Genomic DNA, 71399 nt, shown 5'->3' with positions numbered 1-71399 from the left:
TGCCTCCCCTCTTGCTCTGCCCCAACTCTAGCATTTGTTGCTTCTCCCGCCCTGCTCCCCCATCACTCACTCTCCACTCCCAAACCCTCCCTGTGATGTGTTCTCCCCTCTGGGTGATCTTTATTTGCAAGTGTTTGCATGTGCAGATTCTGTATGTTGATTTTAGGAGTTTTTAACTCCCTGCATATACATATGCTCACACCTGGGTGTTCCTCCAAGTTTGGAGAAACATCTTCCCTGTCTGCTTTATTTTAAACCTTTTTCAAAAAGTGTTTCCTGGGCAAGACACTATCAGCACTAACAGTTTATTGTGTCTGAAGTGGAAACAGCATAATTGGAGGACTTCAGTGAAGAACTAGTCATTTATTAATGGCCCCTTGCAGCGGTGGTCCTTTGCAGGCCTTTTAAACAGGTAGATGGGAGAGCCAGAGAGGTGCCTGGAGGATAGCATTTAAAAGTTTTTAAAAGGTATGCATACGACCTTTTTGTGGAAGTTTTTCCCCCTTGTGGAGTTTTTCTTTTTCTTTCTTTTTTTAACAGAACAGAATTCCTCACACCTCAGCATACCTTTTGGACAGGCAGGAGGGGACGGGATTGCTCCTGAAAATAAAATACGAACATTAAAACACAGTGAACATAGATTCCTGAGTACGAGAACACAGGAGGTAGGAGTATTCAATGAACATCTGGTGTGAAAGGAAAACCACAGTTAACAATGGAGAGAAAACAAATTACCCTCTGCCGTCTAGAATCTCCTTTGCAAGGGTGAGTTCACATGCCATCACATTAGCAACCTGACCACCATGGAAAACTATCCTGGTGTGGAAGCAGTGCTTAGTATATTTGCATGCAGTCTTAAGCAGACTAGTGGTTTCAAACTGTGAGGGTTCTTCAGATAGTGGCGAAGGCAGACATAGGTTCCTTTTTTATTCTGCTGTCCCTGTACACACAGGAAAAACACACAAGCAAACCCTGTGATATGAACACCATTAATAAGATTTATATAGCTGACATCTCCTTACAATATAGGATTACATCTGAGGAAGACTGTAAAGTTGAAATTAGTTCATAACCGGGTACTCATAATGTTGGACTATGTTGGACTTTTTTTACAATCTTCCTTATAAATAATAGCCGAATGGTGGTGGCACTTCTCTAGAACATTCCACATGCTCCAAAATCAGTTCGCTCTCTGATCTGTCATTCAGAGGGTCTCCCTATCCACTGGCTGCTTTGCCTGAGTCCTGCCTCCAACATTCTAATCATTTTGCTGTTCCTCTCCCCCCCATAGCCAGTCAGAACACAGAGGTCATTGGCCTTTGCCTCAGAACACAGAGGTCGTTTGCATATGCGACTTGATTGGCTTTTGCCTCTAACATTCTAAACAGTTTTCTGTTCTGAGGTAAAATGTGTCCAATCTCCAGGTGAGGTCTGGAGATCCCTCAGAATTACAACTGCTTTCCAGATGGAAGAGATCAGTTCCCCTGGAGAAAATGGTGGGCTCTGTATCCTTATATGCTGCTGAGGTGGCCCCTGTATGACAGCCAATGTGACATAGCAGTCAGGGCTTCAGAGCACGGGAGAGGCTGCAGGTGTGTGGGGGGTGGAAAGCTGAAGAGTGAGGGGGAAATAAAGGTAGGTTGATGATTGGCTGGGAACGAGATAGGGTTGCCAACTCCAGGTGGGAAATTCCTGGAGATGTGAGGGATGGAGCCTGGAGAGGGTGAGGTTTCAGGAGGCGTGGGACCTCGGACAGGTACAAAGCCATAGACTCCACCCTCCAAACCAACTATTCCCTTCTGGGGAACCATCGTTGCCAATCTCCAGGTGAGGACTGGAGATCACTCAAAATTACAACTGTTCTTTAGGTAGCAGAGATCAGTTCCTCTGGAGAAAATGGTGGACTCAGTGTCATTATACCCTGCTGAGGTCGCCACAGCAAATTGACACTGAGTGTCCAAGGCCGGGGCACCCACCAGAGGCTCTTTCTAGAGGTCGTTGTATTTATTTCCACAATGGGCCTTTTTCCTAGTATTGTATAATTGAGAATGCTGGACAATTTTTTTGCAATTTTATAAAGTTTAAAAAGCTATATAAATCTTATTAATGGTGTTCATATCACAGGGTTTGCTTGTGTGTTTTTCCTGTTGGATACCTGTGATCCCTTTTGTTTTGTGCTGTCCCTGTACACACAGCATAGACAGAGGCAGCGCCTACAGTTCCTTGTGTGTTACAAGTCATGAGTTAACAATGGAAAAGAATTTTGTGACACAGCTCCTCTGCCTTTAACAGGTATCACAGGTAGAAATTCATGTGGGTGTCTTAATCATTGCTGGGAAAATTGTTACCTGTTACATTTCCAGCTGCCATGCAGTGGTTAAATGTTCATGCTATTCAAACGGAGTACGATTCTGTGTCCTGCTTTAGGACAGAAGGCATCTAGGGTAGCAGTAGCTGTTGTTTTAACAAAAAGGTAAAAGTTTCCCTTGCTCAAAAGCTAGTCAAATCCAACTCTAGGGGGTGGTGCTCATCTCCGTTTCCAAGCCAAAGAGCCAGTGCTGTCCGAAGACGTTTCTGTGGTCATGTGGCCGACATGACTAAACGCCGAGGTGCATGGAATGCTGTTACCTTCCCACTGAAGGGGTACCTATTTATCTACTTGCAATTTCTTGCTTTCAAACTGCTAGGTTGTCAGGAGCTGAGGCCAGAGACAGGAGCTCACTCCGTCACGTGGCACTAGGGTCTCGAACTGCTGAACTACAGACCTTCCTGTCTGCAGCTTGGCGTCTTAACCTCTGAGCCACCATGGCCTCTTGTTGTTTTACTAATGTGCTGTGAAAAGGACCAACACACTGTAAAAACCACAAGGGTTGCCAGCTCTGGGCTGGGAAAAACCTGGATATTGGGGGGGTGGAGCCTGAGGAAAGCTAGGTTTGGGGAGGGGAGGGACTTCAGTAGAGTATAATGACACAGAGGCCCCGGTCACACGGGAGGCCTTGATCCGCAAGATGGACGGATCGGGGGCGCATCAAGCGGGCGCAATCACACAACATCTGGGAAGCGGTGCGCACCCGTTCCCGATCCGTCTCTTCCAGCCGAAGATGCGGATCAGAAAAAAACCTACAAAACACTAGTACTTACCAAAAAATCCGCTGCAGGGGTGGATGTGTGATTGCCGGCACGCCTGTTTCTCCCGCAGCATGCGAGGTCCTGCCGAACTGCGCATGCACACACATGCACAGAGGGCTTGTCTTGCTCTGTGGTCCGTGGCTTCCCCCCGGCATCTGATTGTGCCGGGGAGGAACTGCGCAGCGGCTGGTGCGATCTGTCTGATCCTGCCGCCACGCTTCTCTTTTGGTGCGGCTCAAAAAAGCGGCACTTTGGCCGTGCCTATTTCCCCCAGTGTGACCGGGGCCAGAGTCCACCTTCCAAAGCAGCCATTTTCTCCAGGTGAGCTGACCTCTGTCACCTGGAAGTCAGTTGTAATACTGAGAGATCTCCAGGCAGCCACCACCTGGAGGTTGGCAACCCTAGGTGCAGATTAGGAGGCGACAGTGTGTTTCATTACAGGGCAGAACACATTCATGAGAAGTAGTCTAAATAACTGCTGATTTCACACTTCAAGTGAAAAACTTCTCTCAAAACATCAGTGTGCAGATGTATATATGGAATACCAAGACTGAAGGGCCATGTGCCATCTGCTGGTTCTAACATGCTACAACCAATAACAGATCAGGCATTTGATGTGCAACTGATATATGTAAATAAAGCCACTGCTTCCAGTATGTTTGATATTTCTGTGTTTTGATTCTTATCAGTAACTTCCTTTCCTCCCCACCCCCAAGTCATGCATATCGCTGTTATATAATACAGTCACCTGGTGGCAATTCTGTGTTTCTTTACCATGCTTTTCAGCAATGTTAAAGCATCAATTTGGTCTGAATTGGCAGGGCTCTCCTTGTGTTTATTAAGATCACCGATACGAGACAGGCTTCTTCATTGCACACACTGTGCTGCTTCGAAACCTCATGGAGGATTTTTTTTTAATTGATGAAAGGTTTAGTTCCGCAAAACACCATGTACTCATAGAGGAATCACACAGGAACATACTTAAGGACTGCAGTTGGCAACTGGCCAGAATGTTTTTTTTAAACTATCTTGGCTTGCTCCTGTGTTTTTAACAGAGTTAGATGTGCATAGATCAGTAGCACTCAATTCAGATGTCGAACAAACCAGAGTTTGTTTGTGATGGGCAAGAACCTAGTTTGATTGGCAGGCTGAAATGTGTTCCCTCCCTCCTCTGCTGAAAGCAGATGCACCAAGACTGGAGATGGATGTCTTCAAGTAACATCAGTTTGTTAGGATATCCAAATACAGCCACTGTAATAACTAGAGGTAAGTTTGTTTTCCAGTAACCAGGTTTGTTATCCATGGTTCAGTTCTGGTTAAGAATTTGGATCTCACCAGAAGGTGGAATTTGTGGAATACTTTTGTCTTCAGTCTCTGTGTCCCAAGTGTGACAATCCACCCAGTCTGTACCCACGATTGTGTTTGTGGACTTTTTGTGAAGCTTTTCATGACCAGCAGGAAAACATTATCAGCTGCTAATTGCTGCAGATCACAGAGCTGTTAAAGGGACAGCTGCTGGGAGCTAGATCAAAAGTTGGCAGGCTGATGGGAAACCCAGGAGCTATTTAAGGGCCAAAATAGACAAGACAGCATCAGACCCAGAACTGAATCTCCCATGAGTTTTAAAAAATTAAAAGTAGCCACAGAGGCTACTCTGAAGTGGAGCGACAGTGTGGGGAACTTTGGATTTGAGTCACATGAGAAGAGTGATTTGGTTAGTTGGGATGGAGCACCACTTGGAAAACTCCCAGACCTCTTTTGTTAATCTTCCCAGGCCTCTAAAGTCTTCTGGAGTCATATTTTCAGACTTCATAGTCCTGGAGCTTAAAAACTGCTATCATTAGTAATGAAAACAGAGGTTCTGGCTTCTGCAAAGCAGTTCCAGTGGGATGCCTGCCCTGCTCCAAGAGGCTTTTGTAACAGCCAAGAATAGCACCTGTGTTTCTAGTAAGCCTTTCTTACTGTCAAGGAACTGGACCTTTAGTTTAATTTCCTGTTCTTTCATTAAAAACTAGGCCTCATATTAATCCCTAGGCCTGCAAATGAGTTGAAGTGGCCAAATGGAAAATAACTGGCTGTTGGTATTGAAGGGTTGGCAAATTGACCTTGTTACCTTTGGATAACAATTCAGGCATAGAGACAAACCATTTGTTTACTAGGACAAGACTTGGCGCCAATGCATCTTCAATTGGTGCTGTGATTTACACTAATCCAGGGGTGGGTAAGATTGCAGATAACCCCTCCATCCCATCATAAAGTGGCCTCCTCCGGGGCCATCTGTTGTAACAGAGCAGAGGTCCATCAGTGGCTATTAGCCACAAGGTATAGATAGGGACTCTGGGGCAAGTGATGCTCTGTCTTCTTGGTGCTTGGGGGGGGGGTCAACAGTGGGAGGGCTTCTAAGGTCCTGGCCCCACTGGTGGACCTCCTGATGGCACTGGTATTTCTGGCCACTGTGTGACACAGAGTGTTGGACTGGATGGGCCTTTGGCCTGATCCAACATTGGCGTCTCTTATGTTCTTATGTTCATATCAACATGACTTTACTGGTCTGGATTTTGTTTGGGCAAAAGGGCCCTGCTCACTCAAACCTTGGCCTTTAAAAAGTTTACTCTTTTTGTTCTTTGTTTGTAGCTAGCCACAACTAACATGAGGTGATGAGCTAACCTCAAAATGGACTAGGCTCTGCCTGGCAAGAGGCTCTCACTGCTAATGTTCTTTTGAAAAAGTCTTACACACTTTAGTAAATATCCTTTTGATTTTATTTGGTGCTCTGTGCTTTAAATGCCTCAATCCTAAATCAGTACTTTAGACCTTAAGAGTCCACCTACCAGGTTAACTGTTGTGGAAACTCATTCTGCAAGTGGCCTGCCTTACAGGGCTGAGTTTATTAATTCCAGGGAGGTTAGAAGCTTGCCCCTTTGCTTCTGACTGTGTGGGTAATCCAAGGGGCTGGTGGCCGATACCAAGACTGGTGAGCATGTGGACACCCATCCCAGGGGTTTTGTAATTTTGTGCTCTGCCGGCCTGTACCAAGAATCTCTTGGATTGGAGATTCTTGGCACTTACAACTGTAATAGTTGAGGAAATACACAAGACCTCTGGCAGTGCAATCCTGAGTAGAGTTATATCCTTCTAAATCCACTGAAGTCAATGGGCTTAGAAGGGTGTAACTCTATTTAGGATTGCACTGCCAGAGGTCTATGTGAGCTATGCTGCAGATTTTACAGGCTCAGAGAGCACCATTCAGAAAAAAAATTGTCTGTAAATATTTTTAATAAGGATATGGGATATGATGGTTGCTCGCATACCACCTAGCCCAGACCCCCCTCAGGTGGCTCAGATTTCTCTGTCCACATTTCATTTTAAGATTGCATGGGTGAAATGTTGTGGAGTAACCTAATGAGGCTTTTCCATACTGTCAGCACTTCAGAATGGAAGGATTTCTCCTCCGAAGGGATACCCACCCAACTCTCCCTCGGTCGCACGCTAAATCGAGTCTTGTAGGACACATAGTTCACAATCCTGACTGAGGCAAATGATTGGATGTTTCCGCATTTTTTTGGGAGGGGTGGTCCATGGCAGGCTCACCTCCTTTGGCAATTCAGGCAACCTCAAGACTTACAGTGAAAGGGGGAATCCACTGCTCGCACATGGCAAAACCCAGGAAAAAACCGCAGTCGCACAAAAATAGTGTGCACTGCCCTCGAAACAGTTATTTTTAACAAGTGGGTAACCTGATCCCCATTGGCATGATATAAAACTTTGTGGTTGAATGGAATTCACCTACAACCTGCCAGTGCCGCCGGGTTTCGTGTTCAGTGTTGTATACCTGAGCTTTCTGACCCAAGATCGAGTTACAGGGAAAGAATGGAAATTGTTGTGCCGTGGTGAAGACCCTGCAGAACCCAGCAATGATGAATGGCTTCTCAGTTGCACGAAGGAGGCTAAAGGCCAGCTGTTGAGCAAAAACCAAGTGGAAAACTGTGACCTATCGGAAAATATGTGAGACACGTCTAGTCTCTGAAGACAAGATATGACCTGACAATATCCTCCCTGAAAACAGATGCTAATTTAATTGGGGGTAGGTTTGGCAGGAAGCCACAGCAATAGTGCTGGAGAAGATGAGTTGGGAGAAGAAATAAACTTTGGCATGCATACATTTTAGATTTATTTGGGCCTGCGCGCAGTTAGGGCTAGCAGCAAGATTCTTCAGCAAGGTGACTCAACTCCTGTCCCAAGAAAAGGTAGATCATGTAAACTCTGCAATTCAGAAACTGTTTGGAATGTATCCTGATTTGGCAAGTGAGAAGCTGAGACAAGAAGCGATGAGAAGTGCCAAAGGTCTGCCCCTCAGCCTGGTCCAGCTTTGGCCTTCCCCCCTGCCTCTAAGATGATAAACTTTGCCCACAATCCTTCAAAACCACGCTTTGAAACAAGAAAGGCTAGGAACACATGTTTTAAAAAGTGAAAGTGGCTGTTCCCAGGCTGCTGAATGGGACATCCATGTCTTTAACTCTGCTTTTGTGCATTATGATTGTGGAATCACAAAATATAGTCTGCCTTCTTTAGTACAGGCATTATTTCCATCAGACAGATACACCTCTCTAATCCAGAGATATGCCTTCTCCTTCAGGCTCAGAGAGGGCAACCACAAAGTCCTAACCATCACTAGTATGGAAATCTCAGAGCCCAAACGATAATTAATTTTTTGGGGGAGGGAAGTCCTTATGTCCCTTCCAAACTGCTTTACACTGGAGTCCAGATGTGTCCCGAATGTGTTTCTTTCCTTTCAAACCAGCATCCCAGTTCAACAGGACAGACGCATGAGCTAAAGCTACCTTCTGTATGTGTTGCCAATACACTTGCATGCCTGCTTTCTATTGGGGCTGAAGGAGAGAATGTGGAATCTGTCTCCAATGAGACCAGTTACCCAGAACTGCAGTGGTACTACGGCCTGTTTTAAACGGCTTAGAGAGGGTTAGCGGCAATTCCAAATGGATAATAGAATGTTGATGCTTGAAAAATAAATATACATTCTTTGACAACACTACTGTCTCTTGTTCCTGCACTGGTAAAGGATGCCATGTATGAAAAACCACAGGGAACAGCACTTTATTATGAGCTTTTATGAAAAGACAGGGACCAGCTTTGCCCTCTAATCCTTGTCACTGACTAGTTTGGGGTAATGGAGGAGGCAGATGTGCAACAGGGTCATACCAAGCCAGATTCCCACTAACTACATTGCAATGCCCCTGCCAGATCTCCGCAAAGAGTTGCAGGCACAGCCTAAGTCTTGGGGAAAATGATATCCTGTGAAGCAACATAATCTATCCTTACTGGAGATATATTTTACTTAACAGAACTTTCTATCGACCAGAAATTCACACAGTAAGTTGCTGCATTCAACCATGTTTTATTTCCACCACACTTTATGAATAAATTAGTGTTCATTTTAGCCACCATGTGCCATCAGCATGAATATTCTTATAGACATATGCATACAGGAAGTTTTCTTTTTTAATTAGAATCATGCCTATTGATTGCAGAAGAGAATAGGATGCATTCCACTCCTAAAGGAATGGAAATAATTAATTTCTAAATAATTGGTACAAGCAAGGGGAAATTAATCAATTTTTTAAAAATGCTATTATTAATAAAGCCATATCTTAAATATTTAAAACAAATAATATTTAAAACAAACTTCTTATTCTTATTATTTTAAAAATAGAGTGTCTAAGTATAGTTTAGGATTGAGAAAAGTAAAAGAAACTTATTACATGGTTGAACACATGAAGCTGCCATATCTTGAATCACATCCTTGGTCCATTAAAAGTCAGTATTGTCTCCTCAGACTGGTAGCAGCTCCCCAGGCAGAGGTCTTTCTATATTTAAACTGGAGATGCCGGGGACTGGACCTGGGACCTTCTGCATGCCAAGCAAAGGCTCTTCCACTGAGCCGTACCAGAGTTGCCTGCTTTTGTTTTGGAGCTGACGAATGAATGTGGAATAAAAACACTTTCGTTTGTTGCTGTGGCTGAGGAAAAGAATGCAGCTATTTTCTCCTCTTGTGGAAAATACCAGCATAGGGCATCCTATCCTTCCAGAGGGTCTATTGGTCAAGACTAGCAGATACAAATAATCCAGTCAGTGCAATAAATGAGCAATGATGCAAATCACTCCTGATTGGCGCATGGGGGATCCTCAGGGCTTGCTGTTCATGAGAAGCTTCCTCCTTTCACACACCACCAGTTACTGAAAGATTTGTTTGCTATCAGAGCAGATCATTTTCTGTTGTTCTTTGTGAACCAGTTTATAAAAAACAGTTTAAACCAATTAGGGTCTGGACATAACAACAAACCACAATTTGCCAGAAATCTTTCATAAACTGGATCCATGCAAGGAGGAAGCCGGGGAGTACATTACGCCAAGAAAGCACCATGTATGGTTTGTCATGAATGAGGCCTAAATCCAGGAGTCAAAGAAGACCTTCACTTTTTAAAAAAAGCTGGGCCTGGGTTCCCTGTTTTTGCTTTTCCATGTTCACAAAATACTTCATACGAAGTAGCAAAAATGGGGAAATAACTCCACCCCCAGCACTGTTTTGGCACAGAAAATGGCTTGGGGGGGGGAGAGAAAAAGGAGCCCCCTCCCACTGCAGCATTCTGAGCCCAAATGGGCTCTGCTTTGTTCTTAAAGTCATTCCCTGCAGCTACTGTGTGGCCGCGGGGAACCTGGACCCAACTCTTAAAGTGTCCTGGAAATTGGCCTCCCCCCACCCCACCCCATAAGGTGTAACAGGGAAATGTGGAGGATTCGAAAACCACACTAGTTTAAACTGATGATTACATTTTTCTTAAGGTAAAAATGCATACGAATAGCACAGGAAACTCAGTCCAAGGCTGCAAAGTGCTAATGTGGGTAAGGAAAATGAAGTCCATTTCAGTCAGTTTAGTCCAAGTTGCCTTTGGCCATCTGGGCTGCCCCTCTACATATACTGGAGTATCAACCTCAGAAGCCTGCAGGTGAATTTGGTAGGATGGAGAAACATTATGCTGCCACCTCATCCTCTGCCTATGTTTGCTGGTGCAATTAGGATGGAATCAAATGTTTGGCAAAAATGTACATGCAAGAAGAAATGTTTTTAATCCAGTGATACCAGCCCTGCAGGACATATCTCAGAAACAATGGGGTAGTATGTCCCCCTTTGCTTCCCACATCTTGGTTGTGTGTGACTTCAGTCTCTTTGGCTACAAATGCACAAACTGAAACAGTCAGACTCATAATTTCTGTAAGTCAAGACTAGAGGAGCTAATTGGAAGAAAAGAACCAGTCAGGGATGTCAGCCCGTACCTCTCATCTCCTCCTCAACAGCCTCTCACTTCAACAATACCAGAGCACTGTGTTCTATTGTTAAGCTATTTTATAACATGCAGACTTGAACAGCCTGGGTGCAGACAGAACTCTTAAGGAACAAAGTTTCGCCATTCATTTCAACAGAGAGGGCAGCACTATACTAGATCTCCCATGGCTATAGGTCATGACTGCAGTAGAGCAACCCAGAACCAATACAATTAAAAGGAGTTTTATTATTGACATCTACGAGTCATGAATCATTTTCTGTGCATTCCACATCACAATATGGAAACTTAACTTGGTTCTGTTATCTCTGGATTGCAACCATTACCCATTAATTGCAGGAGCGCTCGCAATTTTCAAGGGATGACAGATTAAATATTATTAAGGTTGCAGTTTTCCTGGCATTCCATTGGATTTGGGGTCCACTTCTATGTGCCCTTGAACAAGGAACCCCAGCCATTGTACTTGCAAACAAAAAAGTGCTCCACCCCCACAAAGAAGAAGAAGAGAAGAGATTGGATTTATACCCCACCCTTCACTACCCAAAGGTGTCTCAGAGCAGCTTTCAAACTCCTTTCCCTCCCCATCCCCACAACAGACACCCTGAGGTAGGTGGGGCTGAGAGAGCTCTGACAGAAACTGCCATCTTTCAAGAACAGCTCTTATCAGAGCTATGGCTTGCCCAAGGTCATCCAGCCAGGTGCAAGTGGAGGAGTGGGGAATCAAACCCGGTTCTCCCAGATTAGAGTCCATGCACTTAACCACTACACCAAACTGGCTTAATTAAGAATCCTGTCATCAAGAACATCACTGTATACTTCAGTGATCTATTATCATACCTACAGTGCAACCCCATGTAGAGTTATCCTAGTTGAAGCCCCTTGATTTCAAAGGTCTTTGTAAGAATTCTGGATAGGATTGCACTGCTGGTCTCATAACATCTGGCATTTTAGTCTAACAGGTCATCAGTATATATTGACACCTTTAATATGCTTTTTTGTAATCAACTGTGTTTTAAAATAAAGCCGTCTTACAAAATATCAAGCCAATATAATACATACCACAAATGTGTACAGGGGGAAACGTCTAGTAAAACTTTTCTTCTTTGTTGAAACATAACAGTCCTATGAGTTCCTACATTACTTTACAAAGATATACAGTTTGCAAGTCAAGTATGCCAACAGCTGATAAATCAGTAGCATTTCAGATCACTTTGACATTCTTATGTCGTGAGCAAATGTGTGAGCCAAACAGACTGCTTATAACAGAAATGCCCTTTGCAGGAGGTTAAATTGATTGATAGTATTTTACATGAACAATCAGCATCTTTTAAAATACAGACTTATTGTGGATTTTTGCCTTGCTGTTCCAATCCCTGAGAATATATCAGGTGTTACAAAGGAATCAGAAGAAGCAGATGTATTTGGATTGTATGCTGTGGCCAGACTAACACTTCAGTTTTGATAAAGCGAGGAATGGGACAGGGATGTAAGTCATCCTTATTTTGGAAATGAAATGTCAGTCTAATAGCTTATAGCAGACAGCAGAAAGCATGCTTATATTTCAGTTGCAAGACTGCTCAATTATCCCTTTATCCAATTATCCCAAGATAACATACTGTCCTGTGAAATGCTCACACTCGGCACCAAATCAGTGTACCAGATGTTTTCAGCCACCCAGGACAGTCCTTTGACAAGCCCCACAATGCAGGTTCAGGACACATCAGATGTCTCCACTGCTTGGCAACATTCAGTTTCACAAATGTGCATCGCTTTATGAGATGTACGTTGTTTTGGGGAAAACTGTTAGATCTTCACATAGGACAAGTAAGACTTTCTGTAATAAACGAAAATTCCCGACCTTCCAACAGAAGTCCATTTGACCAAGAACAATGAAAGTACAGCAATGTCCAGTGGTGAAGAAGAAGAAACACCTACAAGATGGAACTGCATTATATACATTTATAAATACCGTTAGCACAAGAGGTCTATTACAAAATGCAACTCTGACAGGCAACTGTCAGCTTAAGACGATAAGGACTTTCTGCCAAGTCACACAAGTTTATTGACTCACCAACCTCGGTCCATGCAGAAGTGGTTGTGTGACTGCTTCAGTTTGCACCCCACTTGCAAATCAAACTACATTCACTGTTACCACCTCAGGACTGCCCAAAGTGGTTGGAATGACAGGAGGAGGTAAACGCAGGTAGCAAGTAGAGCACATGGCTGGCCAGCCACATACCACTGCATGCCAAATTCTGCACAGGCCTACTTCATCTACATCTTCAGTTTGATGGTATTAAATGTGGGTGAACATCTCCCATCTTGTTTTCAAAGGAGAAAAAGAAAACTGAAAAGCCAAACCAACTTCCCCTGCCCGGCAAAAGCTTGAAGTGATTTTACAAGGTTGGGAAGATCTTCCTTAAGTTATCAACAGTACAATCCTATGCAGAGTTGCTTTGTTCTAAGCCTGTGGACTTCAACGGACTTAGAAGGGAGTAACTCTGCTTAGACCAGCACTGTGCTTCATTACTGGGGGCATGAATGCCTAATGATGGCATGAGCAGGAAACGTCACCTCAGGTAATGTAATCACAACAATAACATACATTAATAAAGTGCCTCAAAGATCTAGTTGCTGCGCATTCAGTATGCAAATGTCAAGCTCTGCTTTTCTGCAGGGCCTCACTGAGGTGTCTTAGATGTAATATGGAGGGAATCACTTCTCAAAAGAATGTTAACAAAGGAAAACACAGACACTCCCAAATGGATGAAAGAGGAAGAGCGATTGAGAGTACCTTAAGCACATGATGGCCATCTGACAGCTATGCTGATTTTGTGAACTTAGGCAGATCATGGGGGGGGGGGCAGGGAGGGTTGCATCAGTGCTTAGTTCTCGTGGCCCTTTCTTACAAGCCCAGGGAAATGCCGATCACCACTTTGGGGTCAGGAAGCATTTTTTCTCCAGGCCAGTTTGGCCAAGGATCCTGAAGGGTTGTTGTTGTTTTGAAGGGTTGTTGTTGTTGTTTTGCCATCTTCTGGGCACGAAGCAGGGGTCACCGGGGGTGTGGGGAGAGGTAGTTGTGAATTTCCTGCATTGTGCAAGGGGTTAGTCTAGATGACCCTGGAAGTCCCTTCCAACTCTATGACTCTATTCAGATTTCCCACATTGTGAAACATTTGCTGTTTTTATCCAGTTGGAAAAATAGGGGGGGTCAGCCTAGATGGCCTGTAGAGCCCCTTCCAACTCTATGATTCTATGCTTGTCATCGTATCAGCTTTGGTGGTCATTCCTGGAGGAAGGAATTTAGGAACTCTAACAGCTGTGTTTAGTTAACAGGAGCAATCCCCCCTCCTCAGTTTCTAGATTATTTGCCTTGTACAGCCAAAGGACAGCATTGGCCACAGACATTCAGACTACAAATTCAATCTTAATTCTGTAATTTCCTCAAGCTTCCCTTGAAAGTGTTGTATCAAAGCCCTTCCCTTACCATCCTGAAGGCAGCAGAGAAAAATGCTTCAAGTATAATATGGATTTCTAAAACTATTTAAAAAGAACCCTACTCTACATGAATCCAGCCATGAGAAGTCAGGTGGAGGGCCCCCAATTTACCTGCAGGTCCCTGTTTGTGGCCCTCCAGTGACAGAGAGAGTCTGTGAAGGCGACATGGGCCATGGCTAGCTGCACCTGGCATGGAGGGCCAGGCCATGTGGTCAGCTGAGCAGCCAGGGGCACAATGGTGTGAAAATCGGGCCCACCCCCTCCCAAGTTGAGCCTATGTTGGGCCTGAACTGGGCAGTGGGATACAGGAGGGATTTAAAGCACCTGCACTGCCTGGCTAGTTCACCTGGCTTCATGGAGTTTTCCCCCCATCCCTCCCTCCCTCCCTTCGAGAGATGGCCCTTAGGGGCAGAATGCATGTGGGTTATGGGGCTCTGTCACTACGGGGGAGGGTACCACAAGGGGCGATGCACAGGTGATGCTCTTGTAAAGGACCTGTTGTTTCAGTTTGTCACAACTGGGGGAGCAGTGTCAGCAAGGGACTGGATCTGTCTGTAGGAAAACCGGCCAGTGTGCCCATTTCCCCTACATATGGGGATCCCCTTAAGTAATCTTGGGGTGAGGGCTTTCAAAAGTCATGCCCAGCTTGAGGGCTGCCATAGGTTACCTTGTACAGCCAAAGGACAGCAGAGGAGACCACTTAGTGGCAATCATCCTCAGGGAATCCAACATGCTGTTATCTCACGGGTCCCCCACCCCAGCAGATGGTTTTCCCCCCATCCCTCCCTCCCTCCCTTCGAGAGATGGCCCTTAGGGGCAGAATGCATGTGGGTTATGGGGCTCTGTCACTACGGGGGAGGGTACCACAAGGGGCGATGCACAGGTGATGCTCTTGTAAAGGACCTGTTGTTTCAGTTTGTCACAACTGGGGGAGCAGTGTCAGCAAGGGACTGGATCTGTCTGTAGGAAAACTGGCCAGTGTGCCCATTTCCCCTACATATGGGGATCCCCTTAAGTAATCTTGGGGTGAGGGCTTTCAAAAGGCATGCCCTGCTTGAGGGCTGCCATGGGTTACCCTCACGCTCACGTGGCAGAGGAGACCACTTAGTGGCAATCATCCTCAGGGAATCCAACATGCTGTTATCTCATGGGTCCCCCGCCCCCTGTTGGGTGTGGCCTATTATGCTAATGAGTTCCCGCTGGGCGTGGCCAACTCAGGAGCCAGCCGGAATGCCGTTCCTGTGCGTTCCTGCCCAAAAATAGCCCTGGCTGTAACCAATAAAGTTATGGTGGTGTTTGGGGATGTTACTGTTGGGGGGGAAGGTTCTTGCCTTTGTTGCTCTCTCCCCTTCCCCTAGGTGCCGGGGTCACAAGCATAAGATACAAATGGATTTGTTTTATGGTTAAGTAGATGCATTTCTCCTAGGAGACAGAAAAGGTGCAATAGAATATTAATTCCAGTAGGGACAAGACTAGTCAAGGTGAAACACTGTTAGCACAGAAAACTTTTTTTCTATTTATTTTTCATAACTATGCCACTGATGACAGATTCGAATGACTGGGAGCAATGCTGCAGGTTTCACAAATGGTACCTGTAGCCATGTGGAAAGGCACTGTTGCCTCCAGCCATCTGGTTAAGCCTAGCATTACCAAGTGCATTAAAATCTGTGGAAAGAGAATGGTGGGCTTCCCCATGTGGCTGAGGACGTCACACAACAGGCTTCCAATTACCGGAATTAACACAGTTCCCCCAGGCCTCCATTGTTTCCAAACTGGTGTGACAAAACAGTAAGCGCACAACTCCAAGCATTTCAAGAAAGCAAAGTGTCCATCCTGTGCGATACTGGAGTGTATGTGACACAGCAACGAGGAGGAGAACCATGCCAAAGAACAAGTGGAGACAGCAGTGCAGTGGGATGGGGGAAATGGAGGCTGCCTGGCAAGGTGCTGGGAAAGAAATGAAAAACACGACGGCCAGGAACTTCTCTTGGCCACTGTTAAGTACATTGGTAGGGAGCCCTTAGGTTGCAGAACGTTAGCCCCTGCTCTTCCAGACTGCTGTCCTCCCTCTTACCCATTGAGTGACATAAAAATTCTGAATTAATTCCTCAGTGGTCAGAAGAAACTCTTGAGCTGAACATTAGCACTAATAGAATACATTCTGTATGCAGCCTATTTGGATTTTTATCTTCAGCTGCAAGGAAACCTGTTCACCCTGAACTCTGCTTAGACAAACCAGTTATGCCTTTTAACAGTGCCAGCAGCTCTTGTACGCTTGGTGAGATTTTGAGCCCTTTTAAAAAAAAGTTTCCCAGCTACCAAGCAATGTTCTTGTGGCATGGATCACAAACCCTTTAGCACTGATTCTGTTCAAATCCAGCTTCTTGTAACCCAGATCTGCTAGCTCTTTAAATCACACACAGAATCAATAAGATCTGGCAGCAAAAAGGCCCTTAAAATAAAGGTTGTATCTTCCAGTGCATCTGTTTCCCACAAGTTACACAGCAAATGCACTGTGCACACACACACACACACACACACCGACACCAAATTGTACTGCATTGGGGTGATTGCAGAGTAAGGACCAATGCCAGCACTAAGATTTCTCCAGTGCTTTCCCCTTAGTTCTAAAGGTCCAACCATGGGAAGCTTAATATGCCCTTATTTTAGAAGAAGATGGCTGCCGTTGCTTATGAAAAGTATCATGGGCAGATCCTTGGCTAGTGCATACTGATGTGGCCCTCATCACTGAATGCGTAAATTGTGATATTAATCTCTGGTCCCTGCTTATAATTTAGCATACAAGAATGCCTTGCCTGCGTGCTAACGTTGGAAGTGGCTTAGAAATCTTGGCAGAGAATTGTCATCGCAAGTCTAAATTCTGCTTTTTGCTCCCATTGATGTGAACCTGGAACCACTTCACTCGCTTGGATACATTCCAAGCTGTTTAGTACAATGGGTCTAAACTCCATGTCTTCAACCTCAACGGATGGTCTGCCGCATGGTAAACACTACCGGATTTGGCGTAAGATGCTTTCCCATGAGGATAGGCATAGCATTGCCAGAATATATAGCACCTTTGCATTTAAACACAAACAAGCATTATTAATTTTCTTAAAAACCCTGTGTATAAAAAAAGGAAACCTTTGAGTCCTTTCCCATCTCAAGTTTGGAGAAAAAACACCAAAGAAACAGAAATAGCCTTCTGGGGAAAAAAGCTATGTTAACAAACACAATCCCTGAATTTGCGAGGCACTGCTTTGGCTGGAGCTCACACCACTTCATCTGACTCCAGCCCGTGTTCCTCATACAGTGCATCCAAGATGCCGAGCTGCTTTTCCATGGCTGGTAGGTAGATGCTGAGGTCCCTTTGCATCCCTCTATAAAAAAGTTCTTGATGATCGCATTCTCCGACAGACAGGGCAGCCACAAAGCATTCGTAGGTGGGGGATGCCCTTAAAGCTAGCTGCAAGGAGAAGAGACAGAGGCGGTGTCTTATTTCCCAGAATATGGTCAGAAGACTCATGATCCAGCAGTCCTGCTGAGGCAGAACAGGTCTGGCTTTGGTCAGTGCCAGGATGAAAGACTGTGGGTGTGGCCTGGAGTTCCATGAGGGAGAAAGGCAGGCTATAAATGTACACATACATACATTCTTACTAACAAATGATTGTTAGCGAAGGGGGGGGAGCTTTCAGTTTTGAGTAATATATAGGCTAGGGTTACCAACTCTAGGTTGGGAAATACCTGGAGATTTTGGGGGTGGGGCCTCAGGAAGGTGGGGTTTGGGGAGGGGAGGGACTTCAATGGGGTATAATGCCACAGAGTCCACCTTCCAAAGAGGCCATTCTTTCCAGGTGAACCAATCACTGTCGCCTGGAGATCAGTTGTAATAGCAGGAGATCTCCAGTCACCATCTGAAGGTTGGCAACCCTAATATAAGCTCTCGCTTGCCCAGAAGTCTCGCCATCATTAATTTCAGGTAACACAGTATTCCTTGTTTCATTTTACAACCTTACAAGTTCACAGTGGTGAAATCTTCCATAGGCAAAACCTTCCACAGGGAGGAACGCCTGTTTCACAGCGTGAAAACAAAAGCAGACACATCCTGAAAGCTGAGATTGTAGGTGAATCCATCATCCACAGCAAACACGGTTGCCAGGAGTCAACAAGCCCCCTAAGGCAGATGGCTCTTAACAATGGCTTAAAGTTTATGCAACCAGGTCTGCTATTCACCACTGGGCAAGTTTTTTTGATGTCTACATAAATTTTGTATTCCTGTCCACATTTTAAGGTTTATGCTTCCCAGTGTTTAGGGATCACAGGCTGCAGCGAAAACTCTGCTAAGTGCAGGGTCTTCTTCCAGGAGAAGGAGGGGTTTTTTTTCCAGAGGAAGAGTCTCACCTTAGGAAAAGCTTCTTCAGCACATCTTCAGCTGAGCAGACTGGCAGGCTACAACTTACTTACATTACAGCGACAGTAGTAATGACAAGACAAGGTGCTGACTCCCACCTAACATTTTCTCACTTTCCCCCTCCTGCCGCAGTTCCAAATGCTTCCTCCCAACATGGTGGGAATAGGGGACACCTAAGGCTAGATCAGGGGAAGCTGGATGTCTGCCAAGCATGGGGGGAATCAGGGGAAATCAGGGATTTCCCTCCTCAGAATGTTTAGGCAGCATCAAAGCCACCTGCGTTGTGGCCACTGTGTGACACAGAGTGTTGGACTGGATGAGCTCTTGGCCTGGTCCAACATGGCCTCTCTTATTTCTTAAAAGTTTCTCAGATATATTCTTTGCCGCTCCTTAAAGTTTCTCAGATATATTCTTTGCCGCTTTAAGTCATGTGAATACAGGAAGCTGCCTCCCTCGCACTGAATCAGACCATCAGTCCATCAAGGTCGATATTGTCAACTCTGACGGGCAGCAGATCTTCAAGGTCTCAGGCAGAGGTCTTGCACATCACCTACAACCCAATCCTTTAAACTGGAGATGCCAGGAACTGAACCTGGGACCTTGGGCAAGCCAAGAAGATGCTCTGCCACTAAGCTATGGCCCCTTCCTATTTACTTTATGCCCCTGGGCAAATGGAGAGTTAACTGAAAACATATGTGACATAAATAGTTATCTGTTCCTCTTCCAGCAACTACATCAGTCAGGCACCAGAGGGAAGCTTACAATACTAAAGATAACAGCCCTTAAACTACATTTTATTCACAATTTGGAATCCTGTATGCAGGGAAAATATGAACTGTGGTTTTCTGGTTCAGACATAATGGTAAATTATGGTTTGCAGTGAAAGTGGATATCTTTAATTAGCTGGCCAAGTGTGAAAGACAGAGGGAAGGAGAGCACGCAACGCTAAGCGTCAACACCAAGCTCATTCATATAGTGGCAAATCCTAATATGCCATTACATCTGGACCCAAGCTTCTAAAAGGGAAACAACCTCTATCTGGCATCCATCCTTTTATTTCCAGTGTAGTTCCTCATGTTACACAGCGGAAGGAGCCACCACAGAAATATGGACCATGTCCAGACCCCTCAATTGCAAAAATGCAGACTTAATGCAAAGTCATATTCTGATCTTGAATTTCTGTACTTGGAAAGAGATAACTAGACCAGAGATATTTCTGATGAAAGCACACATTTAACTACTGTCAGAAAAAAATGTCAGAAAACAACACAAGATGGCTCAGCCTTAAAAATAAGACCCCAGGAAGAAGTCAGCTATCCCCTACTCCGATCCCTCATAGTTCTCTCTGGCTTTCATTTGTCTTCTGCCTGTGGTCTTTGGTCTCATGTATAAGTGGTAAGGAAGAGGTGGCGATCAGAGGAGAACAGAAAAATATGAAATAATCTATTTGGACATTCTCTATCTATGGCTTTCTGTGGCATTAAATGAGAAAGGGAAGGCCACACACGTAGGAATTGTCTCAGGAGTTAGAAAAGCTATTTGATAAATTTTTTGATACTGAGTAGCCAGACACTCCGCAAAACATGCTCTCATCATTACAAACCTCTCAATGTGCTGGTAACGCTGAGGAGAAGTTAGTGATATCCTTTTCTTCAGTGTCATCTTAGGCAGAGTTATACCATCCACTAAAATAAATAGACCTAGAAGGGTTTAACTCAGCTTAAGTTGAGACTATGTAGAAACCGGTTGTCAGGCAAAGGTTAGGAAAACATTATTTTAATACACAGAGGTCTACTCAGAGAGTGTCTGTTACATATGAAGTATGTGGATTAAAGGAATCTGACCTCATTATCACCATGGATGACTAAGGCAGTACCGACTCACCGCAAAAACTCCACGGACGACCCACCCATGGTGCTGTCGTAATGTTCTGCCATAAGCATTATCTGGAATCACATAGAAAAGAAAGCATTTTATGTGCTGACGTTACTTGGGTTTTGCGGGCCCGGCCTTGCAGCAGTACGATGAGGAGTTTTGCATGCGGGCAGCTCGGAACCCCATGCTACCCTGGGACCAGGTTCACCCTCTGTTGTGGATTCAGGTCATGTCAGCGGCTCGTCCAATTACAGGAGAGCGCTCTCATAGTGGCCATTTGGTGCAGCGTGCCCAGGCTACGACCAGACCCCGCTTGCTGTGTTGGGAGTTCGGGTCACAGGGGGTATGCAACAGGAAGGCATTCCAACAGGCTTTTCAAAAAGACAAAATCAATGAATGCTCTTCTCAGAGCAAACATGTTCAATTTCCAAGCATAATTTTCATTATAAGGTCACTAAATGAGAGCTCTAGTAATGAAAATGACAGAAAACAGACTGCCCTCCAGTTTATTTGGCATTTTGTATTTTTCCATAAAATATTATGTACTTACTCAGTGCTGTTTGAATATTCTTCTCTCCGTTCTTTAGCTCTGTTAAAAACTCCTTCAGAAATTTTAAACCCCTGTTTGGAACAAGACCATAATGGTGACATTATATCACCAACTTCAATTTGTTACTTAATTTTTTACGAGAAGAAGATGCTGTCTTGTGGGGTGTTGGTTATACATGAAAAACAGTGAAATATATATTTAAAAGTATTACTTATGAAAACTGAAAATAGAGAGTAATAAAAACAAATATTGATTGCCATAAGCAAAGTTTCCATTTAATCAGCAAAGTCTCTCACAAACCTCCCCTTAGAAAAACTTCAAGGCCTGTTAATCAGTATGACTAGTTCTGCATTAGGCATTTTAGACATGATTCTATTATGTGCCATGTAAATCTTGTACAGTCTACGCTTTTTATCACGTAGTTCCACATCTTATCACAATTTGTCGTCTATTTTTTAAGAGAAAACCACTACCTCACAGACTAAGTACAAATCATCACCTCACAGTCTTACTGGCTTGCCTGGTAGTGCTAGGAGAATCGCTGGGACTGCTCCTGTCCTGAGCCTTCTGCCCACCCATCATCTACTGCCTTTATTGTGCTTCTGAAATCATTTTATACAAACCTAATTGTTGAATATGCATAAGAGAATGAGCCGGGGTGTTGTCAGTTCAAATCTCAGTTTAGCCACAAACTCGCTAGAGTTCTCTTTCGGCCTCAGTCTCCCATCTGCAAAATGGGGACAAAAATACCACCTGACTTTACAGGGCTCTTGTAAGCATTATTGGGATCATGTACGTGAAGCACTTTGAACACTGACAGCACTACACACATGTTGAATATTTATTATATAGAATCTGCATCCCTGGTTCAATCAGGGCATGCATGCCCAGAGATGCTTGCACTTCAGTCAGGGTTTGTTGCAGAAAACCCTGTGGTAACACAGGTGTAGAGATACCAGTGTTATTTGCTGCAAAACATATGGACCTCATCCTAAGCGAGGCTTGCTTGGCATGATTCAAACTATCTTTTAGGATAATGTCAGACTTTTGATTTAATGTGATGCTCTCTGGTGCTCCACCACAATATTTCTTCTCCCTGATATCACCACAATTGTGCAGAGCTTATATGCTAGCACGGTTCAATGTTCTCCCCTCTGCTATTCTTGAGGGGAGAAATAAGAAAATCCCTTATGCAATTAGATATTGCGGATGCAATAAGAGTGAAATAGAAACAGTTGTGCATGTACTTTTACGTTGTAATTTGCTAAACGACATTCGAGCGAAATTTCTGGAAGTCCCCCTTAGCAAGGTAGCATGCCAACTGGACGGAAGCAAGCTACACTACCTCCTTACTTCTCGAGATTCGGAGATTATTGAATTGACTGCCAAGTTCTTTTATGGTCTTATAAAACGGAAAAATGTCCCTGATCATTCTAATTGAGTTCAATGAGTTTGTATAATTTAATTCAAGGTTTTGTGGTTGGGCAAAATTTTATCTTGCTATAATTTAAGCTCATATAAATAGACATACCTTTGTAATGCTTTTAGAAGTTATTTATTTTCCATAAATTTTATAGGATTGTTTTACCCTAATGGCAACTGTCTAATATTTTATGCCAATAAAAGGTATTTGTTTGTTTGTTTGATTTAATGTGATGTTTGGAATTTTTTTTACTTCATTTATATCTCGCCTTTCTCCCCAATGGGGACCCAAAGCAGCTTACCGCATTCTCCTCTCTTCTGTTTTATCCTCACAATGACCCTGTGAGGTAGGTTAGGCTGAGTGTGTGTGACTGGCCCAAGGTCACCCAGCAAGTATCCATGGTAGAGTGGGCATCTGAACTTGGGTTTCCCAGGTCCTAGTTTGATACTATCACCACTGTACCACACTGTCTTGGAGACTGGATATTGCTGTGGATGAATGCATGTGGTTTTTAGATTCAGGTGGGTAGCCATGTTGGTCTGAAGCAGCAGAGTAAAAATCGAGTCCAGTGGGGTACCTTTAAGACCAACAAAGTTTTATTCAAGCCATAAGCTTTTGTGTGCATGCACACTTCTTCAGATACATTGAAATGGAAGTTGCTAGTCCATACATATAGGTAGAGAGTGAGCAGCAAATTAGCATACACTATATTGAAGACATTTAACAGACACAAGGAGCTGCGGTGGCTCAAGTGGTTAAGACGCTGAACTGCAGGCTGTGGAAGGTTGGTAGTTCAGCAGTTCAAGACCCGAGTGTGCTGCATGATGGAGTGAGCTCCCGTCTCTAGTTCCAGTTCATGCCAACCTAGCAGTTCGAAAGCAAGAAATTGCAAGTAGATAAATAGGTACCACTTCAGTGGGAAGGTAACAGTGTTCCGTGCACCTTGGTGTTTACTCATGCTGCCCACATGACCACGGAAATGTCTTCGGACAGCGCTGGCTCTTCGGCTTTGAAACGGAGATGAGCACCGCAACCCTAGAGTCGGATTTGACTGGCTTTCGAGCAAGGGAACCTTTACCTTTACCTTTAACAGACACAAGGACAAGGTGTTGTATGCTAATTTGTTGGTCTTAAAGGTGCCATTGGACCAAAACTTTGTTCTGCAGGCGGCTTTTGCTACTATTCTACATTTAGCCCTAATGCTGGTTTGCTCCTTAGTGTTCTGTGACTGTGGTTTTTTTAAACAGCATTTTTATATTTTAGTTTGAAAACTGTCTAGTTTATCGTTAGCTGCCTTGGTGGTTGTTGTTTTTTTACTGAAAGGAGGGATCAAAATATTCAAATAAATAAATGAAATGAGTAATTTTAACACAAAGCATTTGTCACAAAGATCAAGGTGAATGAAAGCCTGCCAGCAGAGCAGGTGTCAGGATTGAGTTTAGCAGTATTGTGTGGATTTTCAACCTTGCAAATCTCAGATTAAGTACAGATTTAAATTCTGCTAACTTGCAGAGGTATTTGAGATTTCCTAATCATCTGATTCATTTGGCATTTGAAGGCCAGGATGGCAAAGGAGAACATTTACTGATATTGCTGGTTGTTAAACACATCCCACTATGTATCCTTCTAGAGTCTACATTGAGAAGCCTTGATTGTTTACGGGAACTTGAACAAGGAGGTGTCAATTAGGATGTTACCTATCAATGTTTCAAAAGTCAGACAGTTTACCTTTTAAGCCAGAGGAGAGCCTCGGTTGCAGAGTTTCTAACTTGGGCTTCTTCGGTGTTCACTTCATGGAGGACAATTTTCTGAAGAGTATTGAACTCATCTTTGTTGGTTATATATTTCTGATTTATTTTCTGGAAGGGATGGGAAAACAGATCATACAGCTGGTGACAGTCTTTCATGAGAAATATTCTCAAAGCACTGTATAATGCACTGCATATTAGATAGACCTCTCAAACCATGTCAAGCATACGGATGTTTCAAAATGTGCATAAAAGGACAAAGAAAGTTTGCCCCTTAGAGTGCAAGTAATCCGTTGTGGCATTCATAGATACCTGTTGACATTATCAGATGCAGGAAGCAGAGCACAGACATGGAAGGTATATCCATGCACACAACAGAAGAAAAACCAAGTACATTTGTAGGATGTGGTATGGATGCGGTTGGTTCTGTGGATGGAGTTCAGTGAAATGATCCCTATGGTTTTTCCGACACAAAATACAGTCTACCTAAACTACTGTCCTTACAAGAAGTTTGATATTTTGGATAGATGTGCACATGCTACCCTTTCATCTTGCATCATCGTGCAGGAATTCCAAACGGTCTAGTTTCTGAGAAATGAGGGCCAATGTTGCAATTAAATACTGATTCCAAGAAATGCCACAGGGATCTGATATTGAACTGTTCTGCAGAGAGTAGGCTGAACCACGTTAAACTCTGAACACAGGAGGAGTCTTCTTTTGCAGTATAACCGTCTAATCATTCATGACTATTTTGACAGATATGAATAAAAATGAGAAGCAGATGGTGGCATCTCAGAGGCCCTGTGTTTCGGGTCTACTTTGTTTATATGTAGTATATATTGCATTTGTTTATACTTTGGTTACATTTTGGCTTCTGGATTTCTGTTTGTTTAGGCTGTGTTTTCAGGATTGCTTTACCAATATCGGTAAACCGCATTGGGCTTCTCAAAAAGAGGTATCAAAATGCTTTAAATATGTACCTATATCCAATTAATAATTATAATAGTACTACTTGTACTTATCACTTAGAAGCCTTTTCAAATGTTATTGGAGGAATTCTTGGAATAAACCTGTAATGCTGACTAATATTATAGGCAAGATGTTCTTTACCTCTGAGCTAGACCACAGCCTTTTTTCACAGTTGATAGATTTCAAAAATTGTTTGGATGTCAGGGACATCTGAACAGAAATGACATAAAAGGATGCCCAAGGTAGAATGTTGCTGGATTGCAAAAGTGGTTTCTTATGGTGATATTTACTGGGAAAACACAGAATGGTCACAAAGAATGGGAGAGTAACAAAGTAGAATTCTTAACACAGTGCAATATAATGAAATGACTCTTTATCAGAAGGGAGAAGTCCAGCCCAGTTAAGACTGTTCTGCTAGAACAGCGGTGGCGAACCTATGGCACGCGTGCCAGAGGCGGCACTCAGTGGGCATGCGTGCCATCGCCCCAGCCAGGCCCAGATTGTCATTAAAGTGTGGAATTCTCTGCCAAATAATTTTAAGTAAATGAAAGCATTTGGGATTGCTTTCCTTACTTTGTTTGTATCATCTTATGTTAATGTATGAGTTGTTTTTTTCTAAAGTATTCAGGTTAAATTGCCATGTTGGCCCTTTGCGATAAATAAGTGGGTTTTGTGCCAGTTTGGTGTAGTGGTTAAGTGTGCGGACTCTAATCTGGGAGAACTGGGTTTGATTCCCCACTCCTCCACTTGCAGCTGCTGATGTGACCTTGGGTCAGTCACAAGCTCTGGCACAGCTGTTCCTGAAAGAGCAGTTTGTGTCAGAGTTCTCTCAGCCCCACCCACCTCACAGGGTGTCTGTTATGGGGAGGGGAAGGGAAAGGAGTTTGTAAGCCGCTCTGAGACTCCAAGTGAAGGGCGGGGTATAAATCCAATCTCTTCCTCTTCTTCTTCCTCTTTTGGGTTGCAGTTTGGGCACTCGGTCTCTAAAAGGTTCACCATCACCGTGCTAGAACATTTCAGGTCACTTTGATAAGTGTTTCAACTCCAGAATCACATAGATGGGGCCAAATTCTGATATATTTTTTTGCCATCTAACTGACACTAAGAGATAGCACAGGTCCTTTCTACACTTGGATCTCATCCCTGGTTTTATCAGAGTTCAACTAGCAAGACAAACACCTTGCATTTATCCCTGGTTATAGCAGCACCCGTTTATCCCAGGGACAAGTGTGGGGTGAAACCGGGGTGACCTCAATGTAATGTGGAAACAAAAAATACCCCGAGATAATTACAGGGGTGAAATCACGTGTCGTGTAGAAAGTAAGTTCGGGGACAGGGTTGAACCAGGATTTAAGGTCTAGTGCAGAAAGGACCACAGATTGGAATCATGTAGCTGGTTTGGTCATCATGGTTCTTGGAAAGAGCCACTGACCTGTGTGGCATCTAGCCATAGCAGAGTGTGGAAACAGTTACTGACCAAGAAACAGATGAGCAAACAGAGAAACATGCAGGGGTCTAGTTTGCTTTGCCTCCAGGTAGCATCCACAGAATTATTTCCATGCCCACTTTGAAAATAGCTAATGTGGCAATTAGGAACTGGAAGGTAAGGGTGACAGTGGTTACCTTGATGTTTCCTACAAAGTCCATCTTAACAGGAGCGAAGACTGTGGATCCAAGTTTGTCTAGGAAAAAGAAAATAATTTCTTAAGATGCTTTAATGATGCTTTAATTTAATGATGCTTTAATTTTGATCTATCAGCACAGAAGGATGGGGGCGAAGGTTTCAGCATCCCATATCTCCTTGTATGTATCACAGTTTTGCTTCCCAAAGTTCCCAGAGTCAAGTGGCAGAATCTCAAATCAATGAGCCCATTCTTTGCAGGCTTGTGGAGGCGGCGGCCAAAGGCATGCCAAGCTGGTCGTAACAGGAACTCAGTGGGGAAAGCAACACAGTTGCTGCTTCTAGAATATCTGGGGGGGGTTCTTCTCCTTTCTGTATCAGCCCACGGACTGAGCAGGGCTGCCTTGTGTTGAATGCAAGATGCCTTTATCCGAGCTACTGGCAGCCATAAGAAGCCTCAAATTATAACAGTGCCTCAAAGGAGATACAACTAATATAAAATAGTTATGAAATGAAAATAAAATGATAATAAGGATGCCATTGGAAGAGCCATGCAGGAAAGGGCTAACCACGCTCCTTGGTGCATATGTACTCACTCTGATCTTTGCCCTGAAGACAGAGAAAAGGAATCCCATGGAAGAGCCCTGGAATTATGCCTGGAATGTTTTGATTTTCTAAAAGCTAGTTAGCAATGCCAGAGAGCGACTTTGAAATTGGGGAAGGGACAGTGCTGGACAGGGTGTTTGACTCTTTCTGCCATGCCTGTTTTGTAATTTAAATAATGCCTCTGAAGCTTCAATTAGCTCTGTGTGAATAAGATGACAACTGCAGCTTTGGAAGGGCTATTTAAATTGTAGAAGAGGGAAAGGATGAATTTGTGATTTTTTTTGCATAATCTGCCATGTATCCATAAGCAAACATCCTGTGTAAACCACTGGAGGTGACTGTCGAAAAACTTTACCATGCTTCTGAGTGTTCCTCCAAATAAAAATAACAGTATATTATGTATTATATTTATTGAGATATAGACAAATGCTAAGGCTCATCCAAACTTGGTGAAGGAAGCTTAACTATGGCTTATTGTTATGTTTGGATTATCAAGCCATGGTTGGTCATCAGCCAGCAAAGGTGCATTACAAACTGTAATTCGACAAAGGTTTGCAAACCTCTTCGGGTTTGGATCAAATATGGTTTAGTTTGGTTATCTGAATTAACAAAATGTAATTATGCCTATTGCACTGTCTGGGGATGTGTAATGGTATAGTATAGGCTGGTCTCATCAGATATCAGAAGTTAAGCAGGGCCTGTACTTAAAGGAGAGACTACCAAGGAAGACTCTGCAGTGAAAGGCAATGGCAAACCACCTCTGCTTCTCACTTGCCTTGAAAGCCTCTTTCTGGGGTCGCCATAAGTCAGCTGCAACTTGATGCCACAAACATACATATCATTCCATCTCTGGAAGCCATTCCACAGAATGACATACTAGACATAAAATGGATTATATGCTGCTCTATGTCATGATTTGCCTGTACATTTGGAAATATAACCAAGATTTGGGTGCCAAACCATGGTTAATGCCAACCATGGCTTAGTGTGATGTATGAACTGAACTTAAAGTTATAATTGTTGAATTCCTGCACTATCCATACTTGGAACGAATACAGAAGAACATAGTAATAGTATGGAACCCACTTTAGTATGGAACCCTCTTTAAAAGGAACAACACCCTAATTCCTGCACTATTTGTCAGTAAACATTACAGGATTGGATGCATTTTTCTTCCTCTCAGGGTGCCTTGTTGAGCATATGGCTGCTATTGCTGAAAGGGCAATTGCGGATTCTCTTTCCTGTCCTGTATACCTTCATTAACTGTGATCCTCTTGGGGAGGGGAAAGTGTGCTGCATATTCAAATGTGTGTAAACAGTACAGAAGTCACCTTATTTGACAATGATCCCTGCAGGAGTGACTAACACTGTCAGCTGACACTCCTCTGAACAAACCTTTTAATTCAGGAAAGGCTCTATCTAATCCCCAGCCTCCAACAAAATCCACATGGATTTAATGAGCCAAAGTTTGTTTAGTTATACCCGTCAATGACCAAATTAGGAAAGAGAAGCAATGAAAGACATGGTTATTTAGCAAACTCAAACAGAAGCTTGACTCTAAGCTGGTTTAAGATATTTTATCACCTCAAGCAAGTACACCCATCCCTCCATGAATAGGAACTTGGAGTTTAAACAATCTGAAGGTGTTTTAGTCCCCACAGTAGTCTGGCAAATAGTGTAAAAGTAGAAGACAGAAGATCCAAGTTCTGACTCCAAACAACATGCTATACATTCACAAAAAAAGCAATAAGGCTGCAGAGTATTAACTTCCACTTGATCAACTAAGACCTTCCATATTGTCACTGTGAAAACTATCAGTCACCTACCCAAGACTGGAACTATTGCATAACAAGATTGCAGAAATTCTTCTGTGGGTATGCCACCATCCTCCAAAAGGTCGATATCACTGAATCTTTAGGCAAGAACACAAAGAGAGTATTAAAAACAACAAAAAAGAAATCTTGTGGCACCTTAAAGACTAACAGATGCATTGTAGCATAAGGTTTTGTGGGCTAGAAACCACTTCATCAGATGCATGAAATGAAACTTCAAGCAGTAGAAATATACATTGGGGGGGGAGAGAAGAATAAAAAAATAACGAAAAATAGTTCTAGTCGGCTACTCAAACCAATACAGCTTTCAGAGAATATCTTAATTTTTATGCTACACTGTTTGGTTCGAGCAAATACATTTATGCCAAGACAAGCTAAATTGGTGTAGGCAACACTTGCTACGTGTGCCAACAACAGCACACTAGACCATTTTGCTTGGCGTGTTGGGCCAGATCTCTGCCCAAGCAACCGAGTCACTGGCAGCACTGTTGGGGCCGGCCATGTGGGAAAGGGCAACAGGCATGACTTATGCCTTCCATCTCTGGAAGCCATTCCACAGAATGAGACTAGACAGAAAATGAATTATATGCTGCTCTAACTCATGATTTGCCTGTACATTTGGAAATATATGGCAAGCCACCTCTGCTTCTCACTTGCCTTGAAAGCCTCTTTCTGGGGGCGCCATAAGGCAGCTGCAACTTGATGCCACAAACATACATATCATTCCATCTCTGGAAGCCATTCCACAGAATGACATACTAGACATAAAATGGATTATATGCTGCTCTATGTCATGATTTGCCTGTACATTTGGAAATATAACCAAGATTTGGGTGCCAAACCATGGTTAATGCCAACCATGGCTTAGTGTGATGTATGAACTGAACTTAAAGTTATAATTGTTGAATTCCTGCACTATCCATACTTGGAACGAATACAGAAGAACATAGTAATAGTATGGAACCCACTTTAGTATGGAACCCTCTTTAAAAGGAACAACACCCTAATTCCTGGACTATTTGTCAGTAAACATTACAGGATTGGATGCATTTTTCTTCCTTGTTGAGCATATGGCTGCTATTGTTGAAAGGGCCATTGCGGATTCTCTTTCCTGTCCTGTATGCCTTCATTAACTGTGATCCTCTTGGGGAGACCCACTTTAGTATGGAACCCTCTTTAAAAGGAACAACACCCTAATTCCTGCACTATTTGTCAGTAAACATTACAGGATTGGATGCATTTTTCTTCCTCTCAGGGTGCCTTGTTGAGCATATGGCTGCTATTGCTGAAAGGGCAATTGCGGATTCTCTTTCCTGTCCTGTATACCTTCATTAACTGTGATCCTCTTGGGGAGGGGAAAGTGTGCTGCGTATTCAAATGTGTGTAAACAGTACAGAAGTCACCTTATTTGACAATGATCCCTGCAGGAGTGACTAACACTGTCAGCTGACACTCCTCTGGACAAACCTTTTAATTCAGGAAAGGCTCTATCTAATCCCCAGCCTCCAACAAAATCCACATGGATTTAATGAGCCAAAGTTTGTTTAGTTATACCCGTCAATGACCAAATTAGGAAAGAGAAGCAATGAAAGACATGGTTATTTAGCAAACTCAAACAGAAGCTTGACTCTAAGCTGGTTTAAGATATTTTATCACCTCAAGCAAGTACACCCATCCCTCCATGAATAGGAACTTGGAGTTTAAACAATCTGAAGGTGTTTTAGTCCCCACAGTAGTCTGGCAAATAGTGTAAAAGTAGAAGACAGAAGATCCAAGTTCTGACTCCAAACAACATGCTATACATTCACAAAAAAAGCAATAAGGCTGCAGAGTATTAACTTCCACTTGATCAACTAAGACCTTCCATATTGTCACTGTGAAAACTATCAGTCACCTACCCAAGACTGGAACTATTGCATAACAAGATTGCAGAAATTCTTCTGTGGGTATGCCACCATCCTCCAAAAGGTCGATATCACTGAATCTTTAGGCAAGAACACAAAGAGAGTATTAAAAACAACAAAAAAGAAATCTTGTGGCACCTTAAAGACTAACAGATGCATTGTAGCATAAGGTTTTGTGGGCTAGAAACCACTTCATCAGATGCATGAAATGAAACTTCAAGCAGTAGAAATATACATTGGGGGGGGAGAGAAGAATAAAAAAATAACGAAAAATAGTTCTAGTCGGCTACTCAAACCAATACAGCTTTCAGAGAATATCTTAATTTTTATGCTACACTGTTTGGTTCGAGCAAATACATTTATGCCAAGACAAGCTAAATTGGTGTAGGCAACACTTGCTATGTGTGCCAACAACAGCACACTAGACCCTTTTGCTTGGTGTGTTGGGCCAGATCTCTGCCCAAGCAACCGAGTCACTGGCAGCACTGTTGGGGCCGGCCATGTGGGAAAGGGCAACAGGCATGACTTATGCCTGTCATCACCTCTGAGACCACCAGCTGAGTTCAAGGTGAATCTCTGAGATGCCGGATGCATCACTGGGTCTTGGCTTGTTCCCAGCACGAGTAGCCAAGTATGGCCTTCCCCCCCACCAGTTTGCTGGAACATCAGCATCTTCATGATTCTTATGGCACTTGGGTGAAAAAGGCAGCCTACCCTTGAACTAAATGTTCATTCACATACCACCGACCTTCATTTCCTACAATTACTTGATAACTGGATCATGCTAACTGGCAATAACCTCAGGGTCAGTTCATGCCGTACTCCTTCTGTGCATGCAAACGGTGTACCCAGGTCTACACACACATACAGAAATGCTGATATGTGAACCAAGAGATTTAAATTTGGGTTTCTCAGATCCTAGTCCAAAACTCTAACCACTATACCACACTAGACTGCAGCAATCCCCATGACCACAGAGTTATTTTTCCGGGTGCTGCATCAAAGAACATGTGTGTATCTATAGCCATGTCTGCCTGGTGTACAGAGTGAATTGTTCCATGACCCGAATTCAATTGATGAAGGTTCCTTCACACTCAGCTTTATGCATACAAGTGACACATCACCTATTGCTCATGACACTAAAGAAAGTAGGAAAATCCTGGTCTTCTTCTGCCAAATGCAACGATGTTGACTGGCTTGCAGAATGGACCTTGGGCTGCAAAGATTCACCATCACGATTCTCCTCTTTCGGTGGCAACTGGTTCCTGCCATCTTCACTGATATCACCTTGGATTAAAAGGAACAGAAGATACTGGATGAATCATCTCCCAATTAAAACCTAAAGTGTACTTTACTTGTTCCAGGTTCCCCATTCAGTTTAGGCCCTGAATTTCAGGCAGGACTTTAATTGGATACTTACCTGCTTCTCTGACACATAGTGTCTGAGGAGCAAACCTGGAAGGTATATGGGTAGCCGGCCAAATCCCATCTCTGGCGGGGTACACAGATTGGGGAAGAGGAACAAGTGGGATCGGTTGCTGCCTTATGAGGCGGCAGGGGTATGGATCAGGCTGATTGACACAGCTTGTTTCTTCCTATTTCCATTATCACTGCTCAGACCTGTCCACACCTATGACTTAGGTGTTCTAAGGGCTTCTTCCATCTGTTACTACTGTTTCTTCCTGGTGAGAGGGCCTGTGTTCCAGCCAAGGCCAAGCAAAACCAGCTGCTCATCCCCACCTTCTCCTGTGCTCAAGGCAGAATAAGAATGTCTGACTGGGGAAAAGACTGAGACCTGTCCTGCCTGGGACTTGTCACATAAGAGAGATTTTATCCCTGCTTTTATAGTACTGTGTGTCTTATTAGAAGCTGCTTGGTCCCACTTGGTGAGAGGAAGGCAGGATAGAAGCATTTTAAATAAACAAATATGACACACTCTGGCAAAAATGTTCAGACAGTGTTCATTTGCACTTGCCTCTCATAATTCTGAGTAACAACTCTGTGTGCGTTACCTGTCAAATTCTTCTCATCATTTACTTCACAGTTCATCTCATCCGTTTTCTGGAGTACAGGTATCCGGTTATCAACCAGGGTTTGTTCATGAAAGTTAGAGTTTGCATATATAGAGCCGTTTTCACAGTTTTTCAGTTCCATCTGCCTGGGTGGGAAAAAAACAAACCAAAACAAAGAAAGAATAACATTCTACCAATAAGGCTAACATTCAATCTGTCTGCCATCTAGAACTGAAAGATGCATAATATCATACAATGGACCAGCACCGTGGTCCACCCAAGGGGTACCATGTGCTGGAAGGCTATAAAAGCTTGGCACACTGACTCTCCTTTAAAAGTAAAAATCTTTGTGATTGGCTGTTTAGAAGGGGAAACTACAAATTCAGTCCTTCCTTGCCAACCAGACGGTGGTGGTAGTTCAGCTTTTAACACGAGCTCTAAGTGTGTAGTTCTAGCTGCTCCACAAGTTCTCCTTTTTCAACAGGGGCATGAAAAATTGAAAACAACAGAATCATTTCCATTTTTAAAGGAGCCATATGCCCGATAAAATATCTTCATAAGGTGTATATTAAATTTTTTAAATGCAATCCCAAATCACTAAAACGAGAACACTGAATTTAAAGTAGCTCACTGGCACCACTGTCAATGGAAATAAACTGACTAAGAATAGATTTGTCTCCAACAAAAAGTCCTTGTAGAGAGACTAAGGATTAGGGGGAAGGAAGTTTTCAGATTCAAAGACATATTCAGATTCAAAGATTCATAGTCCGCATAATATGTGCTGCTTTCTAACAGCGACACAGGCCAGGGAGAAATGGCATTAACAAACAAAGAAGAAAAGAGTGCCATACCTTTCTGATATAGTGTGACTAGGTATGCCAGGAGGTTTCAGCTGCAAGAAAAGAAAAGGCTGTTTGTTCTATTGCTTCAGGTTTCATTGTGCAGGCTGCACACACAAAGGCTCTGTCACAGTGCTGTCCACATATATGTTCAAGGAACGTGGAAGAGTTTAAAACAAACAAGCAGGCAGGCATTGATGGGGTTTCCATCAGAATCTAAGCACGGCAACATTAATGGTGGAACCCTAAAGAAGAGTTACATTCTTCTAAACGCATTGATTTCAGTGGGCCTTAGAACAGTGTAAACTCTTTTTAGGATTGCAATAGAAGTCTGCAATAGAAGTCTACAAAATTAAATGTAACCAAAATAAATACAGGGTGCCCTAAGCCAAGGTCAGGTAACATTCATGTTAATGGTACATACATATTGGTAACAACTTGTAGGCCAGCTTGATCTGATGAAGAAAGATGGGACAAAATGACTAGATTGGACCCTGTAACTCCCTTCCACTAATCAATGAGCCTTTCTCCAATTGAAAGAACCTCATACCAGAGGGAGAAGACCTCTGCAACGCTAACTGCTTTTGGAAAATTGCATATTGATGGATTTTCAATTTGTTTTTGGAACTTGATTGCATAATTATTGGCTTGGCTCTGAAGGTGCCCTTGCACAAGCTGAAGCTACTTACACTTGCACAAAGAGGGATCCCGAATTTCTTTTGGAGATTCTCCCCTTCTGTTGCAGCTCATAGTGCCATAACTCATGCTGTTCCAGAGGGGGCACAGGAAGTTCCAGCAGAACTATGGTGGTAGTGAACCTGCAACCTGCTAGCTAGAAGAACACTTCTTGCAAATTGTTAGACCTAAACTAGTTTGTTTCTTTCCATTTATAAAAAGGTGTCTCATAGACTGGACATGTCACAAATGGTCTTGCTGCAGTTTTTCAAAAGATTTTTCCAACCACAGGCCAAAACACATCACTTTTGTACACCCTTTTTGCTTGCAAAGTATCAAAACTTGGGCAGAACCAAAATGTGCTTGTTAACTGTAGTACCCTAACTGATTACATATTCTGAAGTATGGAACAACAACCTGTTTACCTATGAGAAGGAGAATTACATTTGAGCATCAGATGTTGTTCAATTCTACCTTGTTTGATTTGAGAGCTACTGAATGTGGAGACCCAGATGGTGTGCACTGCAGCAGTTCTGAAGAGAAGGCTGTGTTGGCGATCTGCATACATTCTTCAAGAGTCTTCAGGAATGTGGTACATGTGGATTTCAACAGTGCTCCCATATCAATTTCATTCTGCAAAATCAGAAGACCATTTCCAGTATCAAGCACTTCTTAGGCCTGACGCAACCATTGCAATTAAACTATTAGCACTCTGCCTTATACTATTATATGACTGGCACCCTTATACTGAGTCAGACCATTGGTCTATCAAGATCATTAATATGTCTTCTGAATGGCAGTAGCTTTCTGGTCTCATGTAGAGGTCTTTTACATTACCATTGTCTCCATTCTTAACTGGGAAGATCTCCAGAAGTAAGTTGTCCAACGAATAAATGGCTGGAACAGCATTATCAAAGTATGCAATGGACCTAGCAGAGGTCTCATTATCTAGACTTGCTTGAGACCACCTGGGTACAGTAGGTAATTTCTACACCTGCCATAGAGCTTTGAGGGCATTACCTATCAGGAGGTTATCTGCTCTCTTTTCCTCTCTCCTCATATTTATTTAGGCAGCAAAAAAGAGCAGAGGAGACAAGTAGGGATGGACACAAACAGGCTCATGAACCTGTTCATGGTTTGCAAACTGAAATTTGCAAACTGCAGCCTGGCCATGGACCTCCATGAACTTTTAAGGTGGTTTGTGGGGAGCAAAAAGCAGTGATTTAAACCCCTGCTTTCTCCTCCCTGCAAAAACTGCCAAAACAACTGAACCATGGGAGTAGGCTGCACCTGGCCCCTCAGCTGTTTATCCTGGAAACAACAGAGCGATGGGGGCAGTCTGTTCCTGCAGCTCAGTTGTCTCAAGCTCTAAACAGCTAAGCCTGCTCCACATGGCTCAGCTGTTTAAAGGGGCTTTCTTAGGCAGCCAGTCCCTGGGGCTTGCTGCTCAAGAAAGCCCCTTTAAACAGCTGATCCACGCAGAGCAGTTTGCTGTTTGGTTTAAATGGCTTGGAGATATTTAAACCCTGCTTTCTGCTCCCCACAAAAAGTAGTGGGGAGCAGAAAAGAGAGGTCACAAACCCATACAAACCGGTTTGATTTGCAAACCAACCTCCCATTTCACATAGGCTTGTGGTTCAGTTCATGGTTCAGTCACAAACCATGAACCGAACTGCAAAAATGTGGTTCGTGCCCATCCCCAAAGATAAGGATGTAAGCTTTGGCTGAAGAAGGTCTATTGCTAATTAAGGCTATTCTTATTATGCCAAGATCCATTCTCTTGCTTGAAAAGAAAAAAGAATAACATCTTGCATAAATACATTGCAAATGCACATACTACTAATTCTGGTAAGCTATCAGAAATGTAATAAGAGGTCTCCTCATCCTCCAATGATAGCAGCCTGGCATGAAAAAATATGGGATCAATTTGTGATGGCTAAGATAGCAGATAAAGTACATAGAGCTCAAATTTTACGGTCCTCTAATCTCAAATTTGAATCAACCTGGTTCCCGATATTTTCATTTCTTACCTCACGGGGCATATTGCCAATAAATACCTGCTACCAAAAATGGGTTCTGATGTAACGTACTAAAAATCGAAATTTAAAGGATGCTTTCATTATTTGTTATTATTATCTCTGGGGCTTTAAGTTCAAAAATACCTGAATGATACTGTAACTCATTTGTAGGAATGTCGAGTGTTTATTATTGGATTCTTTGCATGTTCTTGTTTGCTTTGTTATGAAAAATGAATAAAGAGGAATTTAAAAGAAATGTAATAAGAGTCATTGTTCATCCACTGTATCACAGTGGGAGGAGTAGGATATTACATTTTACAATGTCGCAAATTCGGAAGCTGCAACTAGTGCAGAATGCTGCAGCCAGGCTGCTGATGGATCTTCCTAGACGAGATCACATCCAGCCTGTGCTGAAAGCGCTGCACTGGTTGCCAATAGCGTACCGGGTTCGCTTCAAAGTGCTGGTTATCACCTTTAAAGCCCTATATGGCCAGGGACCAGCCTACCTAAGGGACCACCTTACCCCACATGTTCCCCCAAGGGCACTACGGTCGGGAAGCCAGAACCTACTGGAGGTACCGGGCCCCTGGGCCATCAAATTAACCATGACCAAGAACAGGGCGTTTTCGGTGGCGGCTCCTATCTGGTGGAATGAGCTCCCAGAGGAGATCAGGGCTCTGCGGGACCTAGGACAGTTCCGCAGAGCCTGCAAGACGGAGCTCTTCCGCCAGGCTTTCGAATAGGAGCCGCCACCACCACTAGACCATCAATGCATCAGTATACCATCGACGCCCGGAAGGACATCTGGATATGGGCATGGACTGCCAAAGCCCTAAATACTTTCTTTTGCATTATGGGCAAGACTGGGACGTTCAGAGGACCGCCATCTTGGTTTTAGCTAGCTTTGTTTTAGATAGGTTATAAATTATGATGCAATTTTAATATTTTGTATTGTTTTACTGTGTTATTAATTATATGTTGTTAGCCGCCCTGAGCCTCCGGGGAGGGCGGGGTATAAATATAAATAATAAATAAATAAATAAATAAATCAGAATCTTGTACCACAAAAAACATAGCCTCACATTGTGTTCTCACTGACCTATACTTGTCAACCACTCACCCAGAATGGTCCCTGTGTTTTTAATACATGGCAACAGGTTTGACACCATCCATTATAGTGCTGTGGTGACAGGAAAAGCTAGACCTGCTTTTGTTCTCCATACCAAGCTGCTTTGAAAGGCTCCCATGTGTCGTTCCTGGCTACATGTTGACAATTTATACACAGGCCACACTATAATATTTTTCAGAATGAATGAAGCCTGCCAGTAATGCATATAGTTAACACAATGCAATGATACAAGGAAATGTTTCCTTCTACAAATTATTACAATGGCATTACTGCCACGGATATAAAGATATATAAGATACTCTCAGCTGTGGCTGATCTTCAACCAAATCAGATTTACCTCAAATTCTGCTACACTGGATAGGCCCATTTCCTTAGTTTTATCCACTTGCTGAACAAGGAGGTCACAATATAGTCTAAGTTCTGCCATTCGTTTTTTGAGTACTTCAGTGTTTTCTGTAAACTCTAACGACACAAATACACACAAAATCAGACATATCTAGTTAAAACAATTTTAGGAATTTGTTAAATTGGTCAGTATACTTCAAACTACCCAACACAAATGGGCATTATTCAAAATACACTGTACACTATTTAGAAGATTGGCCATTTATTTAGTCTATGGAGTTTTGGAGGTGGAGTATGAAAGGTCAAAGATGAAGAAAAAAAACCAAGCCTGATGCTATTGGTTTCCCCTCTGATCCAGGTTATTAGATCAGTTACTGATAGTGAAAAACTATGAAGAATTGTCTAGGCAGAAAAGAAATTATAGATTTGAAATGCCTTGAACAAAGTATAAGGAATATGGAAAGAGGGCACATAATTTTTTCATGTGTCTGATAATAGGTCGCTTTCATTTTATTTATTTCATACATTTCCCATCCCACACTTTTACTCCAAAATAAATTTCTGAGGTAGCTTACAATAAAATGAATAAAATACAAGTTCTATAAACACCAACAATATAATATATAAATTCCTCCCTTAAACTAAAACCATTACTTGAGTCTTATCAGAAAATTAAGAGACAGATTTCTGGGAGTCTGGAGAATACAAGTGGCTCCCAGAACAACTTAAAGAAATTTAAAAAGAATATAGCTAGTATTTTTTTACATTAAACAGGAAACTGGCCCAGTGATAACACTGGTTTAAATTAGGTTTAGTAGATAGGACATAGTTACGATTCATGGTCATTTTTTAAATTCAGATTTAAGAAGCAGTTTCATCCCATTTTCCCTAACACATCCCCATTATCTTCTCCTTTTTGTCTTGGCTGGATTTTTATAAAGAATGATTAAACTCAGTCATCCTTACTTTTTATACCCACAGACTGTAATATTCAACGAATGAATCAACAAACCCTTACAGAAAGGGACTGCATTCATACAGGCTACAAACCGGGGTTTGTCATTACAAGAACAAGTCTTGGGCTTCTCAAACTTATTTATTCACTTCATTTATATCTTGCCTTTCTCCCCAGTGCAGCTTACATTGTTCTCCTCTCCTCCATTTCACCCTCACAATAACCCTATGAGGTAAGGTCAGCTGAGCATGTGCGTGTGTGCCCCAAGGTCACTTAGTTAGTTTCAGTGGCAGAGCGGGAATCTAAACTCTAACCACTACACGACACTGGCTTTCACGTTTACGTGCTCCCTTCCTCCTCTTCCCCTTATGTGGAACCTAGGAACTGAAGTTTTCTTACTTTGCAACAAACCACAGTTTATCAATACATCTGAAACTGTAAGCAAGAAATGAACCATAGTTACAAACCAGAAATCTTCTATTATCAAGTCATGTCAAGGATAGGAGGGAATACAGGGAAAGCAGTACAGAATTTCCAGGGTTCATTCTTGTAATGATAAAAAAACAGTTTGTTGTTACCTCTGAATGCAGCCATTGTGTTCATGCTCAAAATGAGTAGCAGAACACATTACTGAAGTATTACATATTATGTCTGTTTTTGTTTGTTGGTTGGTATTTCCAAGTGCTACAACTGAGAGAAGAGAATGGAAATTCAAACAAATAGTATTTTGTTTTAGGAAGCTGAGAAGTGTGTTGGAGGTGCATCCTGACCAGAGAAGAGCTTGCCTTTCTCCTTCTGTGTCCTAACGTCAGTCAAGCAGGCTTTGGCAGTTCCTAGGGCAACCAACCACTTTTGCCTCTCAGCTGCATTTCTGGCTTTCAGGTAGAAGTACTGTTCTCCTGGGATAAAAAGATCCATCCGTGTGTTATCTGTAGAATGAACTAAGATGAACAGAGTTAAGATAGATACAGAACACTTCTCCTTGCTTGAAAAACAGTAGGACAATGTAGGCTTATGTTATGTTCTAATAAGCAAGAACTGTCATCCTGCAAGTCCAACAAAACAGAGGTGCTACTGCTGGACACAAGGATTGACCCAGGAACTGAGGTATCTAGAGAGGGTTACCCATTCCCTAAAAGAGTAGGTTTGTAGCTTGGTACAGCTGGACCTCCTGTTAGATAAGCAAGTGGTGGCAGTGGCTAAGAGCACCTTTCAACAGCTTTACCCTTTCCCGGGCAAAAATATCTTGCCACTGTGGTCCATGGGCTAGTAATAGCTAGATTAGACTACTGCAGTGGACTCTACTTGGGGCTGCCATTGAAGAGTGTCTGGAACTGACAGCTGGTACAAAATGCTGGTACTGACCTTTAAAACCCTAAGGCTTCGGGCCATTATACCTTAAAAGGTAAAGGTAAAGGTTCCCTTGCTCGAAAGCCAGTCGAATCCAACTCTAGGGTTGCGGTGCTCATCTCTGTTTCAAAGCCGAAGAGCCAGCGCTGTCCGAAGACATTTCCATGGTCATGTGGCCGGCATGACTAAACACCAAGGCCCACGGAACGCTGTTACCTTCCCACTGAAGTGGTACCTATTTATCTACTTGCAATTTCTTGCTTTCAAACTGCTAGGTTGGCAGGAGCATTATACCTTAAGGGCTGCCTATTCCCATATGAACCAACCTGGCCACTACAGTCATCTTCAGAGGTCCTTCTTTGGGTGCCCCCACCATCAGAGGCTAAGTGGGCTGCAGCCCAAGGAAGGGCCTTCTAGTCCTTCCCCAAGGAGAATCATCTGTACCCCTCTAGCACTGTGTTCTACCAGGAGGTAAAGACATTTCTGTTTTGTTTGGCCTTCCCTCACTGATCTCCCATTTATGTTTTGTTTTATTGTTTTATATATGTATTTTAAAACATATTTTAATGTTTGATTGATCGCCACTTTGGAGACCCTAAATTGGGTGGAAAGGCAGCATAAAAATGTCTCAAATAAATAAAAATCTCTCTTAGTTACCTTGAATTTCACATACTGCCATCTGGATACTTCCCTTACAACCTTTCCAAGCATCTTCCCGTGAGTCGTAATAGGACAACACCCCTCCTCCAAGAAGGAACCATCGAGGTTGCCAGCCTGGAAACGGGGGAGAGGGGGAATAAGCTTTAGCACCAGTCAGGAGAAGACCTCAAATATTTAGCCGCCATTTTCAGACAGTCAAGCAAGCATCCTGCTAAAGTAAAACCCGCCACACAATTGCCCTTGCACCTCTGGAAGTAAACCCCGCCACACAATTGCCCTTGCACCTCTGTCATTCAGCTACGTTAATTCTGTGTCGATCTCTGCAATGATACAAACAGGAGTCTAGTGGCACCTTAAGAACACACAGGATTTTAATTCAGCACAAATAATTCAGCACAAATTATTTATTTAGTTTATTTATATCCCACCTTTCTCCCCAATGGGGACCCAAAGCGGCTGACATCAAGATCTTGGAAGCTAAGCCGGAATAAAATCTTGGCCCATCCTTGTTGTCCCACTGACTGGGATAGCCCAGGTTAGCCCGATCTCATCAGATCTTGGAAGCTAAGCGGGGCCAGCCCTGGCTTGTATTTGGATGGGAGACATCCAAGGAATACCAGGGTTGTGATGCGGAGCCATGCAATGGCAAACTACCTCTGAACATCCCTAGCCTTGAAAATCCCACGGGGGTCACCATAATTCAGCTGTGACTTGATGGCAAAGAAAAAAGACTGGTCCCCCCCCCCGCGCGCGCGCTGCAACAGACTAATATGGCAGTCTCTCTCAGTATGTCTCCAAGCAGAGGACTGAGAAAGAAATGGAAAGAAAAGTGAAAGGCTGTCAGGTTCAACAGCATGTAAATCTCCACACACGTTTCCAGGGAATCGTTATGCTTTATTAGACTACAGGTCCGTTGTCATGATCTACAGGGATGCTGCAATTGGCTAAGCAAATGAAATCCAAGAGCACGCGCGGGGGAATTCTCCTGGCGGGAGGTTACATAATGAACGGGAGAGTCTCCGTGCCTCATGAGAGCAGAAATATTCACACCAACAGTGGAACGCAAGCCCTCCCTCCTCCTCAAGGTTAGTCAGATAACCCAGTCTGGCAGCACCAGTTCGCACGGTCTCATGAGCGCCTCCCTATCGCTGTTTACAGCAAGCGAGCAAGCATGCGCAGTCGCGCCACAGGCAGGAAAGGACAAATACGGATGAAACATGGCAGCTAGCTGACAAAGGCAGAGGATATCAGATGAATGCTGAAGAAATGATCACTGAAATCATCTATATTGCAGGACACTGGGATCTTAGTTTCAAACGGAGTCACGGTCACTCACTCGTAAAAAAACATAGCTACTGTTACTAACCATTATGTCACTTTCAGTGTGTCAGGACCTTCCCTTTTCAGAAGTCTCCACAGAAGAACAGGAAGACTCCCCAAGGGCTAAGGAGCCCCCTGTGGCCCCCATTATACCTGAGGCTCCCTGTACCCAACAGCCTCCGGGGGAGGGCCCTGGCCCAACAGGTGGACCAAGAACAGGTGGACCAAGAACCTCCTGAATGAAACCATCCATCTCCAGCACCCCCGGAGTCTCTCCCAGGACTCCAGGAATAAAGAAGTTAGAAAGCCTGGAGCAGGCAAAGGAGCACACACCTGGCACCTTGAGGCAACACACCCTAGTCTTGTGCAAGAGCAGAACCGCACTCTCTGGATCTTTGCAGAATCAAAGACCCAAATGAACACAGGAAGGGGTGGGGTTATCAGCTCCCTACAGAAGTTTTCAGATAAACTCCAGCCTGCGCTAGTTCAGGCTCTCTCCTCCCTAGCTCATGCTCGTCCTGGACAGCTCCTGCAGAAGGATCCTGCTATCCAGATCCTAGGGCTGCCCACGGGAGATTCCCTGCCTTTCCCCTGGTGTCCAAGTAGATAACAGGATACCTCATGGCTATCAATCATAAATCTACTAAAACAGGCAGTCCCTAAGATGTGATTGGTATTGTTATGGCCAGCTGAATGTATATTCTGCAAAAACTGGTGTCTCATGGGAAATGCAGAAATTGATACCTGGCACAGCATTTCACAACTTAGCGATCTAAACTTTTTTAAAGAGCCTAAACTCTGGTCCTCGTTCTGGTAATACCTGGCAAATAGAAGCGAAGCAAGCTGAGACACAGCTGCCATGGGTCAGGAAATGGGATTTCACTAAGCTGCCTACTCCAGCTCTTCCTTTGGTGGCCATTATCCCTCTCTACCTTTTCCCAGTCACAACGGAATTCCAGTGTCTTAAGCCTTTCTCACTTTCCATAGACACCCTCCCGCCCAGCTGTAGACTCTTTAAAATTCTCATTTATGGAAGTAAAACAAAATTATTTGAAGAAGAAAATACATACAAAAGTACTTCCATGGACCATTTCAATTTGGGGTTCTTTAGCAACAAATTTAAAACATTTTAAAGAGGAGGAGATTGGATGTATACTCCGTCATTCACTACCCGAAGGAGTCTCAGAGCAGTTTACAATCTCCTTTCCCTCCCCCTCCCCACAACAGACACCCTGTGAGCAATGTTCCCTCTAAGCTGTGGAGTGTTGTGAACAAAAATTCTACTTTGTGAGCTACTGGCATTAAAGTAGTGAGCGAGCGATTTGGCTGCTGCATACATTAGTTTGCTCTGGGGCCCTCCTTCCTGAGCAGAGACAAAAATGTGTGAGCCGGAGGCTGAAAAACGGTGAGCTAGCTCACACCAACTCAGCTTAGAGAGAACACTGCCTGTGAGGTAGGTGTGGCTGAGAGAGCTGTCTCAAGAACTGCTCTTGACAGGACAGCTCTGAGAGAACTGTGACTGACCCAAGGTCATGCCAGCAGCTGCATGTGGAGCAGAGGCAGAGAAATGGAGGCTGCAATCCTCTGAGTACTTACTGGAGCAAAACTCATTGAATATAGTGGCACTTACTAGAGTAAACATGCCTAGGATTGAGCTACACACCCTTGCTCTGGACACGGGTGTCCCAGTCTGGCACTCTAACCACTATACCATAACAGCTGCTGCCAAGAACATTTGTGCCTATATTCCACTGCCCATGTTTGGCTGCTACACATCATCACCAGAGGAACAGCAACTCAAGTTCCAACGAGTTCATGTTGTTGGAATTACGAGTGCAGGCATTATCTACCTAAACAGATGCATCTTATTGCATCATTCCTCAGTCTTCCATTTTATCCTCAAAACAACCCTGTTAGACTGAGGGACTCTCCCTGGCTCATGATCAGCCAGCAAACTTCCACGGCAGAGAGGGGATTCGAACCTGGGTCTCTCAGTTGCTAGCTTGACACTGTAACCACTACACCCTACTGGCTCTCTATGGCATTTGTATTGAGACTTTCCTCCCAGAAACTCATTGAGGGATACGTATTTCTCCCTTCCTTCATTTTATCTTCACAATAATCCTGTGTGGTAGGTCTGGCTGGGAGAGAATGAATGTGCCCATGGTCTCCCCCCCAGCTTCCCAGAGAAGGGGGACTTGAACCTGGGGCAGTAACTCTAACTGCTACACGATGCCAGCTTTCTTAGCCTTTGCATTGCCATTCTCCCCACACCCCTCGTGAAAAGAGGCAGCCATCTCTACGTGAAGCTATCAAAGGTTCCGTTCACATGAGGGGATTTGGGCCGGGAGCGGGACGGTTCGGGGGCGGAGCAAACGGCCGCGATCACACCACATCTGGGAAGCGTAGTGCTTCTGTTCCCGAACTGGCCCTTCCGAGCAATAACCCGCATCACGTTGGAACCACCTACCGAGGTGGTTCATCTCAAAGGTGCGCTGCAAACCGGGAGTCTGATCACCGGCGCATCCATGCGCCGGCGCGTCCCCGGCTCCTAGCCGAACTGCGCATGCTTCGACATCTGGCTCGCCGTCAGATCTGTGTTTTCTCCCCGGCATCTGATCGTGCCAGGGAGAAAAGGCGGCGCGGCCAGGGGATCCATGGGATCCCGCCGCGCCGTTTCAACTTTGGTGCAGCTTTTAAAAGCCACACTTTTTGGCGGCTTTTCCCCTGCCGTGTGGCAGGAGCCAAACAAGAATTTACTATTTGTTATCTGGTTGCACATCACAACAGTTAACTGACTCTTGATTTGCAGCCTGACACCAGACTGCCAATCAGTCCATTAAGCCGTGGCCCTGAAGAGTTCAGGCAAACAATGCAAAGCACACAAGGCCACTGGGCTGATGCGCCCTGCCACAGTGATAATGAATCCATGGTCTAATAGCCAATATCATGAGGGGCACATGCAGACCCTGCAACAAAGAGGTGCTGTTAGAATGAGCTCGCTCCGTTTTTATTCTTACACAGAGAAGCATGCATAGGAGTGGGGCAATGAAACCAGGACAGGATATAGCATACATTTTTAAAAATCAAGTTAAGCTTCCAAGCTAAAACCAAAATAAAATAATAAATAAACATTCCCCATTGCTGGGGATTTCTAAATTCAGACAGCCGGTAATAAAGCCGTGCACTGAGAAATGACTAATTGCTTTAGACCTCGGTGGGCATAAAAAATGAGCACGTAAATAATACATAGCCCCTCAGTCAACAGAGACCTCTCACTCATTGTGGGGCTCCTGGTCATAAATAACCATAACTGTACTCTTTTATTTCTAGGATAGCAGGACAATCCCTCCTCAGACATGCAACAGATTTACGCCCTTTCTGTCACAGACCATACACAGTGCATTTAACCAAGAGCTGCACAGCTCATCTCTGCTACAGTTTTGAGGGGTCATTTCCATATTTTGCAGTGTGAAAGAAAGAGAAATGACACCCTTTTGAAAAACAAAACAAAGATGAAGCGTTCCTTTATTGTCTGACTATTGAGCACTGAACAAAGTAAAATGCGATCTTGGCGATACAATCAGCCAAGCCTTCAAAATGCTAAATGGGGGGGGGGGATTACACCCAGCCACCCTAATAATTCATTTATTGATGCCCACATTCTGAAAGAGAGAGCAGGATGATCAAAGCATGCTAATGAACTTCTAATACAAAATGCCTCTAATGAAGCAGGGCTCTCGCTGACAAATAAATCTGATCGTATTTAAGGCACCCTTCCCCCCCCCACCCCCCGGGCTCTCTGCTGTTCTTGCGACAACAGCCTAACTAGACTACTTTCCAGGATTACTTTTCTGGGTTTAGCCTAAGGTTTACAGCACTAATTGATTAGTTCATTAGCAGTAATTTAAAATTGGATTTTAATTAGATTTGTTCCCTCTGGGTGGGTGTTCATGGTTTCCTCGCAGTTGATGCTGCAGCAATGCCTTGAATGTAAACAGCAAACAAGTCTTCTGTTTGTTAGACCAGAAAAGCTATGATCTTCATTTGTGCAGAAAACAGAATGATATCTGTTTTGTATTGGATCCCATCCAAAGCAGCAAGATCTAAAGGACAGTGTTGGATGTAGGAGGTGAGAATTCAAATCTCTGCCCCGTCCAGAACTCCCGGAGTGAGGTGCAACGGCAAAGGTGTTACACAGACAAGCCTTGGTCTCCTCTGCTCCACTCACACTTAGTTAGGGACTTCTGTTTCAAACCACGATTGGCAGTCATTGTGTGGAAGGGATGCACAACTCCTAGTTTGTCCATTCGGATGTAGCAGCAAATGATGGGTTTGCACCAAAGCAGAACTCCTTAAAGGAATGATGGCATATGAAGGGAAGCGTCAAAGTGCAGACAAACAGGGCTCATCCATGCGGCATTATGTCTCAACCCGTCCCATGTCTCTTGGAGCCACTCACCATGGGTGATGCAGTATGCAAATCAAGACAATCTGCACACGTTTATTTTGCATTACTTCTTTTCATTCTGCAAGATTTGCTGTGCGCTGAAGTGTCCTCCCACCAGAGCACAGTCGTCCTCTTGCTTCCAAGATTTCACCAGGCACTGCCTCCTTAGTGCATTTCTGCAGTCATAAGAATCTGAAACCTGCCTCAATGCTCAGCTTCTCCAAATGATGAGTTGTGTACTCAATATACCCTGTTCTGCATGAAGTGCAACCAGCTCTGCCTGTTTGAATATCCACCTTTAAAGTGGGAGTAATCGTGACCCATGCCACGGAATCATCAGCAATATGAGCAAAAAGAAGTTGGTAGAGCACTCTAGATAACTTTTTCCGTCGCTCAAATGTCCTGTCCATAGGAACACCACTATGTGCATTTGTGCAGCATCCATCTCATGGTAACAGTGATGTTAAACTGGTTCAACAGAAGCTTGTTTGGTGGTGCAGCGCCTCATCACTGGATGGCAATTGATTCTTCAGTTACAGATAGCCCATGGTTTCAGTCCCTTTGGCTGACGGTCCTAACTTTGTTACAAGGTGGAATGAGCAAATATACAAATGCAGTGATGGTCATCAAAAGACAAAGCAAACCAGAATACCATCTGCTTTACAAAGAATATCTCCAACTGAGTGATAATCAGCTCCCTCTCTCTCTTATTAACTTTAATAGTAGTCTTAAAGTAAAAGTAAAAGAAATTGTCTCATTTTTAGATTGGACAGATTTCCTAATCCACCTATCAAGATCTTTCTTCCCATTCTCTGCCCTGACCTGGATAGCCCAGGAAAGCCCGATCTCTCGGAAGCTAAGCAGGGCCGACCTTGGCAAATACTTGGAACGGAGACCTCCAAGGAATACCAGAGCTGGGACACAGAGGCAGGTTATCAGGCCACCTCTCTGAAATCTCCTAGCTGCACTAGGGGTCACCAGAAATCAATCATGACTTCCAAGCTTGCAAGGACACATGGACACACACACAAAATACTCACAACATAGTAAAAAAATTAAAAAATCTTTCTTCCCATTCTCGAATTCCAATTCACTTACTATGTCTAAGATTACCTAGTTGCACTACGGGATTAAGGGAGTACCAAATGACTGTGGCCACATCTGACACCATATTTGGCTTTCAGTTTCTCTTTTGTCTTAAGAGCTACTACATTGTATGTGCATCAAGAAAGATTTCAGTGTTACTGTTTTTCTTCTTGTTGTCGCACAGTCGAGTCCAACTCTTCGCAACCCCATGGAGCACATCACGCCAGGCCCTCCTGTCTTCACTCATGCTCCGGAGTTTGCTTAATTTCATGTTTGTTGCATCGATAACACTGTCTAACCATCTCATCCTTTGCCGTCCCCTTCTTCTTTGACCTTCAATCTTTCCCAGCATCAGGGTCTTCTCCAGTGAGTGCTCCCTTCTCATTCGGTGGCCAAAGTATTTGAGCTTCAGCTTCGGCATCTGGCCTTCCAGGGAACAGTCAGAGTTGATTTCTTTGAGGATTGACTGAGTCCAAGGGACTCCAAGACTCTTGAGAGTCTTCTCCAGCACCATAATCCAAAAGAATCTATTCTTCGGCGCTCGGCCTTCCTTATGGTCCAACTCTCGCAGCCATACATTTCTACTGGGAATGCCATTGCTTTGACCATACGGACTTTTGTTGGCAGGGTGATGTCTCTACTTTTTATTATGCTGTCTAGGTTTGCCATCACTTTCCTCCCAAGGAGTGGGCATCTTTTTAATTTCATGGCTGCAGTCACTATCTGCAGTGATCTTGGATTCCAGGAACATGAAGTCTGTCACTGCTTCCACGACTTCCCCTTCTATTTGCCAAGGAGTGATGGGGCCGGATGCCATGATCTTAGTTTTTTGATGTTGAGTTTCAAGCCAACTTTTGCGCTCTCCTCTTTCACCCCTCAACAAGAGGCTCTTTAGATCCTCTTCACTTTCTGCCATTAGAGAGGTATCATCTGCATATCTGAGGTTGTTGATCTTTTCCCCAGCAATCTTAATTCTGGCTTGTGATTCATCCAGGCCAGCATTTCACATGATGTATTCTGCATATGTACTCTCTTTCTACTTTTGCCTAATGAGCTACTGGCTATTGGCTTTCTGAGGCAGAAGGAAAACAAAGTGCTGAATACTCAGATCATCACCACCTCTTCTCCTGGCTTAAACGTCTAAGGGAAATGCCAGCTAGCAAGTCATCCCTGCGACTGTCCAAGGGAAATGCCAACAAGAAATGTTATCACTGCGTGTGTGTGGTGGTGGTGGGGAGACAAATACAAGGACTGATCTCTTCTGCTGCTTCCCTGGTCTCCCCAGTTCAAAGGAAGTGCGAATGGTTTGCAAAGCTGCACTAAGGACAGTCAAGGAGATGCACCTACTGCAGACACAGCCAAAGAAATCCATCAATTGATTTCTGTCATCATCTAAGAGCGATTTGCAAGTGTCAGTTGTGATCTACGGGTGACCGTCTAGGTTCTCCCGTCCTCCTTGTGCTGCGCTGACCCTGAAATTTCTTTGGAGGGAATTTGAAGACCCACCCAAAATTCGATTATATTCTGTGCATCAGTGGGTTACACAAATCGCACAGATGTTGGATTCCAGATAACGATTTCCTCCCAAATTACAGAAGTGGCAGATTTACAAACCAGGAGTTATGGCAAAATCTTATGGGAATATTGCCACAAAATCCTCATTTTTCCTCTATGAATCTGGACAGTATAGTTTTCAAGCACAAACCCTTTCTCATCTCAAAGATACATTTCTAAATGTCTATACCCATCTTATGATTTTGAGGGCGTTACTAATGAACTAAGAGAAACACCAGACCGTAAGGCTCAAAACAAGATATTCTTAATGTTCAAGTGACTGCCTTACAGAGAGCTGAAAACATTTTTACAGTATTTGGGAGTCAGCCTCCGGCACTTGGGACCAAGACTGAAATCATTCCAAGTGCAAGGTTGCCTCAGCACCACGCACATTCAATCTGGTCACCAAAAATCTAAAATATTTATTTGATAATTTTGTGCAGGACTGATGTGAACACCTATGACAAATAGCAAAGAAAGTCAGACACTATCCCAGCATCATGAGGTTCTGTTTTATGATCACTCTGCCAAACAAAATGGAACTTTTCAAAGACTTAGCTTTCACTCATAAATATGAGAAGTAAAAGAAAATATGGCAAAATATGTTACCAGGATCTAAAACTGGCTGGGGAAGGAAGGATGCTTCCAGCAACATTCAGAAACAATCAATATCCGCTTTAAATAAACTTCTACAGTGGTAATACAAGCCTTTCCATGCTGCACCCATTTCCTTTCATCTAGATGTTCATGCACACTCAGAGCTCTTCAGTTTGGAAACTCCCATTCATTATGGTAAGTAACGAAGAACTTTAACTGAAATGAAGGACACTCCGCTCCACACTTTTAATGGATTTCAGCTGACCTTTGCTGACTCAGTTAAAAGCTTAGGAGTTTTACTGGATCCAACATTATTGCCACAGAAGCCAATTAATGAAGATGCAAAAACTCAGCCTAGCCTGTAAGATGGCCCCAATACAGCTGATCTGGGCACCTGGATCCACACCCCAGTAACGCTGAGACTAGACTACTGTAATGCAGTGTACATTGGTCTCCCCTTCCTCAAAATCAATTCAGAAACTCCAGGTGGTGCAGAATGCCACAGCTCAGCTATTGTCAGGTGCTAGATGAGGCAGGCATGTTACTCCATTCTGCAGACACTCCACTGGCTGCCATCAGTTACCAGGCTCACATGCAAGGCCCTTCATGGCCTCAGTCCCTAGGGTTGCCAGTCCTGTGTTGGAAAATACCTGAAGACTTTGGGGGTAGATCCAGGAGAGGGTGGGGTTTGGGGAGGGGCAGGGCCTCAGCATGGTACAATGCCATAGAGTCCACCCTTCAAAGCAGCCATATTCTCCAGGGGAGCTGATCTCTGTCAGCTGAAGATCAGTTGTAAAAGCAGGAGAACTCCAGCCCCCACCTGGAGGCTGGCAACCCTATCGGTCCCTCATATCTGCAGGACCACCTCTCCCCCCAATGCTCTAGTATGACAACTTTGCTCCTCTGATTAGCGCCTTCTGCAGGTGCCAACCTGCAAATGGGCAAAATCAACAACTGTCCATACAAACACGCTTTGTCCGCTGTGGCTCCCACCTTATGGGATGGCCTGCCCGAGAAGGTCAGGAAGGCTCCCACTCCCTTGGCTTTCCACAAACTATGCAAAACTGAATTATTCAAGAGGGCACAGGGACTAGGGCTGCACTGTACAAAATGGCTTACAGAGTTACTTGGATAAATGATAGGGGGTCTGTGGCCTATACGACTGTGTACAGCACTCTCTGAGTGGGATCATACCACTTAGATAACAGATAAAAGGAAGTACTTCTTCACCCAAAGAGTGATTAACACATGGAATTCACTGCCGCAGAAGGTGGCGGCAGCTACAAGCATGGACAGCATCAAGAGGGAATTAGATAAGCATATGGAGCAGAGGTCCATCAGTGGCTATTAGTCACAAGGTATAGATAGGAACTCTCGGTCTGGGGCAAGTGATGCACTGTATTCTTGGTGCTTGCGTGGGGGTCATTAGTGGGAGGGCTCCTAGTGTCCTGGCCCCACTGCTGCACCTCCTGATGGCACCTAGTATTTTTGGCCACTGTGTGACAGAGTGTTGGACTGGATGGGCCATTGGCCTGATCCAACATTGGCTTCTCTCATGTTCTTATGTTCATGTGATTTTTGCACTGTTTAATATGTCATGTTAATACTTATGCTTTAGATTTCTGGTTGGTTCCAGGCTTCCACAATCCTAGTCCTATTGCATTGTTTATGCAATAGGATTAGGATTGTGGAAGCCTGAAACCAACCAGAAATATCCCACGTTGATGATTGTATTGACTCACTCTGTAACTTGCCACGAGTCCCTGTGAGGAAGGCAGACTATAAATAATGTAAATTTTAAAGCTAAAATGAATGGAGAGGCAACTCGAGGCAAAGAAGTCCATATGCTTGGACTGGAATGAAGGTTCTCTTCACTACCTCCTGCTGATTGCTTCTGCGTAGAACAGCGAGAAAGTGGCACACACTTGGCACACAGGGGGTCCCAGGTTTGGTCCCTAGCTCCTCCAGTTAAAGAATCTCAAGCAGCAGCTGTTGAGGAAGACCTGCTCTGCCTAAGCTCTTGGAGATATGCTGCCAGGCAAAGTAGATGGACCAATCTGACTTTGTACAAGGAAATCTCACATACTTATGTAAGAGAGCAAAAAAACTGCAAAGAGATATTATGTCACAGGAATCTAAACAGATGTACATGGGATTTGTCCGCATCATGTGCACATAAATGAAATTCTACCGTGTCATACCCTTTTAATAGTATGAGACGTCTCCATTTTGGATGCAGATAATTGGAAACATGCCTGGAACTGGGTTAATCCCAGGCTCACATTGTGTACTGCGTCAGATTTAATCTGCTCTAGCTATCCACCAAAGCTACCAATCTGCTTGGCTTCTAAGTGATTTTATAAATGGAGATTAAAAAATAGATTAACAAGTAATTGGGCTTTAAAACCCTGATGGAAAGAAAGTGTCTGCACTCGTCTTTCTAGCCCTATTCAGAGTATTTAGAGGATTCCATGGAGGCAAGCCCAAGCAGCTTCTCAGAAGTAAGTCTCATGTTATTCAATGGGGCATACTCTCAGGAAAGTGCCCTTACCTCTCTCAGGCATGCTTATAGCGGCAACAATTACCAAAACTACTGGACTTTGGGATTTAAAAAAAAAACAAAAAAAACTACTTAAGTCTGACCTTCTGGGAGTTTCCAGAAAGAGCAAGAGTGACAGAGAAAACCCACAAGCATGAACACAGCTTGTGATTCACAGAAGGAATCAGAGGAGGCCAGCAATATCGGGTATGAGATTACAGGGCTGAACTATGCCGTGCATTTCCCCACCCACTCGTTGCTCTCGGAATAATTTACTTGTGAGCAGCACCAACCCTTGACAACCATTCCTCCCTTCCCTGCCCACACTGGGCCCATGGAAGCTCTTTGAATCCTTGCGAGTGATAACAAATGGGTTTGAGATCTGGCACTTCAGCTCAATGGATTTGCGGATCAGGAACCTTCTGTGGCAGTCAGCTCCATGGAGCCTGCTTCCAAGTAAGCATGCACCGGCTTGGGCGGCTGCTCTGCCTCTCTTGGATTAAGTGCCCACCCTCGAAAAAGAGTAGTGCACTGTGGGTAACAATAGGGCAGCACAGAACTGGGAATGGAATCTGGAAGAGCAACCCTAGATGGAGTTGCCCTTGTTCTGACGGAAGAGTTGCACTTATTCTGACGGACACAGTTTCCTGCACCAACGTCAGTGGCTGGGAGGTGGAAAGTGCCGTCGAGTTGCAGCCGATTTATGGCGAATCCAGAGGGTTTTCAAGGCAAGAGATGTTCAGAGGTGGTTTGCCATTGCCTGCCTCTGTGTCATGACCCTGGACTTCCCTAGAGGTCTCTTGTCCAAATGCTAACCAGGGCTGACCCTGCTTAGCTTCTGAGATCTGACAGGATCGGGCTAGCCTGAGCCATCCAGGATAACACTCAGTGAGTTTAGAAGGGTGTAAACCTGCATAGGATTGCACTGTGATTGTCTCACTTTTTTAAAAAGCCAGTTTCTAGCTCTCGTAGCTCCTGAAGGATTAAAAGCATATGTGCTAAAAATCTAATGAGGACAAGTGCTACGTGAGCCAGGGGAAGAGTGCTTTTTGTGTACATCATTGTCTGCCTCTCCCCTAGCTCTTGCTTGCTAAACACTCCCAGATTACATCTATCTTCCTCCCCATGGAGGAACACACATCTTCATAATCTGAATCAAGCACTTGGATTCCAGTGGGGGTGGGTAGGAACCAGATTTTTTGGCACGCAGAATGACCAGTTTGGTTTAAATATACCTTAAATATTATCCTGGGCTAAAATTAAATGTCCTGGATTTCAGCAACTTTTCACTCTCGTACCATCTGTACTTTCCTTGTTTTACAGATCCATGAAACCGCCACACCTTCCTGTTAGTTTCGCACTGTGCCCTGCAGTGTAAAGAATTCCTCTTTGCAAAGAGCAAACTGAATCCACACCCCATGCACTTTTACGCTGTTTATTATGTAACTATATTGAGAGCAAAGTGTATTTGCACACGCCATCAAGACAACTGCTGTTTAAAGCACATTGCAATTAGTATGCAGTACAGAGAGGAAGAAAATCAAGCTGGGCTAGGGCATGGTCCAGGGCACAGTTTGAGAGCCAGTGCAGTGGATTGATTAGAGTGTCGGACTAGGATCTGAAGATCCAGGTTCAAATCCCCACTCTGCCACAGAAGCTCAACGAGTGACCTAGTGCCATTCACTTTGGGTCCCCAGTAAGGTATAAATAAAGCAAATAAATAAATACGTTTGGAAGCACATGATGCAACCATCGTACAGGTCAAGTGCTGGATTTCCTGGGAACCCCAGTGTGTAGTGCATCACAGAAGGCAGGATATAAATGTAATAAATAAATATGCTGCTGTGTGAAATTTTAGAACAGGGTCATGGCGGTGAAGCCTACTCTATGGCCTTATTGATACCATAATATATTTTCCTGTGTATGAAAGCTGTCCCACCTTCTTTAAGGACACATTTGCCTGGATAGATGCAGTGCATTAAGTTATCACGGAGAAAGACAGTCTTCCAGTGATAAGGAAGAAGCACCACCTTGATCAGATGAATTGCTTTTAGCCAAACCCATGATTTCCCAATTGACACGTGACTCGTACTTGCATCATCATGTGCCCGAGTATGAATTTCAGCTCATGTGTACAGAAAAATATTGCATCAATCAGACCTGTACTAACTAGGGAAGATGAACTTCCGGCATCATGGAAATCAGCCCAGATAAGTTCCAGGTAGTGCCCCTGGAGGCAATATTTCATTTAGAAGATCTTCACTCTCATGTTTCATTGACATGGAAAATTGTGAAGGTTTATACAACAAGGAATGTAGCTCTGTGTAACTGATAACTATCTCTTTTAAAAAACCAATAATAAAGTTTGACATTTAAATTTTCCCCAGATGCCAGCAGCTGCAGCAGTTAAAAGCAAACCGGCTAAAACAAATTATTTTTATTCATGCTTATTGAGTTCACTGAGATCAGCTAGATCCGTTCCTATAGCAAACATAAGGAGCATGTCTGCCTCCCCAACTCTGAAGCAGCCATGTGAGATCTCTGTAGGGGTGAGCAGCTGGGCCAGTGATATTTTTATGGTTTTACATAGGGATAAACTGAATTGGCTCGATTCAAAGAACTTTAGTTTCACCGTCTTGTGCACTGCAGCCAGCCCCGTGGCTAAGGACTTTTTAGGAAGGGGGGCTGGAGGGGCCCACCTGCTAATCCAATCAAAGGCTCCAGGGCAAGGGCTGAGACAGCCGCAGCTTCCCTCCCTCTCCCCCCTCCCCTCCCACAAGGGCAGGCCTTCCCTGTGGAGCATCTGGGTCCAGCCACTGGTCCAGCTCCCTCCCTCCCCAAGGAGCCCCAGTGCCTCTTCCACTCTTGCACAGCACCAGGGACAGCCTCTGAAATCACTGCCCTTGTCCTCCCTTGCCAACAGGCTGACAGGCAATCAAGGGGAGTTGGGGTAGGGGAGCCGAGGCTCAGGAAGGGGGCCCATAAAAACTGCTAGGGGGCCTCGCCCCATGGGCCCCGCGTTAGCTAACAGCCTGACTGCAGCCTGAACTCCAGAAGGATAACCTTCAAACCAGAATTGCAATTCTCGGAACATCCAGATACTGACACACGACAGATCATGTACACTGCAGGTAATTCTGAGTTTAGTACACTGAGGAACGCATTCCTTGGCCTCATACTTCCCTTCTGTTGTTTGTTTCCCTTAAAAGAAAGGCAGAAATCCCACTGAAGACGTCTGGGGGGGGGGGGGACACGCTTCGCAATAACCCAGTGCCCCGTTAATATGACATGGTTAATTGCAAATTCTTCGGAGTTTTGATCGCTACGCTGGAAACGACGTGAATGGGCTGGTGGTGCGAGACAGATCATTTGGGGGATGCATCCTCACTGCATCTGATGAAGTGGCCTGACTCACGACGGCTGATACGGGAACAGATTTTGTAAGTCTTTAAGGGGCCACCGGGCTTCTGTTTATTCAGCTCATTGGGGGTGGGGGAGGGTTGAGACACAACTGAAGGTCAGGGACTGTCCCTTGCGGTGCTCAAGAGCACAAGAGAACAGAAGCATCAGACTCATGCAGCGCTCGGGGACCACCAGACCCATCCAGGACCATACCCTCCCTCCCTTCCTTCCTTCCTTCCTTCCTTCCTTCCTTCCTTCCTGTTTCTCACAGCCACCGGCCCGGCCTTTCTACAACATACACACTCCTTGTTCCAAGACCGTGACAGCGAGAGAAGGAGGCTACTCACCGCTCAGATAGTTGGTCCATTTGTATAGTACCCCATCCATGGTGACAAAGGCCCCCCATCCAGATCTGCTTAGGACAGGGGAAATATCTTCCCCAGGAACCGTCTATGCCCTCTGCCGCCCCTTTAGCCCCACAGCTGAGCCGCTGACACTTGGGGCCATCCTGGGGCTGGGAGAAGACCGGCCCGCCTCCCTGTCTTCTTCTCCCACCCTCCCCTTCCCTCCCCAGACCCTACCAACCAACCAACCAACCAACCAACCAACCACAGAGTACTACGCTTCTAGCGTAGAAACCCAGGACACAGCGTAGCCACAGAGGCTGATAACGCACGGGAGTAGAGTAAACGCGTTCTGGAATGCGGACCCACGTGACTAGGAGCGAGCGAGGGGGCGTTGTTAAAAGGCTCGAAAACAGATGGACTCTCGGGAGCCAATGAGAGCGCCGTTTTCTCAACAGGGCCAGCCAATGATTGCAAGACAGGAGCCGGTTGTATTGTGTTGAGAGTCTCCAAGCCTGTGTGCCACGTTCCTTCCTGGAATGTTGGGGACGGCCAGTCCTCGCTCGCCGATGCTTCTGACGCGTTTGCAAGATGGATGGGACTCTTTGCCAACCAGCGGCGGCATTTTTAGTTCGGCCCTACGCGTTGAGCCAACCAGAAGGAGGACAGAGTGGGTAGTACAAGGCTGCCAGTGGATGCGTGGCTTACTTCTTAAAGAAAGAAATACTGCGAGTTGGGGGGAGTTTGCCACGTCTGCGGATTTGAGGCGTGTGAAGCGCGGTGGGACTGGCAGCAAAGTAATGAATGACCCCTTCATCGCCCGGCTCTCCAGATCGTCCCCTTTCACGGAGCGAATGCTGAGAAAGTTCTAAGTCTGAATGCTGGGCAGAGAGAGTGTGAAATGGCAATTGCACCGCGTAGCCAACGAAAAAACCCAGAGCCCTGACAACGGCAGGGGGGGCATTCCAATCTAGGGGACCCTAGAGCTGTTTCAGGCGGGCTTGAAATCCACAGCTTTTAGACAAATTACTGAGAGTGAAAATAGTTTGATCAAACTCTTGATGGTACGAGAATCACACGTTCTCAAAGCTCGGAGGCAATTGTGGAAGCCCCCAGAATGGAAGCTGCTCTTTGGACTCCTTTCCTTCGTCTTCGTGGCTTTCGGAACTGGGGCGCTCATTCCGGAACCAGAAGTGAAGATCGAGACGCTCCATAAGCCATTCATTTGCAAGAGGAAGACCCAGCGGGGGGACATGATGCTGGTCCACTATGAAGGGTATTTCGAGAAAGATGGTTCCCTGTTCCACTCCACGTGAGTATGGGGTGTGGGGAAGAATGCACAGGGATCTGCCTCGGCTTTGAGAAACTGAAATGTAAGTGGAATCCCACTGGCAGGTTATATTGGGCTTGATCTTGTAGAACCAGTTTGGCAGGGACGGACTAAAACTAAGGACAGCGATTGCCCATAGGGAATACATGAGGGCCCATAGAGAATAATGGACAGGTCGCTTGCCCATAGGGGATGATGGAGTACATAATTGCCAATAGAGAATCCATAATGCCAAAAGAGAATCCATGACTGCCCATAAGGAAAAATGGAGAGGACACTTGCCCACCTCTATTCCACCTCTTGCGTGTGATGACATCACAAGCGAGAGGTCATTCCGGCTCACCCAGCTCTCGTTAGGGGCCCTTTAAAAAGTTGATGGACTCTCGCGAGAGGTGGAATTTTCCCCCCCCCCCCCCCCCGCTGTTGCAGCTGCCGCCGCCAATGACAGCGGCCATAACTTTTTAAAGAGCCCCTAACGAGAGCTGTTGGAGCCAGAATGACCTTTCGTGACTCTGGTAACAATGCTGACTGTATAGCAGTTTTCACTGTTAAAGCGGATCATTCCGGCAGAGATGTGAAATATTTGGAAATTTTAAAGCTATGGGGAAAAAATGTTGGTTTTTTTCCCCAGGGAAAAAAATAGAAATTTGGAGGAAGATTGATGTATATGCAATACATACTTTCCTGTCAAACCTATGTCTAGTTTGTAGCTTTAACTTCATAAAATACATCATTCATAACTTAGCATATAAAATTGTATTAATCAGCTTGTTTATTAAACGTAACAGTATAAATGCCTTAGCTTTCTACTAGCAACATTGCAAGTATACCCAATACGAAAGTGAAAGTTACAAACCGCTTTACCATATTTCACCAGAAATTTTTCAGCACTCTCCAGTTTCCCAATAGAAAAATCATAGAAAAGTCATCAGACCTTTTCACACTATACTTGTGTGTGTGTGAATAAAACCTTCTCTTTAAAAGCATTTCATTCATTAAAAAAAAAATATCATGAACTTTGTTTCCCTCCAGTAATTCTCAAAATTTTGTATTGTCTCCATTGGAAAAAACCAAGGAAAAAGATCTACGGGAAGTGATGGGAAAACAGATGTTCTTTTTTTTGGTCCTCCAGGGCCTTGACGTCTTTTATTTTCCCATCAAGTCACAGCTGACTTATGGTGACCCTGTAGGGTTTTCAAGGCAAGAGACATTCAGAGGTGCTTTGCCATTGCCTGCCTCTGCATCGTGACCCTGGACTTCCTTGGAGGTCTCTTATACTCTCTAATTATTTGTTTGCTGTCCCATGAGAGTTAGTGTGCTGTAGTGATTAGAGGAGTGGTGCCCGGGAGGCCACCTGCCAAGTGTTCTAAGAAGATGGGTCAGGTTGGATTGGACTTTTGCCCAGCAGGGCTTCTGATTGGCCATTTGAGATCCAATTGGTTGTGCAGATTTTTTAAAAGCATTGCTTTCACAGCAGCTACCACCACAGCACAAGGATCTTCACTGCATGACCAAAGGCGGCCTCCTGTAGCCGTCATTTGGTGGTTGCACCAGGCATCCTGTGTCACAATTCCAAAGGTTCCAGCAGGGTCAAAAATGTTGGGGAATCCCAGATCCTATCATTACATCAACCACCCTGTAAGGTAGATTATGCTGAAAGAGAGTGATTGGCCCAAAGTCGACCAGCAAGCGTCCATGGCAGAGTGGAGATTCAAACCTGGGTCTCCCAGATCCTAGTAAAACATGCTGACCAGAGTTGCTCGGATAAAATGAAGAGAGAACACTGTGTGTGTTCTTGAATGCCTTGAAGAAAGGGCAGGATAAAAAAGCATTAGATAAAACAAGATCATTACATCAACCACCCTGTAAGGTAGATTATGCTGAAAGAGAGTGATTGGCCCAAAGTCGACCAGCAAGCGTCCATGGCAGAGTGGAGATTCAAACCTGGGTCTCCCAGATCCTAGTAAAACACGCTGACCAGAGTTGCTAGGGTAAAATGAAGAGAGAACACTGTGTGTGTTGTCCTTGAATGCCTTGAGGAAAGGACAGGATAAAAAAGCATTAGATAAAACAAGCAGGGGCCTGCGGTACTCGCGGGGGGGAGCTCCATGTAGAGGAGGAAGCCACTGCAGGTGAGCCTGCTCCCCTTCTCCCCCACCCCTGCCTGGCCCTGATGGCAAGGCCCGTGCGGCTCCCAGTCGCCGGGGTGGGCAAAACTAGCCCTGATGGGGAGGCCTGCGTGGCTCACAGCCACCGGGCCCGCCAAACCTTCTCCCACACGGCAGCGACAGCGAGGCCCGGCCCACCAAGCTTTCTCCCTCCCCCTCAGCACTGGTGGTGGTGGGACAGTTCCCAGGGCATTCTCTGCTCATGCGCAGGGAATGCTATTACTTTTGGGGGGATTTAAGTATCTCCTGCACATGAAACCCTTTTTCTGCTTGTGGTGTTCACAAAATGGCATGCATTTGGCAGTTGCTCAATAGTGTACTGTGATCAGCTTCTCCACTGTCTCTTATTATTAGTTGTTACATTTTTATCCTCCTCCTCACAAAGGCTCCCGATGATATTTGATAAATCACAAGCTAAGAAGACCAGTCCTTTTGTGCATAGGCAGCTGTTTGACATACGGGATGCAGGGGGCGAATAGATCTCGGAGTGTTCTGAACTGACCAGAGTTCAAACCTCTGCTCGGGCCACGACACACACTGGGAGAACTTGGGCAAGGAGGGGAAAAAGTTACGTACGTGGCCCTGAGTTAGAAGGAAGGGCAGGATAAAAATGTACTAGATGGATATTGTATGTCCCTTAAGCCCTCATCGTTTTTTAAAAAATACAAGGCTTTCTTGAACTTAATTTCTAGGGATCATGCCCTTTCATCTCAACATGATGAACAAGTGGGGCTTCCATGGCCAGAGCCAGCCCAGTGAATGGCCATGATGTAGGACTTTTGGTGGCATTTAGTTAGCCCTTGTGTGAAACAGGGTGCTGGGCTAGGTGGACCAGTTAATTCTTTCTGTTACCGTTTTAGTAGCCCTTCGGGCTACTAGATGCTGGATCCAAATGAATGGGATGGCTGATTCCATCATGCATAACTCGCAAATTTCTCAGAGGTGAAAGAATGCTGAAATGGGTTGGTCTGTTCCAGCAAGGCAATTCTGATGCTCTGTGAGTTTTCTCTACAATGGCCCCGGCCAGACGTGCTGGAAAACACGGGGGGGGGGGGCTATTTGCGCCATCGCATTCTGATGCGCTATAAAGCGATCAGACGCGATGGCAGCTTCCCCGCAGCAAAGAGGACAACGGGGGAGGAAGCCGCACGGCGGTGCGATCACACCGGGAGGCTTCCATAGGCGGCCCATGGCAAAGCGTTTGCTAGTACATGTGGTGAGCTAGTTTTTTACTGCGCAGCTTCAGCGGCTTGCCACGGGTTTGCCATGGGAGTGCTACGCCTCCCAGATGTTCCCATGTAATCATGCCCGGATACTCCGTGGGACTCCCGTGCCTTCAGCGGGGCAAATGCTCTGTGTGACCGGGGCCAATGTGAACTTTCCCAATACATATTTTAATTAATCCTTTCTCTATTTGTGCTTCTTTTCAGCCACAAGCATAACGACGGCCAGCCTACCTGGTTTACTCTTGGTATAAATGAAGTTATCAAAGGCTGGGATAAAGGTTTGGTGGGCATGTGTGTCGGGGAGAAACGCAGGCTCACCGTTCCTCCTTCCCTGGGTTATGGAAAAGAAGGGAAAGGTAATGGCTCTTTTCAAATTCAGAGTGGCTTTAATATTGTGATCATGTAATAAAAACATTCAGTGCATCTTGATCATAGGCCGCGTTCAGACTGGCAGTTTGGCCTGGCAGCCAAATGTTTTAGGAGCGTTTCAGTAGCGGATTAAAGGGGCGGGTTCACACAGGCACATGTTTCAGGCGTCCCCCAGCCATACTCAAGCCATCTTGTGCCGCTTCCCTCCCGAGTTTAAAAGATACCAGGTGAAAGGGGTAGCAAACCGTGCGTAGAGCGGGTTGATTCTGGTTCCCTGAGTGTGAACGCAAGCGCTGCTAAGGCGGGAACAACCTGCAGTCATTGATAATAGGCACCAGCTGTTTCCGCGGGCAGGGTCCATTGGCACCTGCGCGATCCTGTTCTATTTGCCCATGTGCATGGGTGCATGCAGCCCAGCGCGGAAACAGCTGCTAATAGCCCGCCAGGGCGGCTCAACAGTGTGAACGCTCCCTTGCTCTTCCTCTATGGTATCCTCCCGCTTCATTCGCTGTGGTGTGAACGGGAATACTGCAACCAAGCTGTTCCAGGTCTGTTCCAGGTTTTCTTTGCCACAACTCCATAGCGCTTCAAATTGCCAGTCTGAACTCGGCAATAGTATGAACATAAGAGACTGACCCTCCAACATCTCAGGCAAAGAGCATCTCTGACATTTGCTGCCTGAAATCATAAGAACATAAGTACAGCCTGCTGGCTCAGACCAGTGGTCCACCTAGTCCAGCATCGTGTTATACACAGCAGCCAACCAGTTGCTTTGGAGAGCCAATAAATAGGGCATAGAGGCCCTGCTGCCACCTCCCAGCACGGGCATTCAGAGATTTGCTGCCTCTGTATATGGAGGCTTCCTTCAGTCACCATGGCTAGTAGCCACTGATGGACTTTTCTCTTCCATGAATCTGTCTTAGCTGCCTTTGTAAAGCAGTAGTTGAATTATAGTTCATTTTTAAGAACCTAAGAAGAGCCCCACCAGATCAGAGGTCCATCTAGTCCAATATCCTGTTTCATACAGTGGTCAACCAGTTGTCCTAGAGGGCCAGCAAATAGGGCACAGAGAGTAAAAGGCCTTTTCTGGTGTTCCACTTTAGCACTGGGTTCCAGAGTTTTACTGCCTCTGAATGTGGAGTTTCCCTCTATTCTCCAGGGCTAGTAGCCATTGATGGACTTTCTTCTCCATGGGTCTGTCTAACCTCCTTTTAAAAACTATTTATGTTTGTGGCCACCACTACCTCCTCTGGCAGTGAATCCCTCAGTTTAATTATTTTTTGAGTAAATAAGTATTTCCTTTTCTCTGTCCTGAACCTATTTCTCAACAATTTCATTGGGTGCCTATAAATTATAGTATTATGGGAGAAGGAGGGGAATCCCTCTGTCCCCTTTCTCCAACTCATGCATAATTTTATAAATATCTTTCCTTGGAGATGACAGAGACTGAATCCGGGGCGTTCTGTGTGTGCAAAGCATGTTTTCTACCACTGAGCTTTCTTTTATCAACAATATTCACATACATAGAGCTAAACTGGTATGCTGTTGATAATTTGGTCATTTTCATTAATGTCAACTGGACTAAGAAGACTTTGGGTGGAAAAGATCCATACTACAGCATGAGAGAACAGCAGGTCCTTTATATATTTGGAAAAGGTCCATGCAAAAGGGGTTCCCCTGTACTATATTGGAATCAGATTCATGCAGGAGGCAGGATGTGGTATGCTTTACTTAGTAGATTCAAAGTAATTCAGTAAAGTGGAAAGTGTGTTTCCACTTGTTTCAGTTTGATACTTCATCAGTTAGAGATAGTAAAACCTTAAACTCGAGCCAGAAAAACCCAAAACTGTCTTTTTACCATGCCTCAGTACACAAACAATTGAATCTATTTCTCCCTTCTTTAATAAGACCAAGTTAGTCAGTATTTCCACTGTGAATTTCTGAGGCCTGGTCTCTACATGTAGGAGAATAAGGTGGGGATAAGGTGTCAGAATGCTGAAGTGATAGAATGGATGGGACCATTTTCAGATTGCAGTAGAAGCTCATAGATACTCCACTATGTAAAAAACTCAGTGCAAAATAGTAAACCAGTGCAGAAAGAAGAAGGGGTAATGAGGGAGCTACAGACTTTCTCTCTGGTTGGTTAGTTTTTAGTTTTCATTGATTTTTTTTAATGTGAAGGAATATTTCTTGCAGTCTAAAGTGGTGCATTCTGTTTTACCATATTCTTTGGAATGGGTATGCCATGCTTCAGTCTGCAGTTAAGAAAACAAGTGTAACTAGTTATGTAATCAGGATAATGCTGTAAGGAAAGAGTTTGTAAGTTTAATACCTTGGATCTTGCTGGAAGTTTTTCTGTCAGAGTGAGACTTCCTTCCCTGCCCTTCCCCCACCCCAGCTGCAGCCCAAAATGTTCCCTGGTGAAGGCTTCCTGGATTGGGCACTGGTAACTAGTAGTGGAAACCATGTATTTTCTTAGCCGGTTTGGTGTACTGGTTAGGAGTGTGGTCTCTAATCTGGAAGAACTGGGTTTGATTCCCCACTTCTCCACATGCAGCTGCTGGGTGACCCTGGGCAAGTCACAGTTTTCTCAGAGCTGTTCTCTCAAGAGCAGTTCCCTCAGAGCTCTCTCAGCCTCACCTACCTCACAGGGTGTCTGTTGTGGGGAGAGGAAGGGAAGGAGATTGTAAACCACTCTGAGTGAAGAGTGGGGTATAAATCCAATCTCTTCTCTCTCTCCCGCCCCACCCCCACCCCGTTTTTGCTTGTGAGAATCCAGCTAAGGTCATCTGTGAAGATAAAAATATCATAACTAAACACTGGGTTAATACTTGTGTTTGTCAGGAAAAATTCCACCTGAGACTACACTGATCTTCAATATTGACCTTGTAGAAATTCGAAATGGGCCAAGGTCTCATGAGTCCTTTCAAGAAATGGATCTTAATGATGACTGGAAGCTATCCAAAGAGGAGGTGAGGAGGCTGATGTATTCTACATTTGTTCATGAATGCTTTTTAATGGGAAAAGAAAGCTGGTTTTTACTTCTCTTGAAGCTTTATTGCTCAACTCTGGTACTTGTGAATAAAAACCTCCATGTGTTCAGCTAGATCACAATCCCCTTGTTGCGTTGTCAGAGCTGCAGGGCTGAGATGATGCTCAGGAAGATAAAGCCTGCATGGCCTTGAGCTGGGGAGAGTAAGGGCAGCAGAAGCTAGAATATGCTCTGTCCTTCCAAAAAAATTTCTTGGGGTATTTGCATCTCCAACCTCCATGTTCTCAGCAAACAGAAGCACAGCATTCCTGAGATGCTGCAAAGAACACTTCAGAAAAGTTTACAAAGTTGGGCCTGTTGTGGGAAATATTTTTCACATTATTTTCCTACAGATTGCTGTTTTCCATTGCTTTGCCCCTGAATTTGGAATTAAAGTTGTAATTGGGGATTCCACCTGGGACTTGCTTCAGAATGTACCTGTTTTGTTTTTAATCCATCTAGAGGGTAAACGGCTGGTACAGACAGATCCTGAGTTCTTTGGTTACGATGTTTGAGCTTTTTTATGAGTCAAAAGTTGTGCAGCCATTTTGTGTGTGTGTGTGTGTGTGTGTGTGTGTTGTGTGTGTAAGTGCCATCAAGCAGCTTCTGACTTATGGCGACCCTGTGAATTAATGTCCTCCCAGATATCCTACCATCAACAGCCTTGCTCAGGTCTTGCAGACGGAGGGCCATGACTTCCTTCATAGAGTCAATCGATCTCATGTTTTCCTGCTGCCTTCAGCTTCTTCTAGCGTTATTGACTTTTTCCAGTGACTCTTGTCTCCTAATAACCTATAGGTAAAGGTTTCCCTTGCTCGAAAGCCAGTCGAATCCGACTCTAGGGATGCGATGCTCATCTCCGTTTCCAAGCTGAAGAGCCAGCGCTGTCCAAAGGTGTTTCCATGGTCATGTGGCCGGCATGACTAGATGCTGAGGCGCATGGAATGCTGTTACCTTCCTACCAAAGTGGTACCTGTTTATCTACTTGCAATTTCTTGCTTTCGAACTGCTAGGTTGGCAGAAGCTGGAACCAGAGACAGGAGCTCACTCCGTCATGCGGCACTCAGGTCTCGAACTGCTGAACTACTGACCTTCCAGTCTGCAGTTCAGCGTCTTAACCACTTAACCACTAGAACAAAACCCATGTAATACCCTTTATTAGGATCAACCAAATGCATGCAAAATAGTGTAAAACCTCTTTAGCTACCCAGAACTTTAAATTGGGCTGGATGTTACAAAATTTAAAAGGTATAGGGTGGGAGGCAGATTGTTCAGGGCATAATGTGTTTGGGTCTGATCTTGCATGTGTCTTCTGAAATGCAAGTGGGCAATGAACTTCATTGCTGAGGTGCTGTGTTTCAGCATGTTCTGTGGGACGCTGCCAATGTTCTTCATTCGTTGTTCATACAGAAACCACCCTAGCACATGCAAAAATAATCTCAAAGGGATATATCATGCTGTTTCTTGTTTGTTGCTTCTTCCAAAAAGCATCTTAAGGACTGAAAGTATTGTGTTCCAATCTGTCCCACAGGTAAAAATGTACTTGAAGAAGGAATTTGAAAGACATGGTGCAGTGGTCAATGACAGCCATCACGATACTTTGGTTGAAGACATATTTTCTAAAGAAGATGAGGACACAGATGGATTTATATCTGCAAGAGAATTTGTGTATACGCATGATGAGCTATAAAGTCTTTTGGAAGGACTTGCTAGTGAGAGGGAAATCAAGAGACTTTGCACAACTGACACTTCTTGAAATGTTTTTATATGTACAGAGGCCTGTTAACTCACAAGGGGGGAAGTGCATTACATTATTTTTTTACCGGACATGTGCTTGTTGAAACTATATTTTGTAACTGACATCTTTTTATAGAGTGAAAATAACTTTAAAACATTTCTTAAGGGGAGTTCATATTTATTTTGAAAACCATGGAACAAAGACCTTTCTACTAACAAATGGTGCTTAAACACACTTCAGCCTTTTCTGCTTTCAGTTTGTCAACTATTTTTTTAAAATTCCAGCCTAAAATAAAGTATGATTAGTATAAAATATTTGGTTCACTTATGTGTTTTATTAATATGCATTTAGTTTCAAAAATAGCACTGGCTGCTGTTGGGTCACACAGCAGATTTATTTCCCATTACTTTTAAAGGGTGTGTTTTAAGCTGACTTGCAGGCTGACTGGAAGATTTCTTGCAGTAGCAGAGTGTGCTCAGGGTAGTGTAGCTGCAGCACTATACTACCTTTCTTGTAAAGTGACAGCTTATATTCTAATAGCCACCTGTGGCCACCATCTTGTGGATATCTAAATCTGCAGATTGAGGCCACGTGGAGGCTAAAGAGATTTTTCTGCACACTTGGGGCTCACCCCAGGTTTGCAGAAAAATCTGAAAATAAATAACACGGGGGTGGTGGTTAAATCCTGGCAGCCAATGGCAGTGATGCTGGGGAGTCATGCTGGGTTCAGTGGTGGTGCAGCGAAGAAGACGCACCGGGCCTAGCATGTCAGCAGCAGAGCCTGGGAGCCCACTGAACCTGCTGAGAAGGAACAGCTTCAGCCCAACGGCAGAGGTTGGAAGCCATGGCCAAGGAGGCTGGCAGCTGTGCTGAGCCCAGCCACAGTGCTGGAAGAGGCCAGCAGCCACATTGGTCCCAGCGGCAGGGGCAGAGGAGGCTGGTAGCTCTGCTGAGCCCAGCAGTGGTGAACACTGGGAGCTACTCTGGGCCCAATTGCCACGGCGGCACACATCAGAAGCCACTCTAGGCCATGCCCATACTTAAGTTTGCAGGAAATGTGACATTTTTAAAAAACGCGTAGGCAGGTTTAAATCCCCCCCCCCCAATAGAGTTGCACTGTCTGTGCCAGATGAGCAGAGAAGGGCACCAGTTGTGGCCAACAGCCACTGTAGAGATAGATGCTGGCTGCCGGTCTGGGTGCAGCAGCAGTCGCTGGCAGATGCAAGGCTCAGCAATGTGGGGGATATGGGATTTCTCCCCCCCCAAAGAGTGCTGCAGGCCCCTCACTTGCAGCTGCCTTGGTTGCAAGGCCAGGCAGTGTGCTTGCATTGGTAGTGATGGAGGTGGGGGCAGATCTGGCAGCAAGGCCAGTAGACGCGTCTGGACTGGCTGCATTGATGGTGATGGGGGGAGGAGCTGGGCAGTGTCGCCATATGTGGTGCTGACACTGCTGTTGTGTGTGGGAAGGGTGGGGCCCACAGTGAGCCTGGCAGAGTTGCTGTTGGGGGGCAGGAGCTGCAGCGGTCCCAGCAGCATCGCCATTGGTGAGAGGAAGCAAGTTAAGTGGTGGGAGAGATCCCCTTGAAAGTACTGTGGGTTCGTATATAAATATGTATCAAAGGAGTCAGAGCAACAAGATGGTATATTATCAATCTTGTCCAGCTTTTGAGATAGTATACAAGAACATATGAGCAAAGAACATACCTACGGGACCGCCTTTCCCTGGATATACCTTAGAGAACACTACGGTCTGGGTCTCAAAACTGGCTGACCCTCCCTGGCCTGAGGGAGGCCAGGCTAGCTGCTACTAGGGCCGGGGCCTTCTCGGTGGCAGCCCCTACCTGGTGGAAGGAGCTCCCAGAGGAGATCAGGGCCCTGCGGGACCTTTCTCAGTTCCGCAGGGCCTGCAAGACGGAGCTCTTCCGCCAGGCATTTAATTAGGGGCCGCCACCACTGTAGCGCCCGGCCCATAATTTTACCATTAAGCAGCTGCCAGGAGACCCGTTGAGCAGTAGAACATCTAGCACTTACCATCGAGCAGCTGCCATAAGAGCCGACAAGCAGAAGAACATCTAGTACTGTTGGAAATCCACTTGAAAGCATTCCATCTAATTTAATTTTTAATCGCTGCCAGCACTTCGTATTGTATTATTTTTAACTGTTGTGTTTTAATTATGTATGTTTTATTCTGTATTTATGTGACTTGGAAGCCGCCCTGAGCCTGCTCTGCGGGGAGGGCGGGGTACAAATCTGACAATAAATAAATAAATAAGATGCTGTTGGCATGTGGATTTCCTAAGGTTCCAGTTACAGAAACATACACTGTAGTTGCATTTCATCCTTTTAGATAAGCCTATTCAGTTCTATCCTGTCTTTCCTCCGTAGTGCTCACTGAGGCATACAGAAGGTTTCAGGAGATCTTCCCTCTAGACATGGGCTTTACTTGCTTAGTTCCAGCAAGGTTTCTGCAACATGTGGTTTCAGGCCATCCTTGCGACTGTAATGATTAAAAGGTAAAGGTTCCCTTGCTCGAAAGCCAGTCAAATCTGACTCTAGGGTTGCGGTGCTCATCTCCATTTCAAAGCCGAAGAGCCAGCGCTGTCCGAAGACGTTTCCGTGGTCATGTGGCCGGCATGACTAAACACCAAGGTGCATGGAACGCTGTTGCCTTCCCACTGAAGTGGTACCTATTTATCTACTTGCAATTTCTTGCTTTCGAACGGCTAGGTTGGCAGGAGATGGGAGCTCACTCCGTCATGCGGCACCTGGGTCTTGAACTGCTGAACTACTGACCTTCCACAGCCTGCAGTTCAGCGTCTTAACCACTTGAGCCACCGCAGCTGTAATGATTCTGTTTAAGCTTTGTGTATGAGAATGCCTTTACAGTAGCCGGTGCTTCAACCAGGTTTTAATTTCTGTTACAAACCAGCAGCAGCTAGACTTTGCTTCTCTGAAGCCAATATAATGGGGTGTGTGTGTCAGAATGGTGGGAGAGTGTATGAATGTGTCACACAAAACTCATCACTGTGAAACTGACACATTTATAAAAGAGTTCCTCTCAGGACTACCCCATTTGTGCACCTCTCTCATCTGTACTATCCTGTGCCCCAACACTGAGCTTTGTAGCAAAGGTGGTCTAGTTTCCCTATGGTGTTTCTAGCAGGCCCATTAGCCATGTATCATGGCAATAGCACCCTTTCCCTTTAGTGACTGCTGTTCAGGGGCTTTTGAACTTTTCGGCTCAATTGTTGACAGACTGGCATAAATTTGCTTCATATGCTTTTTGAATCATCAGCACATCTTGGGGTTGGCACATTCCAGAAACAGAGTAGGTGGAGCACAATAAAATATCTTCTAAGTTTGCAGGAAGCTGCAGGCTTGCAAAGCAAAAGCCAAAAGCCATGCGCCACCTTCAATAAGGGCCGGCCAAAATGACACCAAACAGTGTACAAACTTCTTGCCTTCACCATTGCACTGCTGCTTCATTAGACTGAATAGAATTTTTTCCCCCTTTTATCTTCAAGTTATGTTAAAAGTAGATAAAATCATGATAATGTGGATTTTTTGGCAAGGTGTTTTTTTCCATTAAATTCTGAACTACGGGATACCAAATTTCCACCATTTTCATGTAGGCAATGTCTAAAATGTAAGGGTTAGAGTACACTGAAATCTTACTTAGAATGACATATTCCCATAATTTCTCTCTCCATGCTGACAAGGGAATATGTGGGCTTTTCCATTTTGACTCTAATATGTTCTTGCAGGTGTCAATAACAATGAAATAAGCTGTTTCTCCCTTTTATTCGAGGAAGGATCTGTCCAGAATAGAATTTTTTTTTAATGCCTTAGACTGTGGTCTTCAGGCTTCTTCATTCCAAGTGTGGGCTTCCTTGGGAATAAAAGCCCCTTAGCTCAATAGGATTTACTTCTGAGTACACATGCTCAGGATCACTTTGGAGAAGACACAATCAGAGAGGGAGAAGAGACTTGACCAGTCAGTAGTGAGAGAAAGTTTTTGTGTCCATGGGCACTCAGTAGGGTTGCCATGATATCCCCGCCCCCGCCACCAGTGGGGAAGGAGGGAGTAGGGTTGCCAGATCCAGGCTGGGAAACTCCCGGAGATTTGGGGGTGGAGCCTGGAGAGGACAATACCATCGAGTCCACCATTGTCTCCAGAGGAGCTGACCTGTGAGATGCGCTGTAATCCCAGGGGATCCCCAGGACTCACCTGGAGGCTGGCACGTCCCTGAGGGGCAGGGCCATTGCGGACTCCGCTCTCCCGGGCTCCGATGGCCAAAGGGGTCCCACACCCTTTCCTCCTATCCCCCCGCCCCGCCCCAGCCCTTCCCCGGCGCCTGTTCCTGCGGCAGTCCCGCTAGGCTGAGCCCTACGGAAGGGGAGGAAGCGTCAGCAGCGGCAACAACGACGCCGCACCGTTAGGAGGCAGAGCAACCTCGCCGGGCCGGCTGCCGCGCCCTCCCCCTCGCCTCCCTCCCCGGCCCTCCTCCTCCTGCTGCTGCTGCTCACGTGAGCCGGAGAGAGGCCAGCTGTTACCTGGCGAGAGGCCGCCGGCTTCGCCCTCGCGCATCTGCAGGGAACGGGAGGCTGCTGCACGGCGCTGGCGAGGCGACTCCGACGGGGGAGGCCGGCAAGGTGAGCTGTTCCCCCCCCGGGGGCGTCTCTCGCCCGGCCCCCAGAGCCCCCCTCCGCTCGGCAATGCAAAGGACCCCCCGCCCCCAGTTCTGGGAGAGGCTGCGGGTGACCTCGCTCTAGCGGGTCAGCCTCAGCCAGCCGAGGGTGGGCTGGGCTGGCTCGGCGCGCAGGGGAGGGGGGAGGGGGCCGGACAGTGTCCAGAGGACACCCCCCCACCACCCGTCGCGATCTTTTCGCGGGTCGTTGTCAGGGGTGGGGGATCCTGGGAAGTGGCCGCTTCCCTCCCGTCGTTGACTTCCAAAGGGGGGCGCGCATCCCTTGGGGATGACTCATCATCGCCGGCCAGTTCTCCGCGGAATGTGGGAATGGCCGCAAAGCCGTCCGCTGATCCGAGGGCTCCGGCTCTCTCTCGGGCTGCGACCTTCGTCCGTCCGTCCCCCCCCCCGGAAGCCTTCCTTGGATGCCGCAGGCCAGCTGTCTGCCGGAGGGAATCCCACCAACCCTCTCTTTGGACACCCCCTTAAAGCAGGTCTAGGTCGTAACATTTTTCTTCTGGAGAGCACAGCTCGTTTGCTCCTGTTACAGATACTTGAAAGTTCGGGCATGCTGGATTCTAGAAAGTTACAGCTGCTGGTGTAGATGCTGCCTATATAGGCTCTGCATATATAACCAGAGATAATTG

The 71399-nt window shown here is 44.9% G+C and overlaps 2 protein-coding genes across 3 annotated transcripts; one reads left to right on the top strand and one right to left on the bottom strand.

Annotated features, from left to right (window-relative positions):
• Positions 1-11232: 11232 nt before the first annotated feature.
• Positions 11233-56401, bottom strand: PLEKHA8 (pleckstrin homology domain containing A8). Of its 2 annotated transcripts, none has more exons than XM_015429699.1 (14): positions 56206-56401; positions 40908-41024; positions 39671-39841; positions 37938-38062; positions 34928-35086; positions 33791-33831; positions 32940-33085; positions 32052-32214; positions 30922-31007; positions 26588-26646; positions 23976-24106; positions 20825-20895; positions 20284-20345; positions 11233-12421 (listed from the first exon to the last, which is right to left on the bottom strand). In XM_015429699.1, the coding sequence occupies exons 1-14, from the start codon at positions 56243-56245 to the stop codon at positions 12302-12304; spliced, it is 1491 nt and encodes a 496-aa protein (XP_015285185.1). In that variant the 5' UTR covers positions 56246-56401; the 3' UTR covers positions 11233-12301. The 2 variants fall into 2 exon arrangements, with proteins under 2 accessions (XP_015285185.1, XP_015285184.1); XM_015429698.1 differs by lacking the exon at positions 11233-12421 and adding an exon at positions 15259-17454.
• Positions 56402-56905: 504 nt separating this feature from the next.
• On the top strand, positions 56906-66343 carry FKBP14 (FK506 binding protein 14). The gene is made up of 4 exons (XM_015429697.1): positions 56906-57514; positions 61131-61282; positions 64140-64267; positions 65858-66343. Exons 1-4 carry the CDS (start codon positions 57264-57266, stop codon positions 66014-66016), a joined length of 690 nt encoding a protein of 229 aa, XP_015285183.1. The 5' UTR covers positions 56906-57263; the 3' UTR covers positions 66017-66343.
• The last annotated feature ends 5056 nt before the right edge of the window (positions 66344-71399 follow it).

This window comes from Gekko japonicus, unplaced genomic scaffold (genome assembly GCF_001447785.1).
Source record: "Gekko japonicus isolate JY-2015 unplaced genomic scaffold, Gekko_japonicus_V1.1 scaffold767, whole genome shotgun sequence".
NCBI lineage: Eukaryota > Metazoa > Chordata > Lepidosauria > Squamata > Gekkonidae > Gekko > Gekko japonicus.
This window is presented reverse-complemented; position numbering and strand designations above follow the sequence as displayed.

What these genes read in the sequence shown, in the direction of transcription:
- PLEKHA8 (XM_015429698.1), bottom strand. Translation starts at nt 56,245, where the DNA reads ATGGATGGGGTACTATACAAATGGACCAACTATCTGAGCG. An exon ending in GGCAGTATGTGAAATTCAAG is followed by an intron (nt 39,842 to 40,907) that starts GTAACTAAGAGA and finishes TGTTCATCTTAG; the next exon opens with TTCATTCTACAGATAACACA. An exon ending in TCGTCCGTGGAGTTTTTGCG is followed by an intron (nt 17,455 to 20,283) that starts GTGAGTCGGTAC and finishes TTCTCCTTGCAG; the next exon opens with CTAGCTTTAAGGGCATCCCC.
- FKBP14 (XM_015429697.1), top strand. Translation starts at nt 57,264, where the DNA reads ATGGTACGAGAATCACACGTTCTCAAAGCTCGGAGGCAATTGTGGAAG. An exon ending in GGTTCCCTGTTCCACTCCAC is followed by an intron (nt 57,515 to 61,130) that starts GTGAGTATGGGG and finishes GCTTCTTTTCAG; the next exon opens with CCACAAGCATAACGACGGCC. An exon ending in TTATGGAAAAGAAGGGAAAG is followed by an intron (nt 61,283 to 64,139) that starts GTAATGGCTCTT and finishes TGTGTTTGTCAG; the next exon opens with GAAAAATTCCACCTGAGACT.